The following is a 72,089-nucleotide window of genomic DNA, read 5'->3' as shown; positions in this document are numbered from 1 at the left end:
TTGTATTTTGATATAAATATATTAAAATATTTAAAAATAATGTTCTTAATTTTTTATGCATATAAATATATTTTAAAGTAAAATAATCTTTTGTACATCTAAAAGTATCGATTTTAAAATATATATTTTTTAAAAATTCATACGTGTATACTTTTTATGTATTTTTATCAAAATATAAAAAAAATTGTTTTCTCAAAGAGAAATACTATAAAAAATAAAAAAAATTTATAAAAAACAATAATATTTTTTAAAAGAAAAAATAAAAAAAATAATGCATGCACTAAAACTTCAAGATAACAATATGAAAACAAAAATTACCAAGAAGCTCCACTAACCTCATTTTTCAATATTTTCTCCCCAATTAAATTACAATGTTAATTTTACAAAAAATCTCATTCAAATAATTTTTTATTTTAAAATATATAAACATAAATGCACTAAAAAAAAAATACATATTATTAATTTACATCATATCAAATTTTAATTGATTCAAGCTAAAAAGTTAGATCATTGTTATCTATTTTTTTATATTAAAGATAGTATAACAAAGGAGGATTACAAAATACTTGAAACTTTGTAACTGTGGGACTCAAAAGACCACACAGGGTCACTGTATAATGAACATTATTGTTGTTTATATAGGAATTTTTAACATAAGTAAAAAATAAATTCAAAATGTATTGATAGTTGTTTCTAATACTATACCAGTTATTACGTCTATATACATATTATAAACTTGCGGAGGGACATTGTCAATAGTTCTTATTGTCACTATATTCATCAAGTTCCTTCCAGTCGATAGGTGGATTGATATCTAAAATATTGCAATTGGTCCTCACAACCTCCATAGTGAAGTCATCATTGAAATGAAGCTAAGGTGTGGAAAACACTTCCTAACACTAATCTAGTGGGGAAGATGGTGCAAATTTTCTTAAAAATCTTAACTATTACAGAAATAGAAACACATTCAAACGGAGATAATGAACATGCATAAAGATATACAACAATGAACACAAGATATACCATGGGGAAAACTCTTTTGGGAGAAAAAAACCACACTTCAAAGGTAGATTATTTTGTATTTTAGTAAATTGTTGATTACAATATAATATCAACACTTAGCTTCTACAATATGAGTAGTACAACTAACAATCCACAATTTGGATTAATTCTAGTAGCATCACACTTCGTCTACAAAATACAACATGCATAATTCTCTCCAATATCACCTTATATAGAGAAGTACAACAAAGGAAGAAGCTTCTAAATGAAGACAAAAGATGGGGTCAAGCAAAACACTTGGCACACTTTTTCAACCACTTATAAGCATGCAAATTAAACATCTACATCTCCAAATGACTCCCCGAGCAAACTATCTAAGTTGGGCACCCAAAATTTACTATCCTTAAGTATGACAGATACTCTTACACCTCTTACAACTATCATAAAAATAGTCATTCCTAACAACACTTATAGTTGTAAGAGAATTAATCATAACTATCTAACAATAACAAATTGTCTTATAGCTTTTCATTATACCCAATTTCAACATCCACCTTCTCCATGCAAAGGTGCCGCTAACACTTGTCCATTATGTCATAGAATCTTCCATAAACTATCATAGGTTGGTGTGTCACAAATCTTTAATAAGTTGTCATAGGTACGTGTGTCATAAATTTTTCATTACATGACACTTGTCACCCACCACCAATTTTTTTTTAAGTCCTCTCAGTGGGACACCAACCTCCATGTGAAGACAAGATAAGCCATGTTACCTTCCCAGTAGGATGACAAGTCAACATGCCAACTCCCACTAGATGACAACATAGCATGTACAAGAAAAATTGTCCTTGTAGGATCATAAATTAACTAAATATTATATAAACAAAACCAAATACCAATGTTAGGACTTGCAAAGGTTGAGACACCTTAATCCCAACAATCACCTTCATCAATGTTAAAACTTGGACCTTTCCAAACTCCAAGATCCTTCTCCAACACGTCAGTTGAATATTTTTTACTGTACCTCTTCTGGACATCCAAGTAACCCTGCGAGAAGGGGATATTATCTAATATAAACTCCAAGTAATGTATGTTTCCTTGTGCCTTGTTTCAGCAACTTGATGAACTTACTTTTGAATATATACATTGTTAAGTTTACCAACAAGGAAAGATTATGAAACATGAGCCTTTCAATAGACTTGGTAAGTGTCCTCCTTGTACCTTGGAACTTTTCTTCATTTCAAGATTTCTAAATAATCCATAAGATCTCAATGAATAAAAACAACCAAAATAAATTAAAAATTTTATCCAATGCATTTACATGACCCATAAGAATTTATTTCCAATGAACCTCACCATAATCACCCGAGCCCTTCAAGTTAGCACAAAACATATACCATATTTAAACCATATTTAAAGAAACAATAAAAAAAAAATATGTCTAATAGTTTCAGGCTTTCTGCATATATTACAAACATCCAAACTAAAGGAATACAATTTGCAAGGTATTTTTTGAAGATTGAGGAGCCATTTAAAACAAGCCTTTTTTTTGGCTTAAGAACAAATTTGACTATATGTAGTTAAACAAATCCATATTGTTCTCTTGAAGCTCAACAAACAAATCCATATCATCTATAAATTGGATGTTTAAAATCTCTTCATTATTAGGGAGGGATAAGCCCCTTACCATAGGGTTCAAAGATGAATCTCTTAATAGATAGAATAAAGTATCAGATGTAATATCAACATGAGTAGGATCAATAGGAAAACCCTACTGAATAGATATTTCTAATGAGAATTTGTCCAAAATGTATCCATTAGCCTCCACTTGCATGACAACATCCTTCAACATTGAGTTGACCATTTAAAAAAACTTGTTAGGGAATCTAAAAGCCTCAAGGGTCATCCTAAGAAAGGACCATTCCACCCTATCATAAGATTTTTCAAAATCTAGAAGCAGCATGGAAAACTTTTACTTGGAAAATCTAGCCTATTCCATAGCTTCCCAAATGGATAGGAGGTTTTCTAAGATATATCTACCTTTTATAAAACTTGTTAGAGTTCCACTAATAAAGGAAGGGCGAATATTGACTATTCTTAAGATTAAAATTTTCGAAGGATCTTGTGTAAAACATTAAGCAAGGTAATGGGTCTCCAGTTCTTGATTAGATCTTATCACTTTCTTTACGTAACAATTTGATAATACCCTTATTAATGCAGTTGCATAGTGAACCTATATCAATTGCTTCCTAATATACTTGAAGAAAATCCTCACTCACCCAATCTGTGTTTTCCTTATAAAATTTCATAGGTATGTCATCAACCCTTGGATTTTTATCATTTTTTATAACCTATAGATTTAATAACTTCTTATTTTGATATTTGTCTATCCAAGTTGAGTGCATTTTAATGGGATATTCTCTTGGGAATAAGCTTCTTGCAATAGTTCTTAGCATTTTTGTCTTGCTTGTTATCCCCCTCAGAGGTAAACAAATGCTTGCTAAAGTAAAAGAATTAAACTTTTACCTTTTCTAAGTCAATTATGAGATTGTTTTATAACTAGATATCACCAACTTTTTCTTTAACCCCTTTCTCCTTGATATATCTTAAGAAAAACTTAGGTCCCTTATCTTCATTGTTTAACTAGTTCAACTTCGCCCTAACTTTGAGGCCCTATTTCTTTTTATCTTGAAAGTTTCTTAAATAGTTTTTAACAAGGATTAATTTCACTTTCATATCAATGTTATTTGGATCACTCTGGAGATTAGTTTCTGATTGGAGAAGTTGATCTTGAAGGTTTTTTTTAGTCCTCTTATTCATGGCTCTTTTCTTGCCAATGGTCTGGAATATAGTTGCCCAAAGTTAACATTTATTTTTATTTGAGGATCATAGCTCTCTAGAACTTTGTAGAAAATTTGTGATTGAGTTGTATCTAAAAATATTTAATGTGGTTTAGTATTTTGAAAATTAATTCTTCTTGCAACATTTATTTAATTAGATGAAGCTCTTATGTTTTTTCCTTTAATTATTAAATTTTGATTATTTTAAGGTGTCAACTATGCATTTATCTTTCCATGGGATTCTATCTGATAATTCTCATTATTTATTGTTTTTTATTAAAAAGCAGTGAAAACCAAGGCACTGACCCTTTACATAGCAAAACTATCAACGGAACCACAGTGCAACAACATCACTATAACAACATTAACAACAAACTAAAACCAGTCATTTGAAATAAAATAAAAATAAAAAATAGAGAAAACACAACATCTACAAGGTCACCTTGCGCATCCCAATGCGGTCTATGACACTGTTCCAATCAGTGAACAAGAACTTATACAGTTCCCTAGCCTCATGTTTCTCTTCCTTCAAATCCGTAGTTCGTTCCCTCAGTAGAGAGAGGGTGAGCGTCAAGCTATGTAAAACCTGCAGGTAAAACTTATTAAGGCCAACAATTTGGGCATCTCTGGCTTCAACCATGCTATGGAGCCTCTTGACCTCATCCATGATGGCCTTCAGTTCCAACACAAGACCCAGATTCTCAATCTTCTGCATGATGTCCATCACATTGGTGCACGACTTTTCCATTTGCTCCGAGTTAGGGGCCCCCTGGGGGGTCTCCATTGCCTTCTCATCCATAGTCACATCCATCGCCTTGGCCACATCCTCAGTAGGGGTACAATCAGTTCCAGTGTCAAGGCCCATCAGAGGAATATAGTCCATCACGTCTTCTGCCATCTTCAAATTGTCATCCAGGTCCAAGTCGACAAAATCTGGGGCTTTAGTATCAGTATTATCCTCATCGGTGGCTCCCGTAGTGCCCATATCCATAGGGACCCTATCCTTATCGCCAACAAAATCTAGGGTTTGAGTATCAGTATTAACCTCGTCGGTGGCTCCTACAGAGCCCATATCCATAGGATCCCTTCACTTGTCAACTTTGGCAGCATCCTTATCAGGGGCCCCCATAATGTTTTTAGGGTCCCCCCCATCCTTGTCCTCCATGGGGTCCTCCTCAGAGTCAGTCATCTCAATCACAGGGGTCTTCTTTTTAATCGAGCTTTTGGAGGCCAATCTACTAGACCTCCTTCTTCCCTCAGAGTCAGGGGAGGGATTATCATTCTCAACATCCTCAGAAGACAAAATGTTCTCAAAGACATTTCGTTTACGTTTGACAGGGGTTTTACCTTTACCCTTGGAAAGGGAGCAGGACATGATGGGAGAGGCAGACGACATCAAGCTAGGGGAGACCTCAGAGATTGAAACCGTGGAGGCAAAAGCAGGTAGAGACATGGGGAAATTAGCCGTAGCAAAGGCCTCATGCAAAAGTTGGAAAAACCTAGGAAAAGCCATAGAAAGGCATAGGGGGTTGAGTGAGGTGATATTTATAAAGCCTGTAAATGAGACCCTCAACTCTTAGATTATTCTATCAAATTCAATTAGTATTTTTTTAATTTTTTAATTAAGTGAGATTTTTAATTTTTTAATCTTGATCCTCAACTCTTAGATTATTCTATCAAATTCAATTAGTGTTTTTTTATTTTTTAGTGATTTACTTTATTTTTTAATTAAGTGAGATTTTTAATTTTTTTACTTTGTTGTTGTAAGAACATGTCTAGTAGCATTACCATCAATATTAGATATTCTTAGATCAAATATTATCATGGTGTCGTTAAAATTATGATGTTTCATCATTTTAACAATTAATTGACATATTTTAATTAGGAAGCTTAACGAGATATGAGAAGAACATGTCTCTAAGATTTCCATTGTTGGGACTAGGAAGGAGGATCGGGGCAACAAAGATAGGGTAAATAGGTGAAGCAAAATGATCAAAGGGGTCCAAGTTCATGGATCCATGGAAACGAAAAGAAAACATTTGAGGAAGAAAAAAAAGAGCTTCTTGGCCTCATGAAACCACATAATGACTTCTACAAGTAGGAGTTGGAAGCTATTTTGAAGAATTTGTAATAATGATGTGTTTTTTTTTTTTGCTTTAGGGTGTTTGGTCTCTTTTTGTTAGATATTGTTTGGATTTTGGTTGGCTATGTTTTTCCTTTTTTGCAATGTTTTGTAATAGGGTTTTGAGACCCCTTCAAAACTTATTTTACTCTTTAATAAAAAATAAATAATTGACATATTTTTATTTCATTTAATTTTTTTTAATTATTATTTAGTAGAAATTATTCTACAATTTCATTGGGTAATGGTTTTAAGATGTTTTCATTTATTTCAATTACACACTATCATTTTTTATGAATATTTTTTTGTGGTGTTTTAATTGGCATGCATTATTAGTTTGGCGTATTTGGTAAATTGTATTCATTCCGAATTTTTTCATTGGTGTATGTTATTGACTTTCATTTTAACGTATATTTTATTTATTTCTTAAAATTCATCATTTGTTAAGATTTCTAAATTTAGAAAAAAATATTACCAAGTGTTGTTTCATCATCAACCATAATTTCATTATTTCTTATTTCAACGAGTGATTTAAGATATATTTTTTCATTCAAATCAGTTGAAAATGATGGTGTACCTACACCTTGATATTTTTATTTGATGAAGTATTTTATGTGTTCCTTTTATTTACTTTTGTTTGCTCAGATTTGTTTAGGTGTTTTGCACTTGTTACTTCCCAAGGTGGTTGTCAATTCTATCTTAATACACAAAATTATCAAATTATATCTTAATTTAAATTGTCAATCACATAAAAGAATATAAGAAACACTTAAAAAGAACATAATGATCACAATTATACTCTTAAAATATAAGAATTAATTAGTAATCACTAAAAATAATGAAGTGACAATTCTATGTTAATAGTAAATAAAAAAGACAACAAGAATTCTTAATCAAGCAAAAAGAATCTAATAATTGAATAATTATATGTAGCAAGATCAAAATTCAAGACCTCCAAAAATGAATTTTGATTTTCATTGCTATTGCATTAATCCTTCAACTTTTTCAAATAAGAGGAATACTTTCAGGAAATGAAAAGAACCCACAAAGAAATCAATTTTACATCATCAAACGTCTACAATGTGCACAAAATCAACTTAGGATTATGCTATCCACAAATCAACAACACAAGAACCCACAAAGAAATCAATTTTACTTCATCAAACCTCTACAATGTGCACAAAATCAACTTAGGATTATGCTATCCACAAATCAACAACACATATTCATGAAGGAAATTCTCCATACATTCTCTAATACCACTTGATGAAAGTTACTCCCTTTACAAACCCAAACACATGACGAAAATAGAGAAATAGAGAGAAAATTGCTTAACAATGCATAGATTGATAATGTTTGAGGATGATTACAAATGTTCATATGCCTTGCTTATATAGGCAAGAAATGATGAGATAGGTACAATTACCTTTGATACAAAATTAAATGCCTAAAGCAATAATTAAATAATGAAACATGGGCTCATATCTTCTAGAATGCCACCTAAGATAACTAACATGATCCTATGTACTTTATTAAATGACAAGTTACAAATGTAACTTGATGATAAATAACTAAACATTTATTAAATGACAAGTTACAAAAGTAACTTAATGATAACTAACTTTTTTTTCTCCTTTTTTTAGTTTTTTATCCCTCCTTTTTTATTCTCTTTTTTTTTCCTCTTTTTTTCTTTTTTTTTCTCTTTTTTATCTCTCTTTTTTTTGTCTTTTTTTTTCTCTTTCTCTTTTATTTTTATAATTGTCTTAAGACATAGGCCACACATATTGACTAATTTTCACCCTCTATGTCCCCTTGGGCACATGAAGACCTATATATGCTTGCATTTATTTTTACCCACCTAACCATAATAGAAAATAAAAGTAACAATATTTTTGGGAGATGCAGGATTGCCCTACACCCATGGATGCTCCTACATCAGACACCCAATGTAGGAAAATTTTATGAGCTTGGTCTCACAAAATGGAGCTAGATGGTAGAACCATCCTTTGAGATTGCCAACAATCTTCAGAAAACTCCGTCACTGTAACAAGTACCCTCCAATTAATTCTTCTTTCTTCTCTTCCAACACCTAGACAAAACAAACAATATCTTCCTTTCAAAACTTTCCTCCACTCTTATTTTCCTCGATGTGGAATTAGCTTGTCCATAACCCATTTTCCTCTTCCATATCTGGTTTGCAACCCTCTTCCTCGGTGTGGAATTTTTTCCATCATAATCCTATCTCCAAATGTTGCTCCACTTAGTATCACTCCTCATCTCACCACTCAACATTCCTCTTCTCTTATTTGTGAGTTTTAATCCACCCAGGTCCAACCACCTCTAGCAAATGCATTCTGCAACCTCCTTTGTAGTCACCACATCAACATACACCACTCTAGCATCATCTTTCTTTACAACCATGATGTAGAGCATCCAACAAACATAAAAAACTAGGGAGATATTTCTCCCAACTCACCTATTCAAACAAAGTGACAACTCTTCACAAACTCCCAAGAACCCTCACAAGACTAATAAGTACTCATAAGACTCCCATACCCCAAAAGTCAACTCATGCTTCTCAACCCTCTCCCAACCATTGACACACATTATTCTAGGCTTATTTGACTTTCCCAAGGCCAACTTGAAACTCTTCAACCCCTAGATCACACCAAACCCTCAAAACCCCACTCACACAAGCCTATCTTCTATTAAGACTCCAAACTATCCATAAAAACAATCCCATTGATACATAAGTATTCACCAACCTAAAAGGCTTCATGACAACTCTGTGGAGACTCCCCCAACATGGATAAACCACTACTCTTCACCCTCCCATCCACCCTAAAGGCCAAAAAAGGAAACTACTGTAGCAACACTGTCTCACTGTGACAGTAAAAAACACTTAGGACAGTCATCCTTTCATGGACCACTCCTTCCTCATAGTACTCTCAAACATTAACAATAATGATGGAGGTCTCCTCTACTTCTCTCTCTGACACCAAACTCAATATCAAACTCATCCCCTAGTCTTGCAAAGTACAGGGATTTAATTTACTGTCAAATTGTGACAGACATAAGAGTTGTTGAGGACAGTCGTAACCATCTGTCTTTTGTCTTGTTCAAGTGGCTTCCAACCTTGGGAATAGGCATGTTATACCCTTACACCCCTCTAGTCGTTCAGCAACCTTCCAAGGCCTTAGCTTTGCATTCACAATTCAACTTACCATCAAACCACTGTTTTGTCATACTGAGACACCCAAAATCAGTCCTTCCAACTCATGTAGCTCGTGCAAAAGTTATCACAGAGCCATGCATTGAAAATGAAAACAAAGAAACATATGTACAAAGTTCATTCCATGCTTTGGTGTGAGATTTTAACGTGTAAATGACCCCAAGTCCATTTTTTCCTGTCTCAGGTTATCCCAGACTAGGGTATGGACAGTTTTACAAAAATTGATATAACTTTACCGAAACAAGATAGAATTAAATGAGACAAAGATAAATTTGCAGAGGACTCGCGCCTCTTCCATCAAATACGAGTTTTAAATGATAACAAGACAAATTTCACGAAGAAAAGTGAAAGTTATCAGACTGAGAAATTCAGAAATACAGTGACAGTTAAGAAATTTGTGATTTTTATTGATTTCCTTTCTCAATGCATACAGCCACATTCACACTCAACCCCCACATTGATCAAGGATAGTCTATTTAAATGTTTTTCAAGCCTCTTCCAATGGTTATAACTGTAATTTAAACTTGTATTAACAAATGGACACCTAATCACCCATGTGATACAAAAATTGCTTTTGTCAACTTTTGACAATATTAGCAATTTTGACAAAACTTGACTCTAAACCCAAGATAGGACCTAAATGACTCTAAATTATTGTGAATACATTCAAATAGGCCCAATACCCTTTTATACATAGTCGATCATCCCATTGGATGCTTTAAATGCACTTTCACCTAATAATGACAATTGTGACAACATTGAGACAATCAGGACCTCAACTTGAAATCAAACATTACAAATTGATCTCAAGGACCTTATTACATGAAGAATGGTCTTCCAAGACCTTATTTCATCTTGACATGACATTGAAATGTAAAATCTCATGATGGTCAAATAGGTGCATCTGACCACCTAGGTGCTCCTGCACCAAACCAACCTCTCTTTGCTCAGCTACTCCACGCTCTTCATCATCATAAAGCCTCCCAAAGGATGTTTCACAAATTTTTATACATCTTAGTCCAAATCTGCAATCCTTTCTTTTTTTCTTTCATTCCTTCCCAAAGATATGCTCCTTTATCTTTAATTGATGCAAGCCATTTTACCTTGACTAATACAGTATCCTCCATTGCTGCAACTTTTTCTTCACCTTCCTCTTTTGCTGTCAATTTTTTCAAGCCTTCACAAATATTTACCTCTATTGCAATCTCTTCCACATTATCAAGTTCAACTTCTAATAAGCTATTGATTCTTTGAATCTCCTCTAAGATGACATCCTCATCCTCATTGACCTACTCATCAAACAAAGGACCCTCAAAGTCCATCATCTCTGTCTTCGTTGCAATCTCCTCGATCTCATTCTCCATGCCTTTCAATAGGCATATCTTTGCTACAAATTATTCTTCATCTCCATTGAATATAAAACCTTCCAAGTTCTCTTCTACAAATTCCTTCATCACACTCCACCCTTTTGTTGTTGATGCAACCTCTATAATTTCATCCTCCATGTCTTCCAATAGACATCCCTTGGCTTTAGGTTCATCAGTTTATTCATATGCATCCTCTTCCTCTTCTTGAATGTCACATACATGACACTTTGTTGCATCTTTCCTCTTTCCTATGATCAGGACATCACTAGAAAAATAATCAAAATTAGCATCACCTCGTTTGTGATGAATGGCTCTTCTCCTTTTCAATTCTACTTCTATTTCTTTTACCTATTGCTGAAACTTTCTAAATTCATCATTTCTTTTATTTATTATTCTCTCTCTAATTTTCTCAAGTCTAAGATTGCCAAAATCCATCCAATTACAAATGTCATTTTCTTCTTCCTCTTTTCCATATTCAACTTCTAAAATCCTTAACGCAATTAGATCTTAATGCAAACTGCCCCCACATTCAGTGAACTATTTACGCACTTAGGAAAAATTTATCCACAACTTATCTATGAATCTCCTCTTGCAACTTGCTAATACAGCTATCATCTACCCAACAAATATTTTTGGAGGACACAACTCTCACTACCTCTACTCGCTCTATCTTAGTGGAGAAACTATGTGCACCTTCTACCTAGCCTCAACCTCTATTGGAGGATAGTAATGAACTCACACTCTCTCCACCCTCAAGTCCTGGTGCCAGATTGCCTCACGTTTGGCAATCTGTCAACACACATAGAAACTCTATCTCTGATTGTTTTGTTTCTCTATTTTCTTTCACCGCTCATACCAAACATTGTTCTTGAAGGCATCTTAACCATGAGTCACTATCACAAGTCCTGGTTCAAACTGTCTCACATTCAAAACTCCCATCAATAAGGGAAATCCCCATACACACTCAAATGCATTCTCTAATACCACATGATGAATGGTAATCCCCTTACAAACTCAAACACACAACAAAAATAGAGAAATAGAGAGAAAATTGCTTAACAATGCATAAATTGATAATGCTTGAGGATGATTACAAATGTTCATGTCTTTCTTATATAAGAAAGAGATGATGTTGTAGGTACAACTACCCTTGATACAAAATTAAATGCCCAATGATGCTCTGCAAAAAGGATTAGAAAATCTGTTTGATGGCAACACACACAAGAGCACAAGAAACAAACGTTAGTGTTAGCAACAAAAGATTATCTTAAACAGGCATATCAAGAGAGATATTAAGCATGAAATAGAAAGCATATAAACATAGAATGAAATAGCTAATCAAGATGCTCATAGTTGCTCCTCCCTTGTTCCTCTCCTCTCCAAGTCCCAAATGAGTGTAGCTCTCAGCTTTTAGCACTAGCCATGGATGCCATATGGAGATTCAAGATGGTTGAATATGATAAGCAAATACTATGCAAGAGTAGATAGTGATGCTATGAAAAAGCTCTATGCTAATGCCAGTATAATAACAATACTCTAAAATGCTTCCTTTTGCTTGAGGAGAAGGGTTCTATTTATAGAAGAAATGGGGAAATGAAGGGTTAAGATTGAATGGTTTAATCAAGGGCCAAGTTTGAAAGTTGGGGATCCATGTGCACAATTGGCACCAATAAAATGGTGACAAGTGTCAACATAGGATTGGGTTGAGAGAAGAGGTTGGAGGCATTAAAGGCCTGAGAAGACCTCATGGTTATCTAGAAGGTAAGGGTCAAGTCTAAATTAAGATTACCCATTGGATTAAGAGTTAATCCAAGGATAAACCTTTGTGCAAATGTTTAAGAGATAATCATGGTCAAAGCATTAATGGCCTGATGAGACCTTTGGGTTGGGTAGAGGTTGAGTCAAAACAAATGTTTTAACCATGTGGGAGGGTTGAATTAACCATTAATGGTTATTGGAGACTTTGGGGATTAAGTGGTTGAAGGTTGAAAGCTTTCAAAGGTTATCAAAGACTTTGAGGGTTAATTTGTTGAACACACAAAGCATTAATTGCTTTTCAAAGACTTTGGAGTCTTTGAGAAGTGACTCCAATTTGCTTAGGAATGTGACAATATTTAGGGGATGGATTAGGCTAATTAGGAAGGGTTTAGAAGAATCTAGAAGGGGTTTAGGCATACAAGTGGATTTTGTAGGAAAATGCAAGTGGGAGAAATTTTGGTATTTTCAATTAAAATAAAATCATTTATTTCAATTAAATGGTGTAAGTTGAATTTGGATAAATATTTAAATAAATATTAATTTATTTAAATGAGAAAAAGAAGATAAAGCATTTAAAATGCTTGAAGACTTTGAGGGAAACCATTAAAGGCTTGAAGACTTTAAGGAAAACCATTAAAGTCTTTAAGAAGACTATAGAAGGAAGCCATCAAGTTTGAAAACTTTAAAGCCATCAAGTTTGAATACTTTAAGGGAAACCATTAAAGGTTTCAAGTGGATGAGGATAAATAGGATTTTAAATAAATTATTTATTTAAAATAGTTGTGCAACTTGCTTTTGTAGGAAAATACAAGTGGGTGGAGGATAAAGGTGATTTAAATAAATTATTTATTTAAAATAATTGTGCAACTTGTATTTGTAGGAAAATGCAAGTGGGTGGAGGATAAAGGTGATTTTAAATAAATGATTTATTTATTTAAATGTGAGAGGTGGGATTTTGGGGGTTTTAAATAAATATTAATTTATTTAAATGTGAGAGAAGATTTAATTAAATAAATATGATTTATTTATTTAATTAATGGTCTGAATTTGGTTAAGTGAATTAAATCAAATAAATTGAATAATTTATTTAATTAATAGGAGAATAGGGTTAAGATGAATTAATTAAATATTAATTTAATTAATTATTAATTGATGGTTAAATAATCAAATAAATACTAAGTATTCATTTAATTAAGTGGACAGATTTATGTGACTACACCCAACATAATTATTAAATAATGAGACATGGGCTCATATCTTCTAGAATGCCACCTAGGATGACTAACATGATCCTATGTACTTTATTAAATGACAAGTTGCAAAAGTAACTTTATGATAACTTACTAAACATTTATTTAATGACAAGTTATAAAAGTAACTTTATTATAACTAACTTTTTTTTGCCTTTTTTTTTTTCTCCCTCGTTTTTTTTTCTCTTGTTTCCTCTCTTTCTTTTTTCTTTTATTTCTTTCTTATTTTTTCTTTACAATTGCCTTAAGACATAGGCCACACATATTGACTAATTTTCACCCCCTATGTCCCCTTGGACACATGAAGACCTGTATATGCTTGCATTCATTTTTAACCACCTAACCACAATAGAAAATAAAAGTAACAATATTTTGGGGAGATGCAACATTTCCATACACCCCTAGATACTCATGCATCACATATCCCAATAGAATCTATGGGTCGGTGACATAACATCTTCATTACTAATAAATGTTTATATAATAAGTGTATTAAAATAATGTGAATGTGTGTTATAAGGAAAATCATCATGAAATAAGGATTCATCAATCTCAACATAAGAAGATAAAGAAATATAACTATGTTTATGCCCAAAAATTGTTGGCAACAATGCAGCAAACTGAGAGGGGGATTCCCTCACAAACTTAACTTAAAAACAAATTCAGATTTGATAATTAACAATGAAAGCATAGATCAACACCACATCAATAACACATATAACACCAATATTTTTTATGTGGAAAACCCGGTTAAGGGAGAAACCACAGTGGGAACCTACCCACAATGAGATAATACCCTATAGGAGTAAATGAAATAGTACAAGGGGGAATGCACATGCATTTAAGCACACTTCCTAGATTTCATTGCTCAAAAACAACAAAGGGTTACAACCCTGGGAAGGCTCACTGCCTTACAGAAACATTCAGATTACATCTGGAGGATCATGAATTGATGAAATAGCATCTCCTCATGCCAAGTTACAGTTCCGATTAAGAAATAACACAAACTCTTCTCTTTCACACTTCTTCACACTTATTCGCACTTCTTCTTTGCTACTAAAATATCAAATCATTGTTCACACACGCAGATACCTCTCTCGTGACTATTACATTTATTTATACAAATTAAATCATCAACCCATATTTCAAGGTCGGCTCAACACTCATCACACATTACAAAGCATATAACCACACACGCTACAAAAATACATGTGGACCAAAACAATGTCGACTAAGACATAGTTTGGACCCAAATCAACAACTCGAACATGCAACACGTCCAAGAATTATGCCACGAACATCCGCTACACACTACAATCGTGAATGTCGCATAACACAAACATGAACAACACCAAATCAAGAAAATGATCAATAACGTGCACAACGGTCAATGCAGACCATCAACACGGATAAACCCCAATCTAGAAACATCCACAAGCATCATGAATTACCACAACATCACCACTTACTAGAATCTTCATTATCATTATACCAAACCTCAAGAACACCAACTAAACTAACTATCAAACCAAAAGATTCACTTGTGGACCTCCAAATCATGAACCATCTAAATTGAGGACACATATGAATGTCGCAAACACTCTACCAAATTCACAAACCAAGATATTGCAATTCTGGAGCAATGCGGAGCAAAATCCAGAACACTAGTCAACACAAACAACAGAGAACCAACCTCAATACCTGATCTCATAACTCGATCAAAACATCATGCAGACCACTGAAACCATAGCTAAATCAACTAGAGATACTTATCTCAAAATCCTTTAATCTACAACACACTGGCCAAACCAACTCATCTAATCTAACTGCAACACTAGAACACAGGAATATGTTGACATCAATGACAACACATCATCCCAGCAAACTTCTCAACAATATACAACAAATATATCATCAATACACCATGAACTACAAGATATGAAAGATAGATCAACATGACCTACATGAGGAACGATAACCTCATGTGAATGTGAATAAAGAATATCACTAATGATAGAAGAATTTTAATCATCATCATATGTAGACCTGAATTAAGATATGTGTACCATGCATATCCATAGTTACAACATGAAAGGTAGAAAAATGATTATCAATAGAATCATCATTATGTATATAAATAAGTTAATGCATCAAAACAAATAAATATATAGAGATGCAAAAAAAATCAAATGTATAAGATGTATCATCAAGAAGTGTAATAATTTCATGCATAGGTGGAGTAGGTGTGATATCATCAATAGGCATCTAACTAGGTGTATCACTTTAACACATGATAAATCCTTGCTACGTCGATGGTCATCAATATCACAAGCCATAGGACCATCATGAAGTTCATAAATAAATGAAATAATTGTACCTAGTGGGCATGCTTGAATATTAATCAACTCCATGGAGAGAGGAAAAGATGAGATATAATAGAACAAGCGCTCCATAGAAAACACATCCTTATCCTTATAGAAATGTGGTATAAGAATATCAAGAATAGAGGATAGAGGATTGCTATCCAATGTGAACCTGTCAAAATATAAAATGTATAAATAAATAACAACCACTAAATAAGAACTAAGAGAAGTCAAAAGGTTTAATATCCTACAATAGGAAGGTAGGAGAAGAGATATGTCATTATGTGTATATAAACCCTAATGAAAGTATAATAAGAATTAATAAATATAAAAATGAACTGATCAAATAAAATATTAAATCTAAAATACTTAAGAAAAATGAAGTTATAAACCTTAAATTAAAACCCTAGGGTAGTGTAAGAGCATATTGGCTCACCAAAATGTAAAGAAAAATAAACTTTATTTAAGTCTAGTATTTGATCATCCAATAGCATACATGCACATAAGCAAAACTAACCTAGACTAATTAATTTAACGATCAATATATATAGGTATATGTTTTCTAAAATGGTAAAGGTTAGAAAGTAAAGAAAGAGATGTAATAAATGACATTGGTACCAACGACAAAAATTGTGTAGAATATTGAGAAACTGAAGTTGAGGTCGAGTTCTTTCCCAATTTTCACTCAACCAAATTGTCCTGAATGGCCCGTTGGAAGAGAAGATATTCAGAGCCGAATGAGGATGGTTGGAGAACAATAAAAAGAAACCGAAGTTGAGGCCGAGTTCTTTCCCAATCTGCATTCAACCAAATTTCCCAGAAAAATAAACGTTATGATTCTCAGAGGGTTATTTTAGGTAATTGGCTAAGATGTAATTTTATGTCTTCTCCCCCTTTGTCTAGCCCAAGCTCATTTCCAAACAACATCCCTATTTTTCCATTGGGTTTTTTGGGGAATCCCATCAACCCGCCATTACCTAAGAAAGTGTGGTCTTAGAAGCATTGGCAAGTAGTGAGGGCCAGATAAAACATAGTTAAAGCTCAAAAGTTTTCTAGTAGGAGCTCTCCTTTTCATTATTTCAATCCCCAAAGTTTGTCTCCTCATCAGCTTCCGCATAGCTTTTTTCATCCCCCCAGCTCCTTTCCTTCTTACCCGAACAATATCCATGTCTCTTTAACGGGGAAGAAGGAGTTCTACTATTAAAGGAAATTAAAGACCTTTGAAATTCTCTCACACAAATAGGAGTTTCAAGGAAAGAAAGAACTCTTAGTCTTCTAGGAAGTCCTTTTATAACCCTCAATGGATTCCAAAAGTTCAGTATAACAAGGCTTCTAACTCTCTTTGTCCTTTGGACAAAGGAAAAGAGAAAGTCGATCAAATGGGACAAATTTTCTTAGCAGAGAAAAATAAGACAAAGAGATCGAAACCAAAGCCTCAAAATAAAGGAGGAATAAGTTCTGCAAAGAAAGCTAAAGAAACAGAAGAGCAAGGTCTTGTAGCCTCATCCTCACATTCATCTCTAGAAAGCTCTTTGAGGGAGTTGAACAAGGGCTTCAATCTGCAGACTCATGTGAAAGGAAATGAGGTAAATGTCTCCAGACTCGTGCGAAAAGAAATGAGGTAAATGTTACCTTTGTAGAGCATTCCCTTTCCCCATAGATTGTAGAACATAACCATAAAGCTATCATTTGTAAATTTTAGAATAGATCAATAGAAAAAAGAACATTATTTAAATGGGTTTCAAATAATTGGGTAGGGGTAAATGAAGTATTTATGGTTGATAATAGAAATGGCTTCGTTATCACTTTGTTTGATTCTAGAGAAGATAGGGATAGTGTTTCAAGATTGCATCATGGTCTCTTGAATCCTTAGGCTTGTATATGGAAAAATGGTATCCTAACTTATTTCCCTCTTCTGTCATCTTGAAATTTGTCCCCTTTTGGATTCAATTTCAACACCTACCTTTAGAATATAGGGAATTAGATATCTTAGAGATTTTGAGTAATTCTTTGGAGATTTTCCTCAAAGTGGATGTAAACTTTTTTGAAAATCCAAATTTTCCTATCAGACTTTGCCTTCTTATGGATACCTCTAAAAATCTTCCCTCCCTTCTTAATATCACTTCAAAAAATGGAAGTTGGTCACAAACGGTGTTTTATGAAGGGCCCGATCCTGTTTGCAAAACTTGTCACCTTTCAGGTCACAGAGATATAGATTGTCCAAATGCAATACATTCTTCAACTTTAGAGGTTTCTGAGTGTAGGGTTGAGGATTTTTGTCTGACTTAGAAATTAGGCCTCAAGCCTCAAACCTCTTTCCAAAGATCTCTCTTCTGGAACCTCAGTCCCCCTCCTTGGTTGTCCTGGATATAGGTGACCCTAATGGATGTGGTTCTCCTCCTACAGATCTCGAAGAAATCCTTCAAAAATGGATTGAAGAAACTCAAGTAGAGCTGATAACAGAAATAGAGGATCAAGTTTTAGGTAGAATTAATGTGGGATCACTCTCAGGGGACATAGTATCCCAAAGTTCTCCAAGGGTAGTATAGTTGAGCAACAATGCCCTCTATGTTTCTGACTCTCAACTTCAGAGACTAAGTTTAAGTATGAGTAGGGGATTGCAATATTATATCCCATTCAGTTGCCCTTTGCGAAGCTTCAGTTCCTTTTCTCCCCTTTTCTCTGAGTTTGGAAGTTCAGATTGGGACAAATCATTGTCATACATTCATAAGACACTAGGATATATGAATTTTGGAAGCTCATTTCCAAATACTTATCTCACAAGTTTAAAATCCATAATTCTCAAGATTCAAGAGTATAATTCAGAGGGGAAATATGCTCTATGGTAGACATAGAAGTCTTGTTAACATGGTTTTTCTTGAAATTCAATAAGCAAAGATAAAATCTTCCTACATATCATCAAAAGGTTCAATATGTTAGACAATTCATCCTCTGGATCTGGCACTTCATAGAGAGAAATAAGAGCAATCTTCCTTTGAGCATAGAAGCTACTTTGGGTTCTTCTTTGATCTTAATTTCTTCCTCTGCTATTTGTTTGGGCTCAGACTCCTTGCCATGTATAGAGGACATAGATTTATCCTCTCCTCCCATTCCCAAGAGAGGGAGACCTTCAGGCATTTCCAAGTCTCAAAAAGGGAAAAAATGTGAAGAAGTGTTTAATTAACAAATTGAGCCCTCAAGCCTTGAAATGGAAAAGAGAAGATCAAAGAGAATCTTAGGGAAAAAAAATTGAAAGGATCTCAATCTATGCCTCCTAAAAGATCCTCCTTTAAAAATTCTAGCACTTCAAAGGCTTTGGAAAGCCCTTCTAAAGACTTCTCAGATATCCTTGAGTCTCAAGAGGACCTTATTCCCCTTTTGAACCCCCCTTCAGGATTCGATTCAAATAAGGAAAACTATGCTTCCTCCTCTCCTTTGACTGGGTAATTGGTAGTAGTTTGTGATTTCTTAGGTATATCTTCTCCACCAAAGGGAGAGTTTGAGGAATCTTGACTTCAAAAACAATATCTCATTAAGACAATTTTGAATATGAATGAGACAGTTAAGAATGAGACAGATACTATCCCAACATGTTCAAAGGAAGGGATAATCCTCAATGGGCAAGAAGCCTTAGAATCTTTTGGCATCATGCAACAACATTCTTCTAAACTAAAACCCGAGTGTGGTCAGTCCCCAGAGAAGAGAAGGGGTAGAAAATATTTGGAAACACTCAGATATTTGGATGGGGAAGCTTGGAATCAATTAACAATTTCAGATCTTTTGAGCAAAGATAAAGGGTCTTCCCTTTTCCCCTAATAATGAAGATAATCTCTTGGAATGTTTGGGGACTTAATGCTTCCTCAAAAAAAAGATTAGTTAGAAGAAGTATAGAAAGGACCATTCCATAGGTGGTTTTATTGAAGGAGACCAAATTAGACAAAGATCGCATTTCCTCTTTCATTAAAAAGTTGGGTTATTTGGAGGAGGCTTGAGTGGAGGCCATAGGTGCAACAGGAGGGATGGCTCTTCTGTGGAATCCCAAGAAAATTTCTTTCCAACTTCTCTTCTCGGATAAAAATTGGATTCATGGAAACATTGTCAACTTTTAGGAGAACATTAGTATCAACATCATCAACATTTTTGGGCCCATCCAAAACAATTTGAAATTTGCCTTATGGGAGGAAATAGAAAGGATTATGAAAAATATCCCTCATCGGGATATGGTGATTGGAGGAGATTTTGTTGGGTGAATATTTTTTCACTGGCGTACCAATGACAAAATATGTGTTTCACACATAGCTATGATAAGACAAAGTCTTTCCTCTCATCAAGGGGAGGTTCCCTGGTAGAATATGGGTATTTCAACAACTTGAAAACAAATTTTGGGGTTAAGTTAAGGGCATGTAATTCTCTTTTTTCAGAATTAATGGGTATCCCTTCACTTGTTGAAATTCTTCTTACAAAATAACTGACTAAGGAAACTTACAAATATTTACTAAAAGTATTTCTAAATCACATAAGCACAAAGTCTTAAGTGAGTACAATCTAATTTCCAACTTAAAAGCAATTATATCTTTTAGCTCAAAGTCTCCAAGATATAACCACAATTATCTAAAACTAAGAGCAATTAGTAGTAATACAAATTTCACTACTCAATCACTTAAATATCAGAAGATTTCCCAAATATGCAAGCAGCACAAAGTCTACTTATCACAATTAGGAATTTATCTTATCAACACCAACAATTCTAACTAACAAGATTCAAGTACATAAAGAATAATTGTGAGAACTAGACATAGGAATAATTACAATCACAATCACAATCTTCGGCCCCAACACAAAGTTTGGAAACTAGCAGATTGCTTTCTTTATTTTCCTTGAATCAATTTTTACATCAAAAGCTCGAAGTCTTAGTTGAGGAAAAAATTCAGCAGAGTTTTGCTTAGCATAATAAAAGATCAATATTTACAAATAAGGTTCCTCCTTATATAGGAAAAGAGTGGAGAAAAATGTGGGCACAGATGACTAATTCAATTGCACAGTCCCACTTGAATACAACTTATGAATAAAGAAAATGTGCAGCTGCAAGAAAATTTGCAGCGCCTAAAGATGCAGCTACATGAAAAGATATTGTCAATGAGACACTTTATTCTACTTTCTCCTTCTCATTATATTTATGAAATTCTTCAAACCGAGCCAAAGCATCTTGCATCTTAGCTTTGTCTGACGCCATATCAACAATCTCATCAACGCATCTTCTTTTCTTTGTCGATTTTCTGGGAGAGAGCTCGGACATTTCAACACGGATTATTAGTGTTTTGAAAATGATCACCATCAGACGAGCAAATTTCCTCGATTGAAACAAAAAATTGGAGTCAAAAATGACTTAGGGAAAAACTAGGAAAAAACTTGCAGGTCGGACTTTAAAGTTCGATCTGCAAGTTCAAAAAAACATCAAAAGCATATCAGACTTTAAAGTCTGACTTGCAAGGGAAAAACTTGACAAGCAGTTGCATGTCAGACTTTAAAGTTCGATATGCAGCCTGGGAAGGAAACTCAATATTCACACATCGGACTTTAAAGTCTGATGTGCAACGAAAATCAATCATGGTTGCATATCATACTTTAAAGTCTGATATGTAAGAAGGGTATAACAACTTTGCAGGTTGGAGAAAAAACTCCGACCTACACTCTACATCAAACAAAATGCACGTCGGACTTTAAAGTCCAACTTGCATCAAACAAAAACTACAAGACTATGCACATCGGACTTTAAAGTTTGACGTGCAAAAACACAAACTAACTCCTTCCTGCAAGTTGAACTTTAAAGTCCATCTTGTAAGTTACAAAAGCAACCCGACTGCAGGTCCGACTTTAAAATTTGACCTATCAGTCACTTAACAAAAGGGAAACTAGCACATCAGACTTTAAAGTCCGATATGGTGACATGACTCACTGAAGGTCGGACTTTAAAGTCCGACCTGTCAGTCAAAACATAAAAACTTTCTAACTTCTAAACAACCAAACATAAAGACAAAAAATGAAAAGCGACTAATCGACGAGGTTGATTAATCTTTCCCAAAGGATGTGAGGTACGAAACGAACCAGTTTCGTAGGGCTACCTCACGATTTCGACCATGTTGAAATCGAAGACAACAGTTGGCTCTGACTGGGGAACAAGCTTCACCACTTGAAGATTGTAGAATCCAGAACTCCAAGTGCCTGTAACCATTGGGCTATTGAGTCAGGCGACAAAGACATAGATGACAAGAAGGATGATCTGATTGAAAACAAGACTCAAGCTTGTGCAACTACACTTATTGAAAAGAAAACTAACCTAACCTAAACTAACTGACAATTGAAACCTTCCTAAATGAAACTATTCACGAGCTTTCCAAAATAGCTACCTTTCTTTAGCAGCTTGCAATGCCTTGCATGATCATAAGCAACTTTGTATAGATGGAGCACGAACAAGGGTACTAGAACTTGATGCAACACTCCTTGGAAAAGATGAACAAATCCACCTTCCTCTTGGGATGAATCATATGTGTTGTTGCCCCAAAGTGGAGTTTTGAAACCAGACTGCTCTTGCTCAGTTGAATATACTTTTTTGGCTTCTTTCTCAAGTATATCCTCAAGCTCATGTACAAGTGGGACCTCTGGCTTTCCATTAGCCTCCAACCAAGCAAGATGTCTAATTGGACATCCTCTTGATCGTACAAAGACTGAATCCTTCTTACTAGCTGCAACTTGAACAATTGGTTTTTCAACCATAACAACCTCATGCTGAACGGAATGATCTTCTTCATGTGATTCACATGAAAACATGATTGCATTGTATTCCTTAGTAGGTTGTTCACGAACTTCTGATTGGAGAGAATTGTCAACAAGACTTGAACAAAACTCTTCTATAGTGCTCAAGAAAGGATCTTCATCAATTTCTGGGGTAGGTCTCTTATGCAAGATACGTCCAAGTTCATGACCTTGGAGCATGAAAGCATTTATTTCAACTCGAATGGGATCTTCATGCATGTTCACCTTTTCACATCTCATGATGTGATTGTCCTCTTCCATGGTACCTAGCATGGTCTTCTCTTTTTGTTCAATAGCTTTCAGGAACTGCATAAACCAGATTTGAGAGTTGCCAGCAATGTTTTCTTCCTCCTCTTGGAATAGACCAGTAAGACCACTTTGTTCAGATTCAGAGTCCTCCATTGTTGCATTTGTTGGTAGTGCCTCAAGTGCAAGCCCTTGTGGTGGCGAAGGAAGCTTGTCTTGATTTCTAGCTACATAACTAGTAGCGGTATTTGGATATGGCCTCCTAGGAATGTCTTCATAAGAGGAAGAAAATACACCTTGAGCTATTTGATTTTTGAGGGCAAGCAACTCATTAGCCAACCTTTGCACCATGGTATCTTCTCTCTTGGTAGACCATGGTCCCAAAGACGAGTTTTCTTTGGACCTATTTGGCTCTATCTGTATCTTACTTGCAAGGATAAGATCATCTTCAACCTCAAATGCTAAGGTTTGTGCAGTTGCAAGGTCTCTTGGAACTACTCTTCTCAACAATAAACTCACCTCAGGTGACTGAGCATTGATGAATAAGAACTTCAAATTTGTAGTGGTAGGCTGAGAAGCAATCGAGATGCGATTATGCAGCTTGTTGAATTTAGCAACGAATTCCTGCATGGGCTCTTGTGGTTCCTTCTTCATTTGAGTCAATTGCGCGAAGAGTGCATGCTCATCTTCTGCAAGTTTGAACCTTGCCTCAAACCTTGTTTTGAGGCTAGCCCAATCTGTGATAGAATTATTTGGTAAATGGTAAAACCAATCAGCAGCTACACCTTGTAAGGTTTCAATAAATAACCTTATAGATACATATTCATGGTCAACTCCTAAAACACCATATGCAATATAAAAAGAAACGATGTGCTCATCGGTATGTTGAGCACCATCTTCCAAAAACTTGGGAAATTTCTTTCACGAACCATCAAGAAGAACATGTAAGGGTAGAGTCAAGATCAACGAACCAAAAGAATTCCTCCAAGGACCTTGAGCAGCCATTTTACATATTCTTGGTGAAAGTTTGATAAATTATAAGGAAAGGAATTACAATGAATAGGATACTGGTATACTTCAACCAAAAGCATGAGGCTTTTGGATGCATATCGTATCCCCAGCAGAGTCGCCAAAAAAATTGTTGGGTGAATATTTTGTCACTAGCCTACCAATGACAAAATATGTGTTTCACACATAGCTATGATAAGACAAAGTCTTTCCTCTCATCAAGGGGAGGTTCCCTGGTAGAATATGGATATTTCAACAACTTGAAAACAAATTCTGGGGTTAAGTTAAGGGCGTGTAATTCTCTTTTTCAGAATTAACGGGTATCCCTTCACTTGTTGAAACTCTTCTTACAAAATAACTGACTAAGGAAACTTACAAATTTTTACTAAAAGTATTTCTAAATCACATAAGCAAAAAGTCTTAAGTGAGTACAATCTAATTTCCAACTTAAAAGCAATTATATCTTTTAGCTCAAAGTCTCCAAGATATAACCACAATTATCTAAAACTAAGAGCAATTAGCAATAATACAAAGCTCACTACTCAATCACTTAAATATCAGAAGATTTCCCAAATATGCAAGGAGCACAAAGTTTACTTATCACAATTAGGAATTTCTCTTATCAACACCGACAATTCTAACTAACAAGATTCAAGTACATAAGGAATAATTGTCAGGACTAGACATAGGAATAATTCCAATCACAATCACAATCTTCGGCCCAACACAAAGTTTGGAAACTAGAGGATTGCTTTCTTTATTTTCCTTGAATCAAGTTTTACATCAAAAGCTCAAAGTCTTAGTTGAGGCAAAAATTTAGCAAAGTTTTGCTTAGCATAATAAAAGATCAATATTTACAAATGAGGGTCCTCCTTATATAGGAAAAGAGTGGTGAAAAATGTGGGCACAGTTGACTAATTCAACTACACAATCCCACTTGACTACAACTTATGCATAAAGAAAATGTGCAGCTGCAAGAAAATTTGTAGCGCCTAAAGATGCAGTTACATGAAAAGATAGTGTCAATGGGACACTTTATTCTACTTTCTCCTCCTCATTGCATTTATGAAATTCTTCAAACCGAGCCAAAGCAGCTTGCATCTTAGCTTTGTCTAGCGCCATATCAACAATCTCATCAACGCATCTTCTTTTCTCTGTCGATTTGTTGGGAGAGGGCTCGGACATTTCAACATGGATCATTAGTGTTTTGAAAATGATCAACATTAGACAAGCAAATTTCATCGATCGGGACAAGAAACAAGAGTCAAAAATGACTTAGGGAAAAACTAGGAAAAAACTTGTCGATCGGACTTTAAAGTCCAATCTGCAAGTTCAAACAAATATCATACGCAGGTCAGACTTTAAAGTCTGACCTGCAAGGGAAAAACTTGACAAGCAACTGCATGTCGGACTTTAAAGTCTAATATGTAGCCTGGGAAGGAAACTCAATATCCACACATCAGACTTTAAAGTCTGATATGCAAGGAAAATCAATCATGACTGCATATAGAACTTTAAAGTTCGATATGCAAGAACGACATAACAACTTTGCAGGTCGGAGAAAAAACTTCAACCTGCACTCTGCATCAAACAAAATGCACGTCGGACTTTAAAGTCTAATTTGCATCAAACAAAAACTGCAAGATTATGCACATCAGACTTTAAAGTCTGATGTGCAAAAACACAAACTAACTCCTTCATGCAGGTCAAACTTTAAAGTCCAACCTGTAAGTTACAAAAGCAACCCGATTGTAGGTCGGACTTTAAAGTCCGACTTGTCAATCACTTAACACAAGGCAAACTAGCACATGGGAATTTAAAGTCCGATATGTTGACATGACTCACTGAAGGTCAGACTTTAAAGTCCGACATGTCAGTCAAAACATAAAGACAAAAAATGAAAAAGTGACTAATCGATGAGGTTGATTAATCTTTCCTGGAGGACGTGAGGTACGAAATGGACCAATTTTGTAGGGCTACCTCACGATTTTGACCATGGTAAAATCGAAGACAACAGATTTCAATTCAATTCTTCATCTTTCAGAAAAGTTTGGTGGTATTCAGAGGGAATCCCAATCTCAAAAAGACCTTAGAGATTGGGTTAGCAGAAATATGTTGGCATTTTTTATGTTTATGTTGTGATTGTCATTGATGGACACACACTTGTATTGAGATCCCCTTTATATGTATGAGCTCATGCTCAACCGGTATTTGTTCCAACCGGTATTTTGTACTCTAGTCTTTTGACTAGTGGTGATTTTGCAGAATGTGTTTCCTGGTCTGAAGCGGCATGTCGACCCCAAGCGGTTCGCAGATCACAAGCGGTACGAGGAAGCAAAGTGGCACAACACATTCTTACCAGTCTTCATTTTTGTCAAACTGGCAACCGGCATTTTTGTCAAACAGGCAACCGGCATTTTGTATGAACCGGTAACACTCTGTGATGAGTTACCAACTGGCATTTTGTGATGAGTTACCAATCCACTGATTGTTTGATGGTGATTCTTGTGTCATGTTACTGAGTATGTCTAGATTCACTGAACCTAGGAAATTGTAATGTAATCCTATTGGACCGACATGAAATCAGATTCCTTTAAAAGGACATCATGTCTAGGGTTTTCAAGTTGTTGAAAGAGCTGCGAATAGGGTTTATGTTGAGCTAGGGTTTAAGGTAGAAGTGAAGAGCGATCTTATCTGAGAAGATCGAGTTGTAACTAAGAGAGATAGAGAAGATTGAAGTAATGCTAGAATGCATTAGCTGTGAGTAATACTGGATCTAACCAAGCAGTTTGTGCTATTAGATAGATCAAACACTTGTTGATTACTCACATCTTTGACAAGTTTGTAGCCCTTAACCAGGTAGGCCTCAAAGTCTTTGTAAAATCCTCTAACAAGGTGGTTCACACATGTGAATCTAAAAACCTCTAACAAGGTAGTCTTTAATCGGACTTATCTCCTAACAGAGATTGAGATTCTTAACAGGATCTGTTCTGGTGAAGAACATTGTAAGACCTTAACCAGTCTGACCTTAACCGGTCTGGTTTCTATTCTGCAGATAGTGACTTGTGAGTTCCATCTCACCGTGGTTTTTCCCAGTTGGGTTTCCACGTAAAAATATCTCGTGTTATGGTTGCATTGCTTTTGTGGGTGAATGGTTTATTCGCATTTTGGTTTGTATTTGTGATAACCGGTTTGATTGTCAGACTGCTTTACTGGTTTATCTCTAGATTGTGTAAGTGTTTTAGTGCAAAGATTTTTGGCATACTAATTCACCCCCTCCTCTTAGTATTCATCAATTGGTATCAGAGCCAACCTTTCTATAAGTTTAACCACTTGGAAAGAGATATGGGAGAATACACATTGAGGGAACTTACTCAACGGCTCACTAAGTCTGAGAAAGCCTATGATGATCTTATGGTCAAATACAAGGCATCTCAAGCAAAAAGAAGAGAACATGTAGAGAGGCTGATGGAACTATTTGAAAGTAGTTCTGAAGATGAAGCTAACATGGAAGCTATGATTGCTGAAGTGAATAAGCTGAATGATTCAAATTCCAATCTGAGAAAGGAGTTGGAAGGACTGACTATTCGGTTTAGCCAAGAGCTTGAGAACCGAAGAAAGGCTGAAGATCTGGTAAAAGACAGAGATCATGAGATCTCCAAGTTGAAACAAGAGATTAGTGCAGTAACTGCTCGCCTTCATGAGAGCAGAATGGAGAAAGAAGACATGAAAGGAGAACTGAACATTGCCATCTCAGAAAATGCAAGTCTTATGGAGACAAACACTACTATTTCCAAAGAACTCTTTGAATCAAAGGAAATACTAGCTAAGTTTGGCAAAAGTACAGTCAGGCTAGAGCAAAAGCTTGAGTCATCTAGACCGGCAAAGAATACCAATGGTCTTGGTTTTTCTGGACATGAGGAAGGAGAATCCTCAAGGACAAATGCTGAAGCATCAAAGAAGCAACCGACACTCAAAGGAAAAGGTAAGCAAAAATTCAAACTTGTTTGCTTTAACTGTCTTAAAGAAGGACACACTGCCAATGTATGTAGGAGCAAAGCCTACAATAATTTTCCTTATTTTATCAACAATGTACCTAGATCCAATAAGTTCAATGGTCATTGTTATGCATGCAACAAGTTTGGGCATTGAGCATTTGAATGCAGGTCTGTAATGGATAACACCGGAAGATATCCTCAGAGGACCAAAGGAATTGGTCCTGAATCTTTTATGAATCGGAACCACAACCGGTTTAATATCTTCAATCATCAGTCAAGAAGCGGTGGTCATCAAGCGGCAACCGGATGGAGAGAAAGTTGTATGATCTGTCATGGTCATGGTCACACTGCTACAACATGCAGAAGGAAGAATGGAAACATGTACAATGGACCTTAGAGAGCACCTGGACTTGTTTGCTATCACTGCAACAAACCGGGTCACATTGCAAGATTCTGCAGAAGCAGAAAAAGTATATCTGATGATATACCGGTCACTCAGGAAGGAGAAATAGATGTTGAAAAAGTTCAAGACATGAAGAAAGTATGGAAGAAGAAACCAGTATTATTGGAGGAGGAACCGGTTTCTACACCCAGTGTGGAAATATCTGAACCGGCAAACTAAGCCTCAAAGGCTTAGGGGGAGCAAACGGCAAAATGCTTTCGAACCCCTGGTTAACACCGGTAAAAGACCTTAACCGGTATGCTACACCTGTCACTTGGCAGAAGACCAGAAACGGTAAAGAGGCAAATTAGGGTTTACGCCCGAATATAGGAGCATTAATGATGGTAGGTGGGAGATATGCATAAATGCAATTTTCAAATCATTTCTCACTATCTATTTTTCGAGCGAAGAAAAGTTTTCAAGTGTAGAGCGAAGAGAAGGCAACTTGAGCTTAGATTTCGAGGAATTGGAGAGATTTGAAAGAGATTCAAATACAGCTTGCAATCGGCAGTAGAGAACTCAAAGCGGTGATTTGGCATCCGACGGAGAGCGAAGCAAAGCAGAATCAGGAAGCCCTAAATTCGCGAGTGAAAGGTATTTTTCGTATTCTTGAAATACTCTTCAATGGCTTCCGCATCTCATACCAGTTCAAGCACATCCATTGAGTCAGAAAATTTCACTCAGAGGAAGTCCAAGTATAATGCTCTGTCACAAGTCCCAGCTGGAGTCATAGTCAAAGAAGGAATTTCAGAATATATTGATTGCAAGATAGAAGACCTAGGGTCCTTAGCCATTCATACTCAATTAGGTCTATTTTGCGATAAGGACAAAAGGATCAAACCAGAGTTCAGTATCTTAGAGAAGAAGAAACTCCATAATGCGGTGTATTTTCTGGAAGATTTCACAGAGGATCACATCAGAATCATCCTGAGCAGAGTCCATGGTGACAAGATGTACCTGGAGAGAACGCATGATATCACGCCTGAGGCAATTCATGCAGTCACCAATTTCTGCAACATAGGGGAAATACCAGCCCTGAGAATGGTAAGCAAAATGGAAATGACCAAGCTCACTGATTCGACAAGTGATTCACGAGGTATGATAGTTAATCCTATCAAGGATGAACTGGTAAAATACACTTGCATGGTGGTAGGCTACAGGACATTCTCAGCCAGCAGGATTAATTATGTATCTGCTGCAGCGGTAAATGCCGCTTACCAGATGATTATAGAGGATAAATCATTTGACTTATGCACCGGTATGCAAAGGAAACTCCTGTATCTCAAGGCAATCAAAAAGGAAAATTCACTGAGATTTAAATTTGGACAACTACTGGTAGGATTGTTTTTCTATTTCCAAGGCTACTTTTCAGGTGTAGGAAATGTCCAGTGGTCCCCTGACCAACCGGTAACCAAGCAGATAAAGAAAAGTGTGCAAGCCATTGGAACCGGCTACCCTGAGATCCTGAACAAATACTTTGATGAGTTCAGAAGAAAAATGAGTCAGAGGATGCGAATCTCAGGTGACATAGTGAAGAAGTATGAAGATGACATCTGTTTCACTATTCAGGTGGACAAATGTCTAATGGGGGTTGTTGAGCCTAGAATGGAGGAAGTGGAGCCTATGGGCTATGAAGTCATGTATGACATGCTGGAAGGGTATGCTTCAACCCTTATTGCCTCACCTCTTGATCCAAAGGCGAAGCGAACCGGAACCTACTTGGAGAGGATCGCACCGGTTGAAGAACCATCAATGAAGAAGGGAAAAGAACTGGTAGCCAAGAAAGCTAAGGCAGTGCCTGCGACATTAGCACCAGCTACCACTGAGACTCCAAGAGTGACCAAGTCGTCACTGGCAAAGAATAAACCGGAGGTAACATCGGCAAAAGTCTTCGAAAGAAAGAGGAAGACTAAGGCAAATGAACCGGACTCCGAAGAAACTGAGTCTGATGAACAGCCAAAGAAGGCTAGACAGACCAAGAAGGTGAAGAAGAATGAACCGGCAACATCCGCATCGGTAAATATAGATATCTCCTCTTACAAACCTTTGACACATTGTCAAAGAATAGTAAAGAATATTAGGAGAAAGTTACTTCATGATTTAATTGATTATTATGATGATTTCAATAGTGAGGAAAAAGATGAAGTACTACAGGAAATTATTCTTTATTTATGTAGAAATGACCGGTCACCATCAAAGATTAAATCTCAGACACTAGATTCATTGTATAAAGAATTGGATAACAAATGGCGCGTTGCCATTGAAAAGGAACAAGAGATTAGGGAGAAAGTTTTTGCACATTACTTCCCCGAACTCTCAAACTCAAAGTTATTTGATGTATTAGATCAAAATAAAGGTCTCTTCTTCACAAGGAGAAGAAGAATCTGGTTGTTGGAAGGGAGAGTTGATGATGTAAAAAAGGATACACATCAACACATGGCCCATGCTATCAGTTCACACAAAGCTCGAATGGCCAACCTCCAAGCGGAAAAGGAACTGGTTATTTCCAAACCAGATGAAGTTTTTGATGAGGAAGGAAACCTGGTAGAGGAATCAATCGACACCATAGATGTCGATGCCCTGGATACAGAAGATGTCACTCAGGATATACCATCTGAGGGAACTGAACAGGGGCAACAGGCCGATTAGGGTGGTGAACAAGCTGTGGACACACAGCAAGCGGCAAAAGACAAAGAAGAAGAGAAAAAGAAGAAGGATGAAGATGAGAATCAGAGAAAGGAGGAAGAGAAAAAAAAAGAGGAAGAGGAGAAAAGAAAAGATGAAGAGAAAAAGAAGCAAGAAGAAGAAAGGAAAAAGAAAGAAGGAGAGGACAAAGATGAAAAGAGGAAGAAGGAAGAAGAAGAAAAGAAGAAGAAAGAAGAGGAGAAGAGGAAGAAGGAAGAGGAAGAAAGGAAGAAGGAAGAGGAAGAAAAGAAAAAGGAAGAGGAAGAAAAGAAGAAAAAGGAAGAGGAAGAGAAGAAGAAGAGGGAAGAAGAATAAAAGGAAGAGCAGAAGAGGAGAGCAGAGGAGAAGAAAAAGGCAAAAGAAGACAAGGAAGAAGAGAAGAGAAGAGAAGCGGAAAAGAAGAAAGCTGAAGAAGCCAAGGAACGTGAAGCGGCAAAAAGCTCTCAGGTGGAGACTCTGAAGGCAACCGGAAGTCAACCCTCACCGGTTGATCTCTCTAGTCCTATCGATCTCCAATCTGCAAGCGAGTTAGAACTTATGTAGAGCATCAAGTTTGCTCAAGAGCGCCTTGAGATCATCCGCAGGAAAAAGGAACAAGACATCATTCAGGCAGCTGTAGACACGCTCACCGGTTTAATCCCCGGTACTAATCTTCCTGACACTGATTCATCACTAGCACAACTCAAACTTCTGTGTACTGTTGTGGATGATCAGGTGCAGAGCCTAGAAGAAGCAGTTGAGGCCAATGTAAAGAAAGAGCACCAAAAGGCTCTTAATGTTTCTCTGGTGAAGAAATTGAATGAGCTTAGGACTGAACTGTCAAAGGATCAAAAGGACATAAGGAGTGCTTTGGATGAGGGAAACTTGCTACTTAGCAAAATTTGTCAACCTCATTTGTTTTGTGATGATGTGCTAGGTAAGAAGCAACAGCTTCAAATGGACTTACAGTCCTACTTAAGCACATTCAAGACTCCTTACGACTCTTTTGCGGCATATGGGCAAACCGTTCATCGGTTCCAGATCCAGTTAGCCAAGATAGAGCAAGAGATCAGCACAAGATCTAGGGATTTGCAGGAACTTCAACTGGTATTACTTCCACGACTGCAAATTCTTCAAAAATGCTATCTGAACCTGGAAGCACTGACAGTTACCCAAGAACTGAGCACAATAGATGCCATGGAGGAACAGGTATCACAAATGCAGACAGAGAAGGAAGTGGCGACCTCCCTACTTGAGTCCTGGTCTCTCTCCATGAAACAATTTTTGCAGGACTACAAAGTGGTTTTTGACAAGTATTATTCATTATTGTCATAAACTTATATATATATATATATGGAAACAGGTTTTTGCAACGGTACTTTGTCATTGTTGGCAAAGGGGGAGAAGTACATGGTTTTAAAATTTTGATGGTCTTAAATTTTGAAATTTTGATATATCAGGGGGAGAAGTATATCAGAGGGAGAAGTATTTGTTTTTGAAATTTTGATATATGTTGTGATATATGCTATATGCTCTGATGATTATACTCTGAATGCAAAATTGCTATACACTCTGTTGATTAAGGGATAGTGTATATGCTTAGGGGGAGCAATTTTGTTAATGGCAAGTTTTTGTTGTAAAACACTTAGATGTCAAAATTTTATTTTCTTAAGTGTTGCCATCAATGCCAAAGGGGGAGATTGTTGGCATTTTTTATGTTTATGTTGTGATTGTCATTGATGGACACACACTTGTATTGAGATCCCCTTTATATGTATGAGCTCATGCTCAATCGGTATTTGTTCCAACCGGTATGTTGTACTCTAGTCTTTTGACTAGTGGTGATTTTGCAGAATGTGTTTCCTGGTCTGAAGCAGCATGTCGACCCCAAGCGGTTCGCAGATCACAAGCGGTACGAGGAAGAAAAACAGCACAACACATTCTTACCAGTCTTTATTTTTGTCAAACCAACAACCGGCATTTTTGTCAAACCAGCAACTGGCATTTTGTATGAATCGGTAACACTCTGTGATGAGTTACCAACCGGCATTTTGTGATGAGTTACCAATCCACCGATTGTTTGACGGTGATTCTTGTGTCGTGTTACTGGGTATGTCTAGATTCACTGAACCTAGGAAATTGTAATGTAATCCTATTGGACCGACATGAAATCAGATTCCTTTAAAAGGACATCATGTCTAGGGTTTTCAAGTTGTTGAAAGAGCTGCGAATAGGGTTTATGTTGAGCTAGGGTTTAAGGTAGAAGTGAAGAGCGATCTTATCTGAGAAGATCGAGTTGTAATTGAGAGAGATAGAGAAGATTGAAGTAATGTTGGAATGCATTAGCTGTGAGCAATATTGGATCTAACCAAGCAATTTGTGCTATTAGATAGATAAAACACTTGTTGATTACTCACATCTTTGACAAGTTTGTAGCCCTTAACCGGGTAGGCCTCAAAGTCTTTGTAAAATCCTCTAACAAGGTGGTTCACACATGTGAATCTAAAATCCTCTAACAAGGTAGTCTTTAATCGGACTTATCTCCTAACAGAGATTGAGATTCTTAACAGGATCTGTTATGGTGAAGAACATTGTAAGACCTTAACCAGTTTGACCTTAACCGGTCTGGTTTCTATTCTGCAGATAGTGACTTGTGAGTTCCATCTCACCGTGGTTTTTCCCAGTTGGGTTTCTACGTCAAAATATCTTGTGTTATGGTTCCATTGCTTTTGTGGGTGAATGGTTTATTCGCATTTTGGTTTGTATGTGTGATAACCGGTTTGATTGTCAGACTGCTTTACCGGTTTATCTCTAGATTGTGTAAGTGTTTTAGTGCAAAGATTTTTGGCATACTAATTCACCCCCCCCCCCCTCTTAGTATTCATCAAAATAATCCTCTAGACATTCAATTGCCAAACGAAGTTTTCATGTGGAATAATAGGAGACAGGATTTAAGTTACATGACAAGAAATTGGGCAGATTCTTCTTTAAAGGAGGCCTCTCTAAAGTTTCTTTCACAATGAAATTAGAAATATTACCTCTCTTAGGCTCATATCATTACCTAATTCAGCTCTTGATTGTAGGAAATAGGAAACCAATTGATTGCCCTTTCAAATTTGAAAAATTGTGGATGAGAGACCAGGCTTTTGATTCACTAATCAAGAAATGGTGGAATGAAGAAAGTTTTGATGGTTCAAAACTGTTCTATTTTAACTCAAAATTGAAAAGGATTAAGCAAAAACTTCTCCTTTGGAATAAAGAAAACTTCTTAAATATTTTTCAAGAAAAACTTAGAGTAGAAAAAGAAATGGAGCTCCTCAATTCAAAATTTTTAGATTTAGGGATGGATCAAACTAGATTTCACAAGGAGAAAGAGTTATTACAGGAATCTGAAGAAATATTACCAAAAGAAGAGATTTCTTGTAGGCAAAAATCAAGAGATGTCTGGCTTAAAGAAGGGGATAGATATTCAAATTCTTTCATAACAACACCAAATAGAGAAGGGCAATTAACAAAATAGTGAGTATTGAGGATGATCAAGGTGTTAGTACTGAAGACCCGATAGAAATTTCAAACAAATCAATAGCTTACTTTGTAGACACATTAAATAATTGGGAGGTTTCAAATTTAGGCCCTCAACAAGAGTTTCTGAGAAACATTCCAAAGATTTTATCAGATGAAGAAAACTCTAAGTTCAACAAAAGGACATCTTTTCAGGAAGTAGAGAAAGATCTTAATTAAAAGCACCTAGACAAATCTCTAGGGCTAGATGGTTTCCCTACATGTTTTTTTCAAAGATGTTGGCCGATTATTGGTCAAGAGCTTACAGATGCTTTAGAAGCAGCGAGAAACTAGGGTAGATTTTGGAAGGAAATCAATAACACTTTTATAGCTTCAATTCCAAAAAAAATAGAAGGCTTCTAAATTTGGATATTTCCGACCTATTTCCTTGTGTAACACCCTTTATAAGATCTTTTCAAGAAAATTAGCAAGATTAAAGGAGGTTCTTCCTAAACTCATTTCAGAAGAACAAATTGGGTTTGTCCCAGGTAGATCTATTTTGGATGGAGTGATTATAGCCCAAGAAGCCATTCACTCCCTGCAAGTGAATAAGCATCCTAGTATGTTGATAAAATTGGACATCAGAAAAGCTTACAACAAAGCGGATTGGAGATTCTTATGCAAGTGTTTGGAAGCCTTTGGCTTCTCAAAAAGCTATATAAACCTAATCTTCTATTGTATTTCAACACCTAGATTTTCAATCCTAGTTAATGGATCTCCATATGGTTTCTTTGAGTCTTCGAGAGGGCTATGACAGGGAGACCCAATATCCCCCTTCCTTTTCATCATCTTGGTTGAATTGTTGGGAAGGGTTTTTCAAAAAGCTCAACTAGCAGGAAGTATTTCAGGGATTAGGATTACAAATGCAGTGGAGGCAGTCACACATCGACAGTTTTTCAGATGATACTATGGTGTTTGGTAAAGCAACGAAGAGAGAAGAAATCAAATTTAAGATCATTTTGAGGGCCTATGCTTTTGCATCAGGTCAGGTGATCAATTAAGAGAAATCAAAAATATTTTTCTTCAATGTAAAAAATGAAATGGAACTTTAGATTCTTGCCCATCTCAATTTCAAAAAAGGGAAATTGTCATGCATTTATCTTGGTTTACCTATAGATAAAGGTATAAGATCCACAAAAGTCTAGGATCCGCTGGGTCAAAAGATGGATAAGAAAATGGACTCATGAAAATCCAAATGGCTCTCTTGGGCAGGTAGAATCATTATGTTGAAAATAGTTCTTTCAGCCATTCCAATATATCTAATGTCATGCTTATCATTGTCAATTGGTGCTAACAATAACCTTGTCAAGAAAATGAGATCTTTCTTTTGGCAAGGGGCGGTTGAAAAAAAGAAAATGGTTATATGATAGCTTGGGATAAAATTTGAAGACCCAAAAATCATGGTGGAGTAGGTCTGAGGAATCAACTCTGGCAGAATAAAGCCCTCAGAGCTAAACTATCTTGGAAGATATCTAGTGATCCCAGTAGGAAATGGGTGGGGATCATGAAAGGTAAATGCTTGAAAGATATGCGCCCAAAAGGAATCTTTCAAACTATCAACCATCCTAAAGGATCTAGAGTGTGGAACTTCATACTAAGTTGTAGAGACCCGATCTCAGAAAATCTCTCTTGGAATGTTAGAGAAAGAAGTAAAGTGAAATTTTGGACAGACTCTTGGGGTGGATACCCTGCCCTTATTTTAATATTGGGCCCCTCTCTCCTTAAAGGTATTTCAGAAAAAAGTTGGAGATGTCATCTTAAAGACTACATTATTAAGGATGAGAAGAATTCAGCTCTAGAATGGAAGTCGAAAGATTTTGATGAATTGCAAGTTAATAAGGAGGAAACCTCTGTTCTTAAGGATATCCTCAAACATACATCTTTAACCTTTAAAGAAGGCTTGGATTCCTTTATTTGGCTTGGGGCAAATTCAGGAATATATAATTCAAAGGATGGGTATAAAACAATTGTCCTAAATCAGAAGTTTCAGAAAACCAAGATCCCTGTTTCTCTTTGTTGGGATAAAAGTTGCCTCCTAAAAACAGGTTTTTTTACTTGGGCAGCTCTTCAAGGCAGAATTTTAACAGCATAATGGTTCAAAAAAATGGGTTGTGCAGGGCCCTCAAAATGTGTTCTTTGTGAGAAAGAGGAAGAATCCATCACTCATATCCTCCTCTCATGTCCCTTTGCAACTAAATGTTGACAATGGCTATGTGCTAAATTAGATTGGTTGACTGCTCTCCCAAATGACATATTGAGTATTTTTAATAGCAGGGGAAATCTACATTCTTCGAGTCTCTTACACTCCTTATGGACTTCTTCACCCTCAATCACTATCTGGGAAATTTGGAAGGAGAGGAATAGAAGAGTATTCAAAGGGGGAAAAATTCCATGGGAAAGGTTGATAAATAGATTGGAAGTAGCTATAGTGGAAGTAATTAATAGTGGACTCCTCAAACTCCAAAGGAAAAACTCTCACTTTTGTTGGTGGGATAGTAACATGATTTTAAACTGGTATGGGTTAAAGATCCCCTCCTTTGTAGGGTCGAGGGGGAAGAGTCTTCCAAACAAAGAAGAATATCAGTTTGGATTCCTCTGATAGCAGGTTGGATTAAACTTAATTTTGATGGTGCTTCTAGAGTCAATCCAGGTGTTTCTGGGGTTGGTTGCATTGTTCATTCCACATATAGAATTACCTTAGCTAAATTATCCAAACCATTACCAATTGACATTAATAATGTGGCAGAGATCTAGGTAGTTCTAGAGGGTATTTCTTTATGCAGAGAACTGGACTTTAAAAAGATTCAGATAGAAGGAGATTAAACAATTATAATTAATGCTTTAAGATCATGTTCGACTCCAAATTGGAAACTTAATGAATTACTAAGCAAAGCTATTGAGCTTCTTAAGGCCTTTGAAGCATTCACCATTAATCATGTCTACAGAGAAGCCAATACTTTGGCGGATGCTTTGGCAAATAGAGGAGCAAATGGACATTTTGAAAAGTTTATAAATCACACTGAAGGAAATAGTCATTGAGGATGGCAAGGAGAAGAATTTTGAAGAAACTCACTTGGTTTGATTTAAAGCTAACAGCCTTTTTGTCTTCTCCCCATTGGCTTTAAGTCTGGTTAGTTTCAAACTTTGCTTGGATTTAGGTTTCTTCCCGTTAAAGTCTTTTGAAATGACTTAGGCTTATTTGCCTTCATTGAGAATTTAATGGCATATGTGGGTTAGAAACTTATATTGTATTATTTGAAAGGAAAGTGCATTAATTTTGTGGTGGGTAGATCTCTCCTTTTTTGCCGGTCTTTTCTTAGCTTACGGCCCTATCCATCATCCCTCTTATCTGTCTCATCATGGGGCGCCCTTTTGCTAACTATTCTATCTGTTAGAATAGTCTACTTTGTTTAGAGAAGCTCTTCATCGCTTTAGCCAAGGATTTTGGAGAATGATGACATTTGCGAGTAAAATAGATAAGTTTTTTTCTAACTGACAAAGCTGGCAGGGTTCTCTATACAAGATTTAGCAATTATGAGATTTGATGGATGAAATAAAGGGAGTCCTTTCTCTCGGTATTTTGTATCTAACGTCCTCCGCAAGCTTCACTTCATTCCTTGTATTGTTATTATTTCCTCTTTCAATTCCTTTTTGTGGCCAGTTCTCTCCTCTGTTTTTTATTTGTTTGCAGGTTTGGTTCGAGCGCTTACCAATGAAAAACTCCCATTTGTCTGATATCATCTAAAAGGCAAATGGATTTTATTGGGCAAATCAGTGAGAAAAGAATGCAAGAGGTCCTGAAGAATTATCATTTTGTCATCTCCAGGGCAGTTAAACTCATTTTGGGCGATCTCTTCTTGTGAATTAACCATAAATACAGAGTGAATACTGAAATTCCAGCAGATTTTCTTACAACCCTGCTTCACTTCAACCTTCCAAAGAGCAAAGTTGAGATCTTTTGTAGGAGTGTCTTCAAACCCAACCTTTTGGGGGGTCTAGACCAAGTCCTTCGGAATATAGATGATGATTTAACAATCCCTCTGTCAATAGATTTCGGAGTTACTTTCAGGAATGGGAAGAAACCGCCTAGATTCCCAATTTTATGCATAGAGAACATGAGGGCCTTCAAATACAACCAATTTATCATGGAGAAGAACGCTAATTTCCTTATTTTCTTGGGCTAGAAACGAAATGTCGTTGGTTTTCATTCCCCTTGAGATTAGAATTATGTGTTTCCTGTATAAGGTTTGAAGTTTCCAATCTACCTACATACTTGATCTACTAATTTATAATGTTGTTATTCACTTCACACGGTTGACCTTTGTTCCTTCTACTTTTTTTTGGTATTTGAAGACTAGCCATTAACACCTTGATAGGATTATCGTTGTGTTGCTAGGGGACATGTTCTCCTAGGTCAACCCATAGAAATATTTCTATGATTTTGAAAAAATGAAATGCTCTCTAAACATGCATATGCACAGAATTCTCATGTAGATCTAGATTCGTTTTAGTGTGTCATTTGAATTATTATAATTCTTTACGATGAGAAAGAACTTGCAAATTCTAGATTTGTAAAAGAAGTATAGAATGTCTATAAATACAAAGGTATAGCAACACATCACATAAATTTATGTTTAGTCGACCCTTGGCAAAAGAAGTAGAGACTAAGGAATGTGGGGTATCAATTCCGCCAAATCTATTTGTGGCACAACCCCAGTCTCATCCCTTATAATATCAGAACCTTACACTCTTGATCTCTAGTGAGTTCATTAAGAACCATTCAACTTCATGAGCAAACCAAAGACCCATTAACTGAACCACATATATTTAATAATTGAATCCCAACTACATTTACTTTAATGTCCTCTAATTAAATAATCAAGCGCTCAACAATTACTCATTAAAAAAAACAGCCCATTGTTGATTTAAATTTGAATAAAACAACACATTAAAATTTTGGAGCTTCTCAGAGTTCCAAGAAAATCGTATTGGATTGTATCTTTGGTCAGATACAAACTAGCAACATTAGATATTGCTATAAGAATATGGTATCCAGGCACAAGGAAAAGCAATAGTCTATGTATCGTTCAATGAATAAGTCATATACATATACAAATCAGAATCATAAGAATACAGTCCTTGAGCATAAATTTTGATAATTCAAATCAGTATGGTATGAATAAATTCTCTCCAAACCACTCTAAGAAAGAATGTAAGCATATTCCCCATCTTTGATTACAACCCAACTAAAAAAAAAGTTATATTAACAGATGTTGGATATCATCATTCCATTGTAACAGATTTTCTCTCAAGAATTTTTTCCTTTTCTTCAAAATCTTCAAGACTCAAATTTATATATGCTCAGCCTACTACAAGTCTTAAAATTGGGGATAAGACAACTTAATTACAAAGTGTATTGTATTATTATATGAAGTGAAATTTAAACATTCCCTCAATTCATATGATTAGTTTTATTCTAAATTTTTTATCATTTTTTTTTAGTTTTATAGTTTACTTTTTAATATTGTATGTACAGTAATGATGTATTAATTTTTATTTATGTTATAATTGTAATCTATTTAGATGTTTATAATCTACTTTTTAAATATAATATTTCAATAATTCATTTTTTTTGCAATGTTTAGTATCTATAAATATATATTTTATTGTACATACACAAGTTTATAATCAATATTTCTATGTGTTTTTAAATTAACTATTTGAAATAAAAAAGAATCAAATAATGTTATATTGTAAACAAGAAATTAAAGATGAAATACATTGTACCTATGTAAATGGAGTTTGTCTACTAGCTTTATAGACATCAACTGAACCACTATTAAGAACCATATAAAACTAGAATATATATAGGCTATGGTAGATGATATAGTGTCAAGATATTCAAAAAGATACTTGTTAGCTCATTCTTTGAGTATCATTGTCAAACATGTGGAGAAATTTAGAGTCTATTAGACTAAGAAGGAAGTTTCTTAATCAAAATATAAGTTCAATCCAAATGATTATGTTCATGGCTCCATATATTACAATTTGTAACATAATCCATGATCACTTATCATGTATGATATGAGTTTCATCTATCTTGAACTTTCAACAAAACCACATACACTAAGAACAATAACTACTAATCAAAACATTTCAATGAATTAACCATGACTCGCATTAATACTATATGACATAAAGAGAACAATATTATCAACAAACCAGAGAAAAGAGGGAAAAAGAAGAATAGTTTTAAAAGGATCAAAAGGTATAATAGTTATTAATTATTTTTATATTAAAATTACTATGATATGAAGTCTATTATACCTTTTGATCATCTATTAATTATTTTTAAATAGATGAATAGAAGGCAAATTGCTCTCATTGTAAGGGTTCTTCCCCTCATTCTTTATAGAGACTTGTGTAATTTTTGTATCTTTTCTAATCTAATGCACTTCAAGTCTATGATTTAATAAAAAAGATGGTTAGTTTTCAACTCTTTTCACGTCATGTGTTTTAGTATTGTTTACAATTTCTTAAGTCTCTAAGTTGTGTTAAAATTCAATTTCCAAGATCTAACTATGGATTTCTTTATTCTCTCTTAGTCCCTTTCCAAATCTTAACTTGCATGTATATCTCTAGGAATCAATATAACTAGAAAACTATGTGAGCCTTTGGGCATTTTCATTGTTTCTTGCTATGTAAGCAATGAAGAAACATACTTCAATCTTGATGCATCACCTACCTTAATTATATTTATGGCATATTGATATAATAATTTGTTGAATATGAAATATACAATGAGATGTCTTGATTATAAAGGCAATATGTGATGTAGTATGAACAACTAACATGGCACTAGCATTAAACATATAATGCAAATATTAAATGTCTAGGTAACTAAAAGTAAATGAGGTAAACATGGTCCCATTATAACTAACTTCAAGAATATCACCTAGGAACTAAGTAAACTTAAATAATGTGAATAGGTCCCCACTAAGAACTAGCTAAGAACAAGACATTCACTAGGTACAAAACCTTATTCACACCGACGTGAAATGCTAACAAGAATAGATACAAAGATCAAAATAAGAGTTACAAATTTTCCTTAATAAATTGGACCCTTTGTATGGGTCAATTGCAATCTATTCATTCCATATATTCACAACATATATTTTCCTTGAAAATAGTAAGGGTGCAAAAGACAACTCTAGTGTGTTCAACCACATGGTAAATTGTCACTAACAACAAATTTAGCAAGATGAGAATTTAATTAGAAGGTATCATATATCTAAAAATAGACTACAAACTTACCTAATATATATCTAAAAATAGACTACAAACTTACCTAATATATATCTAAAAATAGACTACAAACTTACCTAATACAATTGAACCCTTTATACAAATCAATTGAAATGAATTTGTAGCTTAACTACAACATAACTCCTCCTTGAGATAGAACTCTATACAAATCTGCTATACCTTTGCCCCTAATTAAAGCTACCACAATGTCACACCATAAAACAAGACTCTTTCATTATGCATTCCATTTTAAAACATTGCATTCCCCTACTATAAGCCATCTGTAAACCTATATACAGACCATCCGAAGTTGTGAACCATAAAAATCAATCTTTCTTTCTTTCTAATTTTCTGCAAAGGGCAGTATTATTTTTGGTAGCGTCACTTAATACCTATTTGAATCTATCTAAATTCAATATTTTCCATTTTTTATTTTTTATTTTTTATTTGTTTTTTCACTGACCCTAAATGATTTCACATCTCATTGAAATTAGTAGCATGTGATCGAAAACAGATGGTATCGCTGCTACAGAATTAATTTCTGGAATGCTCTTTACTTCCACTAGCAGTAGGTTTATTGCAGTCACGAACATCTACATTTGTTCTATTACTACTGATGAATTATGAAACCCAACAGGGAACGTGTCAGAATAGAAACCAAAATTGAACTGCTGATTTTTTTGGTTTTAGGGTTCACATTTCTCTAGAAAATGAAAACCGTACCCACCCCTCCAAAATGTAACAAATATGCGAATCACCGGCATTCATCATTTATCCGTTTTAGTTTTGCAGCAGGTCAGCCTAACACCATTACTTAGTGGACACAGCTGAAATCAAATAGCACTTGGCAACAGTTCAAACTTTTTCAGCAGCCTGGCAATCAAACCATGTTTCGGGCAGTCCGACAAAATCTTGGAGCAACTTAGTGAATTTCAGCTTCAGCTGATGTTGAAGCGGTTTGGAAAAGCATGGGTTTCAAGTTTTTGGCTTGGGGAATGTAGTTTTTTAATCTGAGTTTATTTATTATTTTGGAAAAATAGATTTTTTAAGGCAATTTATTTTTAAATTATATCTACGGGTGATACAATCTAGTAGTTGAGCACCTTAAATTTGTCCTCCACAAAATTCTAGGTGGAAATTTCAAATCATTCTCAATTTTTTACAGCAACTTACTTGCCAAATTCGTTGCTTGTAACTAATGTTTTTCCGAAAAAAGTACATACTTTCCATTGAGGTGTCAGAAAAAAGCCCAAAAAAAAGTTAGACAGATAATTGTATAGAGAATTATGTTTTATTGGTGCACCGATGTGTCAGCACATTAGTTGTTGTTTCCTAGAAATAAAGAATACATTTCATTAAATTATGGGTATTCATCATCAAGACCTACAACTTTAAAGTCGCAACTATTGATGCAATATTATTAAAAATATTGAGAATTAAATCAACAAATGCTATAACAAGTATTGAAAACATGCTCAACTCTGGATCATTTTCCCTAGACATAAAGCACAATACAATCTTATATAATTTACATCAATTTAGTGTTCTACTTGACAATTAATTTGATATTATTTTAATTATTAAAAAATTATTTTATTTTACATAAGAACTATTTTCTTTATATTTAGTAAGAGTTATTTTATTTTATTTAGTTAAAAGAGTTATTTTATAGTTTTAATTTTTAAATATATGTAAGACCTTTAACATTTTTTTAACACATTCCACCCTTTACTGTCATCGTAGTAGTTAAAGACGTAATTATATAATTATAATGTACAATTATATATTTAAAAAATTAATGTCAGCCCTTAATAATTTTGCTTTCAGGGTCAGAAGCTGCCACTGTAAGTTATGCCTCTGAATATATTTATGACGGTTTGAAGAGAATTAAGATCATAAAACATACATCAGCACGTTATAAAATTAATTACAATTATCTATATTTCTGAAACTATGCTGCTAATTTTTTTATACAGAATCCCTTCCCAGACTCCTGCATTCGAACAGCATTAATCATACATCACTACATTATATCAATAATTATAATTATCTATATTCTGAGATTATCCTACTTATTTTTAAATACAGGAATCCATCCGTGCTTGTCCTAATTGTCATTTTATAATATCACAGACCTTGTAAAATTGCACATTGCACTGACAATGTCCAGTGGCACAAATTGTGCATTAAAAATATAAAATTGTGTTGTGACGTGACACTGACAATGTCTAGTGGAAGGAAAACCTTTAACATCCATGGATGAAGCAAGTTTTAATACAGAATCCTGTCCTAGAGTCGTACGTTCCATCTTTGCAAGGTCTAAATTGCCATTTTATTATATCTAGAATTGTCAGTTTGCACATTGAAAACATGGAGCAAATGGGGAGTGGCACAGCATTGATGACTTTCTAGAGGGAAGACAACTTTTAAAATTCCTCAGTATACATGCTTTTTGACCAATAAATAAGATTCCACTCGTAAGTGGTACAGAATGTCATTTAAATTAACTCACCCTTCTCAATGCAAAAGTTTGGTAAAATCAGCAATAATGTAGCACCATCAATGCTCTAGATGGAACACAAAAACTAGATTTTTTTTGTTTTCTCACTTGAAAATGCCCGAGTTATTTTTTTCCAGCATGATACTGCAATAAACATGGGTATTACCACCCAAAAGCTGTTTGCCAGAACATAATAAGTCCAATAATAATGTCCGCTGGCAGAGAAATTGTCCCCTTCCAGATATGCTGTGACAAAATACACTACATCACCATAAAGTTGGCTCAAAGAAGCCGCAAACTGAATTAGGTGACTGTATGGCTTCCTTGCTCCTATGGCATACCTGTGGCCAAAATGTCATTAGCAAAATTCTATACTTGCCATAATTCTTATTTTGCTAAAAGGTTTCAACCACTGGCTGTTGATTTCTCTTATTCATACATTAAAATTTAAAATATCTGATCGATCGTAAATTCAATGCCAAAGGAAATGCCCTACTCTTGAATTGCAGAAAAGCATGCAAAAGGTTTTGGATTAGCAACAAAGGCACTCAAATAAGGTAAAATTATTTTTTTCAAATCACAAAAAGGGATGTGAACCGTATGCCACATTACATAGTTGACCATGTGAACTTTACAGTGAATCCCAAATGCCATTTTACAAATCATTCACATTAGAGCGCCACAAAAATGTCCCAAGTTTTTTTATTGTACTTACACAGCGAGAAGGCTTGCAGGACCAACTAACACAGCAGTAATTCCTTCTACTGTAACTACAGCAGAATCCCTTGCTACATATCTTGAATCACCCTTGCTATACTCTTTCCCTATTAATTTTATCAGAGGCAGACAACTAGATCAGAAAATAAAATCTCAAAAATAGCTCAACTTAAAGACAGCGCAATGCATTTTTTTAGCAAACAAATAAAAAATATATACACCAAATAGGTGAGAACTTACAAACTTCAGCCAAGTAAACAGGAGACTTGAGCTTGTAAAAATCTGGAGAAAAAACAAAATACCCTTCCAGAATAATATGTGTTAAGCCAGTAAATGCCCACCAGCACATCAGAACTCTGTTAATTGTAGTGATCTTCGAGCATCTTCCTGGAGGGTAAAGCCCAAATTTTAAGCATTTCTTGATATTAAGTCACACAAACACCCATATTCACACATTTAAATTCCTCACAGTCAAATATTTAAGAAAGATTAAAACTGTAACATTTCAGTATATGCATTTTTTACCCATAATAAAATACCTTTCAGAGCCAAAATGTCTAAGGAGATTACTAAACACAACATTCAAACAAAAGAATCTTATTGGAAACAGAGTTGTTTAAACTTTAAAGAAGTACCAACAAATAAGGGCTTTCTTGAAATCAGTGTTCCCAGGGGATGCATCTCCGCGATAAAACCTACATACTGGGGAATGGAGACATCCTAGGAGTAGACCTGCAATCCCTGCAAACCAGGAAACGTCTCTATGGGCATTCCACTCTGCAGGGTGTGACTGAGATGCACTGCCATTCCTAGGATGGTCAGTGGAAGTGTAAAAATCCCTCAAACATCCCAACACCATGCCATTTTTTTAAATTAAAATTGCAGTTAAGCTCTGTAAATTTTCTTTTCACAAATGTTGGCAAGTTTCTGATTCCTCATTTGTATCTGTGTCTAACTTGTTAGCTTTATTCATCTCACTTTAGATGTCTTTCTCATTTTTCTTTCTTTTTTCCTCTATCTTTGGGTTTCTTTCTCCTTTCTATTTTAAGTCAACTGATTTATTGTCGTCTTCATAGCAATGTTTAAATGTGAGACCTGAACTTCAAAGCTCAACTTCACCCTCTTTTAAAGAAGCTCTCTATATGCCAACTTGAAGTGCTACCTTTAATCATAGTTTCTAATCATGGTCTCAATGGCTAATAGCAAACTTCTCCAATTTCAATGCATTGACATTCCAGAAGTTGAATCAGCTTCATTGTTTAAACCTAAGGGAATGAAACTTGCCAAAACAGATGCAAATGCCCCTTTCGACTTTCTCATGAAGCATTCTGCACCTAAAATACCATACATTCCTTGAAGAGGGGATTTTTTTGACCAAACAGTTTAAACTTCACAGGGCATCTTGACTTGTTAACAGGTGCCAGGGAGGAAGTGGCCAGTTCTATTGAAGATACTTAGTCTCTTGTTCCTTAGTTTGGTAGCCTTCTTTTAGCCTGCATTGAGACCTCATCTGGTGCCACTGTTTCAATCCTCTTGACACTTTTCATTATGAAAGGCTACTGTTTTAAAAAAAATTGCTATTAAGCTCTAGCAAGATGCTCCACAAGATGATGGTTGCCAGACCATGGCATAAGGCTTCCACTTGGCTATTCCTGCCGTGGAATGACAAGGATTGTAAGAAAAGCCACAAGAAGTGAGGAATAATTCAACAAAGGTTAAGTCTCTTCATCACCCAACACCATATTTTCTAGGCAAACTCACAAAAAAGAAGATGACAGGCACTTTCCACTTCATTTTTATGTAGCAAAACAGTTGAGCCCATTAAAGGCTCATTTCATACTTTATATATTTGTCATGGCAGCCACCCAAAAAATGCTGTTTTGGAATGCACAAATTGGACCAGAATCTTCTCCCTGAACCTTCAGGTGGTCAAAACACCTAATGACAGCAACCATCTGTGTTTTACGGTGTACTTCCCAAAACCATCAATTTAAGAATATCTAAATTGTGGGTTAATGTGAGGAGTGTTTGCTTCAGGATATCAATTAGTTGAAGTTCCTGAGGCATGCTGAACTTGAATACCTTCCGAAGCTTTCCAACATGGACCAGATACATTGTCAATAGGAATCCAGCAGTCACATAGAGAATAACCTCAACAGGGTCAGGCAACTTCTTTCAGTTTCCAGAGGCTCTCTAAAAGGATAAGGAGGTGGAAAATGGAAAACAAATCCAGGAATTTTCCCATAAATGGGCTCACATTCGATCACCCACCTCCTAGTTTAGATTTTGTGAGACCAGCTTTGTGTTGATGTTGATAAAGTTCCTCAAACTTGAACCAAGAGATAAATATCCAGCAAAATACAGCTGTTCAATAGATAAACTTCCCAAATACTTTATTTTTATTTGTTAGCTGAATAAGCAAGAGGTTACTGATAATAATCTCTAGATCAGTTTAGCTCCTAGAGCTGGATTTTGAGCAACAAGGTCCTTGCAGCCAGCCCCAGCAAAACAATAGCTTGGAAAACTTTAGACAATTTCATAAAGGGTAATATGTAATTATCCAGGCTCCTTGCTAAAGAACTTTTTTGAAGGTTTGGTTGGGAGATTTTAAGAAGGCCATCAGGGCATCCATGACTAAAGGCATATAAGTAGGGATCACTTGCAAAGCTAATTGGATCATAATCAATCTTCCAGCCAAAATTAACCACTAACCTCACCAGAATGTAATTCTCTTTCTAACTTTAGCAAGCACCTCCATTCGTAGTTTGTTCCTACAAGATTCTGTGAATACACATATACCAAAGCATTTGCTTGGAAGGTTACTGTTGATGTGTGTTTTTTATGCACATGCAAACACATAATAAAATACCCAAAAGTATCTTATCCTCTCTTGATCAAAGTCTATCAAATGCTGAAGATTCGCATAAGGATCACTTGAGATAACTCCAAGGTTCTTCAATGTCGGGCCATGACATGTGGATAAGCTCAATGGTCGATGTAATTATGATAGAATCACAAGGGGACTTACATTGAATTGTTGAATGCTTGAATCGTTGGAACTTAGATTCTAAAGATGTAGGGTTTAGGAAGACTATGCTACTCCTAAGAATGCAAGAGACAATGAACGATTGAATGAAATTCAACTAAGCTTTGCTTCGCCATCAACGAACAACTTTACAAAGCTTAGTGCGATCTCCTAAGGTAGGTACATGATGTTCAAATCACTATTAACAACAAAGACACCATCAAGGCAATGCATATCAAAGTGTGAATAGCAATTGAAGTTAAGCTCATTAAGAATTCCAATTGACCATGCAAGGCACCCTTACAATCATCAAGAAGCTAGTGGTGTGGACAAACGAATTTCATCATTAATCATTCACAACTTCTTTCATCCATCTAATTATCATTATCTAACATGAAGATCCAACAAGAAACCATGCACTTTGTAAACAAACAACACATTCCACCATATCTTCAATGAAAAGGAAGTTTATTTACAACTTTGGCAACAATTTTTGCCTTCTCCTCCTACTCTACTCTAGCTACTATCTGCTATTGAACTACTAACTATTTTCTATTGACTCTTTAACTATTCTCCTATTAACCTTTACAAATGGAGAGCTTGAGCTTTATATAGAGAGCTCATTTTACAATGAAACCCTAATTAGGGTTTGTTACAACAAACTTTATTTTTGCCAATGAAATAATTACAATGATTTGACACATGTCATCTTTAGAATATTCAACCAATTGACAATGGGGGTAGGTACATTAAAGTTTGTGCTCCCACGAGTGAGCTTGGTTCAGTGAATCGAGACATGCTGAGGTGGAACTTCTCTGATTAGTGAAGTGGTGACTAGGACGCCACCTCAACTTGCACTTGTAGACTTGGTAGATCATCATGAATGAATATCGAGCAATATCTCTTGATACTCAACATTATTCAGTTTGCTCAATGTGGTGATGATGATAATCTTCTAAATTTGATTAACTCTTCTGAAACTATCCTCTTGAATGTCTCAATCACAGAGGTGCAAGGTGTAGATGTTGACTTCCTCTTAGTTTTGGATCATGAGACTGCCTTGGAATGAACCCTTGATGTCATAGCTGCTTTGAGGTGATTGTATGACTTCTCCTTTTTATGAAATCTTTTGAATATCTTGATTCTCTTGTGTTTGCTGATGAAGCTTTCCCTTTGCATGGTGATGTAGATCTTGCTCTCTTTCTTCTTTTGCTTTACAATCTATATCGCCATCCTATCATATCTGCAAAACAAAAACAAATATGATATCAACTCACATGACATCTAACCTTTATACACCCTCGTAATTTGACATAGTCTCTGATTTTCTGTGTTGCAGGTTTGATGAGTGCATTTAGAGAGGATGTTGCTCCTAAGGATAGGCAATGGAAGTCGGAGCAATTGCTCCTAATGAGGAGCAAAATACAATTTGCTCCAATCAGGGAGCAATGGAAGTTTTTCAACACTTAGCAAAATCTGGCCTATGCATCTCTTTCAATGAGCCAAAGGGAAATTCGCTCCTCCAAAGTGGCGAAGGAAGTGATTTTCGCTTCACTTAGGACAGATTCACTGTTATACTGCTGATGATTATCCTCCTCACTGAGTGGATTCGCTGCTCTCTTTGATGAATTTTGCTTTAGAATGATAAAGTTTGCCCTCCTTGATCATTGACTCTGCATTCTTAATGATTAAATTCACCTCTGGTGCTGATTAAAGTCACCAATCTTGCTGATGAAATTTGCTATCTGCTTCTGAAATTCGCTTATTAGAGAGGAAGTCACTTTGAATTAGTGACTAAATGATGATTTTAAGTCCCCTTATATAGGAGCTCTAGGGCAAAAGACATGTTTCTTAAGATGAAGGCCGACCTAGTTTAGAAAATTAAAAATAATATTTATTGCTTATAGGGCCGACTCACCAATTAAAAAGATTTTCCCTTTTGAATTCAAATTATGGTTTTGGCGCCAAAAATGTGTTTGAATTGCTAGTCGTGGTGCCTTGGGCAAATTCGCTCTCAAACACAAGCAATGGAAGTAGAATTCGCTCCCAATGAGGAGCAATGGAAGTAAAAATCGCTCCAAAGGAGGAGCAATGGAAATTTTTTGACACAGCCAAATTTTTGCTCTCCATTCATCAATTCGTCTCTTGAATTTAAGTCTTCATACGCAAGAGTTGTCAAATTCTCTTCACCAAATGTCTTGTAGATGATTTCGCTCCAAGATAGAGGCAATAGAAATAAAATTCGCTCCTAATGAGGAGCAATGGAAATTCTCTCACTTGATCAAATTTTGCCCTTCATCGACTCAAGCTTAGGTATCTATGCAAGAGAAGGAGGCATCAATCCAACCTTAAGTTAGGCTCAAGATCAACTTCACTCTCAAATTCAGGCAAAGGAAGACATTTTCGCTCCCAATGAGGAGCAATGGAAGTAAAAATCGCTCCAAAGGAGGAGCAATGGAAATGACTCCAAGTTGAAACTTAATTCAATCTCATCCACTTACCTTTATTTCATTGACTCAAACCTCAAGTCTTTTAGCCACCTATACATGAAAACATGTCAAATTGACCCCAAAGAAGGCTCTAGAATCAATTTCGCTCCCAAAGGGGAGCAATGGAAGTGAAAATCCCTCTGAAGGAGGAGCAATGGAAATGACTCCAAGTTGAAGTTTATCTCCTTTTTACTCATCAACCTTCATTCTACCAACTCAAATGCATTGCATTATGCTCATGTAGGGCTCTAGAAGCAAATTCGCTCTCAACCAAGGGCAAAGGAAGTGGATTTCGCTCCAACTAGGGAGCAATGGAAATAATTTTCACCCTCAATCTTGAGCAATGGAAGTGACTTTAAACTTACCTTCTAGCTCGGTCTTACTAACTTGCACCCTAGGGTTTAGCTTTCATACATCAAGAGACCTCAATACCTACCTTGAATGTGATTTCGCTCTCAACCTAAGGCAATGGAAGGGAAATTCACTCTGAAAGGAGGGCAATGGAAGTGTTTTTCACTCCAACTACGGAGCAATGGAAGTGACCCTAAGTAACAATCTCCCTTCATTCCTTGGTTTAAAATCGTGATAAACTTCACTTTTTCCGTAATCAAAATGATGCTAGAGGCTTCAAAACTCACTTATCTCCATCAAATATGCTCAAGAAATGCACATCGCTCTCAAGTAAGGGCAACGGAAGAGGATTTCGCTCCAACCAGGGAGCAAAGGAAGTTGCATCCTCAGCCATCTCAATTCAAGATCATTGATCATTCATTGCATTTCTTGCCCAAATTGAGACATCTTATGATGATTAGAGGTGATTCTAGTGACTTGAAAGGCCTAGAGAAGGGTTTCGCTCCTGAAAGAGGGCAATGGAAGCAAAATTCGCTCCAACTAGGGAGCAATGGAAATTTTAGCATACTTAGTCAAATTTTGCTCTTGGATCTCACCTCTTACTGAAATATATTTAAGTCACCCAGATGATGAGGAAAACACCCGCATTGTTGATTATGCTTGATCTTAAGGGTTCCTCCATCAAACCTCTTTCTCTCTATGCTCAATTTGACCTCTCCTCTTCACCATTTTGCCATTGTAGGCCTTGACCAATCGAGTTCACGACCATTCTTACCACCCCTCACTCATCTCGCATCACTTCATTCTACCCCTCACAGGAAGGGCTATCCTCCTAATTCCCAGCCTCTTGACCAACTATACCTCTCCAATGCAAAGGTTAATAGCCAAGACTCTAACTACTATCCTAGAAAGCAGAAAAAAGTGGGGGTCCCCATTTGCAATGGGGCGATGTGTGAAGACATCACAACAGTTACCAATTTCAAAACCTAGACTTTTTTCCAACATCTGTTTGGTCTTGGGCTACAATCGAATTTACTTATTAGCACTTAAGAATTAGCTCAATGCTAGCGAATAGGAAGTGAGAATTTGCTTAATTTCTCGTCACCTCCTTAGCCAACACCAAGAAAAATGGGTCATCTAAAAAAAGATATTGAGAACACAGCTTTAAATCTCAAATCTGTCAACAAAAGAAGACCTTTCCATATCTCTCTCTAATGCCACTAAGATGCTTGGGTTGAGGGCTTCCACCATCGAGATGAAAAGATTCATGGAAATTGGGTAACCTTGACTAACACCAGGGGAACTTTGGAATTAACCTGCAGGACTACCATTAACTTAGGATTGAGGAGCAGATGCAACATAGTTTATAATCTGATCAAAAGCTGAATTTCAAAAAGACATTGAAAAGAAAACTCCAATCAACTCCATCATAAATTTTACAAGTGCCATTACAACTCAGGGTGGGTACCCAGAAACTTGACTCCACTTCAGATCTAAGGTGAAACAACTTACAGGGGTGCTTGGAGATTGCATCCGGCTGGTCCTCCACTAGGGATAGTTCTATTCTGGCGGAGGGAGTTGGGATGTGAAACCCTCAACTTTGACTGCCTATAGGTGTAGATCGCTCAAAGTTAGTTACAGGTCTGCTAAACGTATTCCGTCCCAGAACTCACCTGATGCTGCTAGGTTTGCACTGTATGTTTGCAGCCTATTGAACCTTGCCCTAGGGCTGTTGCTGTGGATTGAAATTATGCCACCACCTTGAAAGGTTAACTCACTTGTCCCTGGTAATTTTTCTGTAGCTGATTTGCTAGGTCTGGTGACTTCTGCTGTAGATTAAAGTACTGTAGCTGATTTCTGGATCTTGATTGTTCTGTCAAACTCTAGATGTACTTGCCAATGAAGGTCAGTAGAGGCATTGCCTTGATAAGACCCAAAACTCCTTTCAAGACCACTGCACCACCTGTAAAATGGATAAATATTGAGTGTAAATCCAATTGCAAACCCTGATTTGGATTTTCTCAGAAAAAAGAGGCAGGGGTTTCTTCCTGACTCAATTGTGCGATCAGGGTTTTGGTACTTTGTGCACTGGTAACTAAATTTGCAAGGTCTTGCTCCAAAAATTCCAAAATCAGATGCTCCAAATAGCATCTCCCTATATATATGTTTGGGGATAGGTCATAAGGGCCAAAATATTAGCACCCAAATTAAAAATTATGCCTTATTTGCTTTGTTTTGTTATTTTATTATTTAATATTTAATATTATTATTGTAGTGTTTAAAATCACATTTATTATATTATTAATAAGAATATTATTCCCCTTGAGCAGAGGGGACATGACAGCCACGTACAAGTGACTCAAACACAGTAGCCGCCTTTTTAGTGAAGATCACAAAACATCATTATTAGCTTGCAGCAAATGGGTTTAAGGTGGAGGAAGATGAGTTGGTACCCACAGCTTTAGATGGGTTTTCTCTATGTTGGGACTATTTGTTTGGGGTGTTTGTGCTTATGAGAAGGTTCCCAAAATGATTTTATCCAAGAAGAGACCAAAATGGAGAATATTTCAGCTAGAACAAAAAGAGTTAGTAACTTAGCCCTCATCAAGAAGATGAGGAAAAGTGGTAAGCCAAAGGGTTCAAAAGGGCAAGGAGGAAGAATCAATTTATTTAGATTAGGTGGAAAAAGACTTAAGAGTCACATAAAGTGTTTCAAGTGCGACAATATGGGCCAGTATGCATCTTAGTGTCTTGACAAGATAAATTTCAAACAGCAATGATAGGAGTTTGCAAGAAGTGCAGAAACTTTATTTGAAGCAGATGAGTTAGCATCCAAACTTAAGACAACTTTCTCCATGGTGTCATGCTTACCCATTAACTCTAATTTTGATGTAGGGTGGTATGTAGACAACTAAGCATCATGACCTTCAATAAGAAGGCTTTCAGAAGACTTCAAGAGCAAAAAGGTTGGCATACAAGTAGAACTTGATGATGCCACATATCCTATAACTGGGACAAGGAGTGTCTTCTTCCACATGCCTTCAGGTGATATTATTCAGCTAGAGCTCTATTGTATTTTCCAAGTTTGAGAAAGAGTCTTTTTTCAGTTTCTTGCATGACAGATCTGCAGTGTATCACTCAGTTTGGTGGCTAGCAAGTGATTTATTAGAAAACGCAGCCTTGAACCTGGTTAAGTTTTGGCTAAAGGAGAACAAGATGGTGACCTTCATAAGCTACTTGTTGATCTAGTCAAATAGGTCCAGCAAGATACTAAGCTGGAGTAGTGTACTATCTTTATGAAGACACTTTCTAAACCTATTATGGAATCATTGATTGATTCCATGCATACAACTAAAAAAAGTATTGAGGGGAACCAAGACAAATGTATTGCCAAAAGATTCTCTCAAAAAGAGACAGTTGAACTTGATGAGACTCTTATTCTAAGCCAAAGGATTCTCTAATAAAGTAGGAGTTAATTTGTTGAGGTTTTCACTACAAGTGAACAAGTCGCTGACGCTCTGACAAAGCCCTCGTCAAAAGGTAAGTATGAAACACTAAAAGATGTTGGGGTTGATAAAGAACACCTTCTTCACAAAGAGGGGGTGTTAATTTTTTGTTGCTCAGATGATGTTGCTGGGAACAGCAAAGAACACAGAAAAACCAGGTGCAGTAGCAGAATGCAACAAAAAAAATGCACAGCAGTGGAAGTGAATGTGCAGAGTAGATATTTTTTCTCCTATACTGGGTGCTAGAAATTTCGGCTATTAGAAATCTTTTTGTCATATTTTTAGGGGCTAGTTTAGGATGTTCCTAGGTGCAAAGTTTGTCATTATTTTAGGTGCTTTTATAAGGTTATTTAGACATAATTTTTTTGTACATTTTTTTTTTTTTTAAGACAGTTGCTTTGTGATGAAGGCAACCAGAAATATTCAGTTGTGTTTTTTTGGTAGGTTGCCTTAAATTGAAAGTCTATTTAATACCCTAGAAAAAAAATCTGTAATGGCTACCGAAAGTGGAAGAAAAAGTAATTTCACAGGAAGATAATTTTGGGTATCCAAGCATGTTAGAAGTAAGCACTTGATCACTTGATTGGAAAAGTAAAAAAGAATCCTTCCATGTTGTATGCTTTATTGAAAGATCTGTATGTGCAACTAGTGGCATCCTAGTGAATAAAGTATTATGGACGAATCGTGCTTCCTCTAATTTTCATATCATTACACTGCAATGCTGTTTTGGCTAGTGCATCTTTCTTATTAGTTTGTTCACGAATCCATCATTGGTATGATTTTTTTAATTCAAATGCAACCTATAGGAATTTCCCTTGATAGAAGCTATGAAATGTATGGGAGGCCACATGTTGGGTAAATGGTAGAATTCTGGCAGTATGACATTTTTTTAATTGAGTCATGTTTGCTATGTTTGGGGTCAAATCATGTTCCCTCTAATTCTCTTATCTTTGCACTGCAGGGCTGAATTGGTTGGTGCATCTTTCTTATTAGTTTGTTCACAAATCCAACATCACCATGCTCCTTATCTTTGCAAAAGCAACATCACTAGCAATTTTTTCTCATTATGAGCTATAATGTAATGTTACTCTTTCTCCTAGAGTTAACTAATATTTGCAGCGGAATAAATATAATGGTTAATTCTAGAGTTAACATAATATTAACCAAAATAGATATAGGCAACATTGCATACTATACATGTGATAATTTATAAGAACTCTAAAGAATATATCTAACATGGTAAATTGAATACCACAACCACATAAATCAATCATATTATCACCAAATTCGTATATTATATTCTCAATATCTTCTATCATCAAGGGTTCCCAATACTAGTTTGAATCTTGAACTTGGAACGGTCATTCTCAATCTAAGAAGATTTCAATGGCCATGGCCCTCATAGCTACGGCACATCTAGGAGGAACCAATTCTTATTCAGAGCCAACATAGATGCTTCCCAAGCATCAACGCAGCATGCTCCAGAGTAATTACTTGACATGCATACAAAATGCTCCAGACTCCAAAGTAATTACTCAACATGCACAACCACCCTAACCAAGACAATCTCAAGTGTTTGTTGTACCTCGAGTTGGGCACACATTGCGTGCCCCCTTCTCCAAGCCCATAGTCCACCAAGCCACCTTCTTCTTCCTTGAGTAATCTCCATGCCCCCTTGGTTTCCAAACCATCACACCCTTTCAAATAGGTTTCCTTTTAATTATTATTTAAATAAATAATTATTCTTTCAATTTTATAACAGTTATTATAGATATTCATTATTAATCTCTCTTTTAACCAAAGGATCATAATATCCCTTTTTTATCTCCCTTTTAATTATAAAGGATTATTTAATTACTTTATCTTCTCTTGGGGAAAAAGTCACAATCTACATGGTGGGTAAAAGGTGAAATCTTGGCAAGATGACATTTTAAATTGAGTCATGTTTGCTATTTTAAAATTATTATATTTCATAGTTTGGACCAATATTGCAGCATCTCAAGCATTTAAATGTGTGTTTGTTATCATCTTCCTTTGCTTACATCCACTAGTGAGCCACTCCAGCTTTGATGAAAGTTTATCAATGAGGATAACACGTTTATAGAAATACCATAGCTCTTAATGTAATGTAATGAGTTGTCTGCTTTAAAGCTTATGGTTTGTAATGTCAAGTTGTACTAGGTCTTTCAATTCCTTCTGTGACATGTGGCCAACTTAATAGTTGATAAACGATTTGGGTTTCATTCATGTTGTTGGACATGCACCTTCGTCTCTCAAATAAAAAAATTCTATATTTATGCCAATAGGCATTCCCTTAATGCACTTAGAGAAGTACATCTATAAATGTGTTTGAATGGACACCATTAAAAGATCTACCATTGGGTTGGGGGCCTAGCTCAATTGGACACAGCTTCCTGTGGTAGGCACGAAAGGTCTAGTCTCCCCTAGCCCACGTGGTACCAGAGGGCATGTCGCACCAGCACCACCAGTCACGTTAAAAATTTTACCCAGCACACTGCAATTTATAGAGGGGCTACCCAGTTCTTGCGAAATTAAAAGGTCTACCTGTAATGTCCCTTGTCAGGCAGTAAAGGGGGTATGGGTCAATTACCGACCAGTTCTCACAATAAGCTTAGATATTTGGAAATAAGAATGCAAATATATATATATATATATATATATAATAGTTGGTAATGGTTAAACCACCAGCCGTTTATGATTTGTACAATTAAGTTTATACTGTAGGGTATCGTTGTCAATCCGTATTAGACGCAGAATGGCTCATTGATCAGATAAACTACATATATTTGTAATGAATCAAATCGATGTTGTCAATTACAATATGGATGGCTATCATCCGTTCTGGTATATATAACAAGTACAACAATTACTGTCGTTGGGATCTGGGCATAATATTATTCTGAGTTTATAATGCTGGACCGATACGAATAGCCTTGAATCTCACTGTGCACGTTACTAGGCCTTCCCATCTAGTTTCCTTTGGCTTCTTCTAAACTGGAATCTGGAATAGCATTTCCCACGAATTCCCTTCCACCCCCTCTAAAATGATTTTGATTGTCTTTATATATAATGTGATGAGGTGGCTCTAAGGGACATGTCCGCTATTTCTTCCAAACCGTTGCTTCTTGTTGTCATTAATGGTACCCTTTCATATCGTAAGCATAATGATTATTTTCAATTAAGACAGATAATGCCCATTGTCAATATAACTAATCCCTCTTTGTATACGCAGATTATCCTCAACTGTTTATTAGGATACTATATGTGATATAATCAAATGCCTTTAGCAAGACATCGATATGGGAAATTCTTCATTCAATAGGCTACTTGACAATAACTCCAGTGTCGGCATAGAAGCTGTCTTGTATGTTATTCTTACCGGCCATGACGCTCGATCAGTGCTCCCGATTCGACATCAATATCTTAAATGTTATTCCGACGCAAGATATGATATTTGTTTGAACCTCGCCTTGAATACAAACACTATTTTCAATTTCCTCGTTATCTTATGAATGGAGAATCTGAATACTTATTTACTCATCTTTCTCATCCATGGTGAACGGCTCCCATGGCTAATCAAGTGTGGCATAGTTGCTGATGTCTCATGTTGTATTGGCTATTAATATTCTATAAAGATAATACAAGGAGCTTTCTCTTATTTGTTTGGTTCTAGAAATTTAGCATTCGAATGGGGTCATGACACTACCATTGAATAAACATTGTCTGTAGATTTTACAAAGCAATCTTGGCCATGGGATGCCGCTTTTAACATATGTCATTAAACTCATTATTAAGTGTAGGTGTGTTTTCTCCTTCAATTTGGGTAACTAAATCTCTTTAACTATTTAGCATTTACCATTGATACCAAATTTTGATAAGTTGGTGAGATCAAAACACAAACTTTACTTTTCCATTTACTTAGATAAATTCTTTTATATGTATCGAGTAAGTTGTTTCTTTTTGAAATTCCATTTATTTTGATTAATCAAAATCTACAACCTCCTTTCAATTATAAGGAATGTTGAGGCAAAACTAATTGGCAATTCCTCATGCTATGCACCAATATTTGCCTTTTTGCTATTGAACAAGATACATTTTGTTCATAAATACATTTGCTTGCAACAAATGACTTGGTTGCAATATATAGTAAATGCTTGTTGAAACCAATGGCCACACCTATTACATATAGATTGGCAAGCAAACAAATGGTAGGGTAAATTCCAGTTTGAATGATGGACAACTAGAGGCGAACGTGTTGGTGAGCACTAGCCAGCAAGTTATACTAAATTCGAATTTGTGGGTTGAAACTAAACTAGTCAATGGTGCACTTCACAAAGTCATTGTTGCCATCTACAAAAATGAGATCAAGCCCCCCGATCCACCACCCTTTGTTGTCATTGAATTCCAGAACTACTTGGGACACACATGACCCACAACATGCTCCAATTGCTCCAATCTTTTGTGGTGCCTAATGATAAATCTCCCTAAAAATGGATTGGGCACAAACAATCCATAAAGCACAAGATCTCACTATCAATAGAACAAAAATTCCATCAAAATCATAAATCTTCAAGGTCTTGCATTCACAGTGGTGTCACAAATTCAAAGATTGTCAAATCTACACCTCCCCTGCATTCTCGTTCCAACAACATACATTTATGTAAGACAATATGTATGTAATCCTATGGAAATAAGAGTAGCCTCTTCAAACAATGTCAACACAAAATTCCTAGAAATCCAATCGCTTCCCCTCATTATGTATTGTACAAAGATAATTTTTTATTTATAGGGAAATCTTATTTCAGTTGTCGTTTTTCTCCAACATTGATGATATCATTATTTCATGGATCTTGCATGTCTCTCTTCACATGCACAACTCTCATGGTACAATTACAAACAAAACATCCTTCTTTCAATTTCTGCAATTTCTTCTCAAACCTATCAGCATGTCCATTGAACCTTTGAGTACAATTGTTGGTTTAATATGCCTCAAATACAAACAAGGTGTGGGGCCACACATCACTAACAATAGAATCTAGACCCAGCCAAACATCATAAACTGTGCAGTAAATAGTTTTGTCTCCAACTTCCATCTCATGACAATTACTTATCAGTTATCACCTCAAGTAAGACAATTGTTTAAAGGCTCTTTGATATGTTGAGACAAACCAGCTCCCCCTCCATCCTGACTATTTGAACTCTAGATATGAATCAATCTGTCTACTTTTCTCCATGCTGCTAAAAATAAAGTTTTGCATAGCATGGGAGAATGGAGGAGGTCCATCATTATTTCCTCGAGTATAGGTATTATGATAAGGATTTTCATCATAATGGTCACATAGGAAACTCTCACAAGCATTAAACGAATCCACTCATCTTACATGAGGCAAGACCCAATGGTAATGCATGCTACATACTAATTCAATGTTCCTCTGGGGCAACCCAATATGGATACAGCTGGATGCAACATTCATAAAAAATACATACACATAGTTAGCACAATTTTCTAAATTATTAGAGGAGATTTTCATTACTTCAAAAGCAATATAGACACATAATTGCTACATAAATAATTATAAGTTAATTTGAAAATTTACAATATGCAAAAATAGCAGAGTTGCATTGGAAGATAACCCAAAAAATGGGTTGCTGAAATAGGAAAACAGTTCATTTGGCTCTTTCATTTGGTGTAGTTTTGTTTATATTTTGGAAGATTTACGTCAAATTTTAAAAAAATCAAATCACATAGTATTCGGCACAATTGGAAAATAAAGGTTTTTGGGCACACATGGGTACGGTTTCCGACATGTATCCAAACCGTTTCGGATACGGGGATACGTGTGCCCAAGGAGGGATATAGGAGTATCCGACTACTCTAAATAAAGTTATGCAATTATCTTTGTTCTCCATTTTTGGTAATCAATTGTTGTCACTTATGACACAACTAATTTCCAGCAATTTAGAGCCTAGCACCCTAGGCCCTAGATCTAGGTTGGTTAAAAATTATGACATATGTTGTATTAAAAGCAAATAGAACTTTCATTCCTAGGCGTATGAATAAAGCAAATCCAAAAGGCCAAAAAACCTACTCCCCAAGAAGTGACATCCTCCACTAAGACAACTCTTAGCCATGACCACACCAATTTGGTTTCCCGACGATGCCTAAAAAGGTACTTGACAATCTCTCTTTGTGAACAAGCTATGCACCAAAGCATAGGCACATGTAAATACTCTAATTTGAAACTAGGAAAAATCCTTGAAAGAGCACGAAGACTGCTCTATTGGGTTTTGTTAGAGTTTTCCAGATCACCTAAGCCATTTTGGGACAAGTATAGAGTTTACAATGCACTTTCCACAAGTAATATTGGTAACAAGAGTGGTGACATGGGTAATGCACTATGATTGCATGTGCAAGCTTCCATTGGAGGAAGTGCATATTGATTTTCCATGAAAGGCATCACCACTATGGGCAAGAGGATCCAATACCAAGCTTGTTAACGAAGCCATTGGGAACCAAATCTTGGGCTTTAGAGAGACATGTTTACACTCTTTATCAACAAGGCTACATATGATCTTCAACAGCACTGCTCTATCCTATCACTTTGTTAATAAGTGTAATGTCTAAATGTTTTAAAAGTATAGTGACTCTTCCAATAAGTACACAGGGCAGAAAACCATTTGTCTTTCAGCTAAGGCTTTCCATTTTTTTAATAATATATTAATATTGAATACCCCTAGAAAGTTTGGTTGTTAAAACACAAATGTAATGGCCCCTTCAAAATTTGCCCTAGAATCACATTTGCAACAAGTTAGGGTTAGGCTTACATCTTTACTAAGGAAGTGATCCAATTATTAGGGCTAGGCAATAACACATAATATTCATATAATATCCATAATATTTTTCAAGCACATTAGGGTTTTGGAGGAAGAGACATGATAGGTCTGCCCGATGCAATCTCCACACTAAGCCCAAGAGTGGACACTCACCATCTTGGCCTTGGTGGGCAGGCAACATGGACATCCACCGGGGTGGCCTACTTAGTAGGGTGCTTGTACCTGCTTTCCCCATCTATGTCTCATCCCCCTAATGACAATAGTCATCGTTTTAGAGTCAGAGAGAGGATCGTAGTGGGGATTTCTTGATTGTCCAATCTAAGCCCAAGAGTGGATCTTTGCCCTCTTGGCCCTAGGGGCAGGCAACACAGACATCCCTAGGGTGGCCTACTTAGATGGCAACCTTCTAATTCCCCTCTTTTCTACACGTCCTTCCTTCCATACATGATGGAGGTTTCACACAGAATTATTGCAGACACATACATTTAATAGCCAGTCATAAAATATGTATATATAGATTGAGATAAACATTAACAATAACGCATAGGCAGATTTATACCACAAGATGCAAGTATTAGTAGACATAGTTATATAGGTCTGAAATAGTTATAAGTCTGCTGCTTCCACATCTGGACTGCAAACTATCTGTCTTGTTCCACGGAGATAATTGATTCTATCTGCTGATGTTCAATGCTGCTTTTGGAGGCCAATCATTTTTATTTATACCTTCTTCTGTCTTGAAGAGGCACGTCTCTTCCAAAGGGACAAGTGCTTGTAATACTTATTATTTGTCTTCACACCTTTTGGCTCTCAACCAATCCCACCTTCTCAATTTGATCTTTCCTTAACTAGTCTCTTATCGATTTTGTTATTACTTCATTCCTTTGTTCATGGTAGACAGTGGCTGATCGCTGGTCTGGACTTCTGGTTGGAAAATCGCGTAGTCTTGCATCAAGACAATTTTCCCTTCATGTTGCATCTGCTTCTCACGTTAGGGTCATGACAACAAACCAATGCAAAACTAGTGCCCCTTCCACCAAAGATGTAGCTTGAAAGTTTCCCAAGCTCTCCATATACTTCTAATGAGGATGGTTACCTCTCATTTTACATGTATTGGGGTGTATATTAGGGTTACATAAACCTGGCTCATGCCATTCATTCTTACTATCCTGACCAAAAACCTCTAAGTAGCATAAATCCATTTTCTTTCATGTTTCTTTTTGGCCTCATAGTTAAGAGGAATGGCTTAAGAATAGTTACAGGTTGAATTGGTCTTTCTTAAATCTTAGTCAACTTCAACTTTTAGCTTCTATTACCATAAATGCAAAACTCTACATGAAGTTAATTATATGTGCACTGCTTAGAAGATGTTTGCTTTTTCTTTCTTAAATCTTAATCAACGTCGTATTTTAGCTTCTATTACCCTAAATTGAAAACTCTATATGAAGATAATTAGTTGTACACTGCTTTTGGATGTCTGCTTTTAAAACAATTCAATGTTTTGTTTTTTCTTGTTTTTCCTATTTTATTCCTCAACTGTATTTCAGATATTTTTGAAGCTCTAATATTTCACTTTTTATAAATTGGCTACCACGATTCTTGCCATATGGGTTCCAGCAGAAATACAATGATACAAGATGATATACTAGGCAAACACATGAAAGGGATTGCCAAATTGTACATCCTGTATACTCTTATTAGCATCTACGAAGACAAATATGCAAAATGAAAAATAGTACATGCAATGCAAGCTTGCAATACAGGAGTATGGCATACAATGACAATGTTACAAAGGTAGTTGTGTGATTGGTAAACTAACTCTAGCTTAGTGACTCAGAAACACAATTACAAGATAATTACACTCTTGACTATGACTTCTCATTATTTCCTTCCCAAAGAGATGAAATTGTTACAAGTTTCTGCTTGAGATAGGTAAACTTCTGCTGAAAAGTGGATTGAATATCCTCGTTGCCTTTAGTGTAAGTGTGCCGTTTTCCCAACCAAATAGGTGGTGCGTCCACTCTCATTTATTAAGCAACTTTATAAGTTGTTTGCAAGTTTTAACAAATAAAGCCCACCATCACATGTTTACACTTCCAGAAACCCACTATGGATAATTCTTTATATACCCCTATAATTTCGCATCTTGTCAATGTAAACAATTTCACAAATGAATATTTTGACTTTTGTATGAATGGCAGAAAAGATTCAATGAATGTAATGGACAGAAATGAGGTTGGTTGATGCATTGAAAAATGAATGAGAGTATTGGCCTTCTTTAAATTTTTGTTTCCTTCCCTGAAACAACCTACCATTAGATATCCCTACTTCCAAAACACTTTACCAGAATCCAAAGCATACCACATATCATGTTAGTGCCATGTCACATTTTGGAAGGGTAACAAACTACATACTTGGAATCTACTTGATCTGGCTGAGTCTTCCTGATCAAGTCAAGAAACTGCTATTATCGACTCGATGCTTGACCTTACAAAAGTTCAAGATTCAGAAAAAAGCTGCTTAAGAGTTGTTATCTCAGTGGTCAATAATCTAAGGTGCAGAGGTTGCACAATAATAAAATCACCTTCCATAACATTTGACTCCCAATATAGGTATTAATGCAACCCAGAGTTAACTCAGCATGCCAAAAATACCTTCACTTCAGCATTTATCATGCTTCTAGCTATACATGTCAAATATACCTTTTCTTTAGCATTTCTAATACTTCCCCCTCTCCCTTCTGACACCTCAATTTTCAAGAAATGCTCCACCAGAATTCAGCTTGACAAAAGATGTAATCAATGGCAATGACTATGCATCACAAACCATCCAACTGAGAAACTGACCATGGCAAATCATGCAAAGTCCTTGAGACAATTTCCACAAGTACAGAATTTGTTGCTCCAAATGTGGAAGAGGTCAATTTTTTTTTTTGATATCATGAGATAACCCAGCGACCCAACCACACCTTGTCTCAGTCTTACTTTTTGTCAAGTTTTGGGGTATAGAGAGGGCCAGCTAAGGCGAGAGTACCTCAATGGACAACTGAGCGGACTCAAACAACCCAGCCGCCGGTTAAACCCAGCCCGATGAGAGTTCAACCTTGGACCTACATGAGAAGAACCCAAAGCCTCTTCTATTATGTGGCAGAGGCCAATTTTGCAAGCGTGATATTGCATATTAATAGATTTTGAAAAAAAATTCCATATTCTATCAATAACAAAGTAAAACTGAGGATGAAACTTTCCCAGAACAAAATTCCTGATTTTTTGCCAACAGATAAAGGTTGAGCTACTGCCCACAAAATGTTACTGCATATCAGACTAAACTGGATTCATGATTTGATTAGTAACCAACTCAAGCAGTGTCTAAGGTTGACATATTAACACCCATCCATTCATTAAGCTTCAACTACATTAGAGGATAGGCACATGATAGAAGAATATGATAGAAATCCTCTGTGAATGCAGCAACATAAAATTCATATCAACTTCTCATTGGATCATATCTGATGTGAAAATTGTCCCAGAGACAGCTGACATAGAAGCCTTTGACAAAAGGCTAAACATATTTGATTGCAAAATCTATTACAAAATAAAAAATTCAGTTAATCAGTAAGGGAATTGGAACTTTCCTGATCCTCATTACTTTCCTAAAGTAGATTCTCCCCATCTAAAAGTGTCTATATATGAATACAAAGTAACTCTGAGAATCTTTAGTTCTACTTTAAAAAGATTACGATTCGTGCCACTTCAAATGGCATAGGCAAAGACTGAATTCATCTCCATTCCTCCTTCATATAAGTGCCAAGGCATTAGCAAATTTGCTAGAATCTAAATAATGACAGGCATTAATGCTACCTCTAGCCTCAAGGACGGCCTTGATAGGATGTCATAATATCTGAGAATCAAACTGCTCTTTATGATACCATCTATCATCTGAAACTAATGAACTTTCAAGACAAGATGTTAAGAGGGGCAAATATTGACAATTCCAAATAGCTGTGCCATTTGTTACATTACTATAATGTAAAAATGTTCCATAAGAATGTGAGGTGAGTATTTTGCCTCTAGTTGGCTCCAAGCAAGTACAAGCTGTGTAAAAAAATTCATGTTAATTTAGTCACGAAGTGAGATGCTAAACTTCCAATGGTAAAACCGGTTGAGCAAATAGCTTCAAAAAAGGTTTAACCACAAAAACTTCAGGTGGAGAGGTTGGGGAGCGAGGAGCAATCTTATTTGTACAGCTATCAGTATCTTGAATATTGAGGAAGCTCACCCTGAAAACTGAAAAGGAGCTAATTTATTGTATGAGTAGAGAAATTTGAAGATTCTTGGTCACTACTCAGAAGTCAGAGTCAGACAATATGGGCCAAATTGGTTTGACTTGCTAATATAAGCAAATCTCTGCCAAGTCTGTGTGAATCTGGACAAGACTGTAGGAGCCAGAGCAGGATTGACTAAATTTGTCGTATATGATGTTTTCTTTTCCCACGTTTTTACAAAGACTTTTACCAAATCTAAATCAAAGTCTAAAATAGGCCACCCCATTGTTGATTTTGTAACTAGGTTAGGAAAACAAATGGATTCGGATTGCCTTAAGGCAACATCCAAATCCTTATAGGGCTGGGCCCAAATGCATTAAGCTCACCAAACGTAGGGACACACCCCTTCATGTAACGTGTGGCCCTAAATAGGTGCGCTCCCCTTGCAATATAACTTAATCATTATTAGGACGCCAAAATAGGGCAAGACATAAGGTAACGTGTAAGCCCTATAATTGTAATTAAGTCTTGGCACAAAACTTAAGGTGAAGCCGACTTGAATTGGTCTCCACGCCACATATAAATAGAGATTCATTTGTATGCATTCATCACTCAGTTTTTCATCATCAATGTGAAGTTAGCTCTGCAAGATCTGCCCACTCATTCTGGAGGTTAGCAAATCCTCATTGAAGGCAAGCGAACCACTTCTGAAGGTCAGCGAACCACCTTGGAAGGTCAATGCATCACCATTAAAGGTCAGCGAATATCTTAGAAGGTCTGCAACTATTGGTGAAGGGATTACAAATCTGGTTCAGACTGGAGCATCATCATATACCTGCCGAGTTCTGATTCAGACAACAAGTTCACCATTCCTTATCAGCTAAGTCTTTATATTTATGCCCTAAGGCAGGATAATGCTGTAATTGTTACTGGATTTACATCAATCAAATCAGGGACACTTAATGCTGGGTTTTTCCTCCAAGAGGGAGGTTTTCCCAGGGTAGACTTGTGTTGTGTACACTTCTAGTTGTGTGTGTTGTTTCCTGTTACTGTGCATTATCATTTTTCTGTTCATTCTTGTAAATCTGATCACTAAATTAACACCCATTCCAAGTCTGCCTACTATAATGTTCAGTATGCCAAAAAAAAAAAAAAAAAACTAGATGCCTTGGGCATTGCCCAGCATAAAAACTTTACAGAATTGCAAAAATGTGAATAAAGTACAAATCATGTCCACAAAGAACTTCTCTGGTTTTCTTCAGTCAGCCTACTGTAGAATGATTTAACTTGACCTAATCACTGACAAGTATGAACTGGAGAACCATAAGGGTTTTTTTATTTTTAAGACAATGTCCAATCCGGTAGAGCAAACTCTCTTTCTGAGTAACCAAAGGTGAAACTATTGGATTCTTTCCAAATTAGGTAACTGAGATTGCCTGGCCTTTGCATACCCAACTGCTAGAGAGTTTCTGTGCAGCTGAGATTGCACAGAAACATTTCAATTCACATCACAATAATCCCGGTTTAGCATTTGGATTGTTAGCAAAACATTTCATTACACATTAGAAGCATACAGACTAAGCACAGAGTTCTTGGTGGTCCTGCAGGTTGAGAACAGGGCACACTGCAGTTTCCAAAAGGTTTTAGCACATGCCACGTGGTGGATTTATGTATTATACATGTCAAACTAAATTTGTAAGGATAGGCAATTGAAAATTGAAGATATATAAGGCATCAAAAAGAGTATGAGATGCATTTAACCACACGTAAAGACAGTTACATGTATAAATACAGATGGAAGTGTCAAACATGAATGCTTATGCCATGATGTGCCCTACGATATATCATATATGTGATGGTGTTTATTTTTTATGCGTAAATCTTAGAAGCAGACAGACTAAGCACAGAGTTCTTGGTGGTCCCGCAGGTTGAGAACAGGGCACACTGCAGTTTCTAAAAGGTTTTAGCACATGCCACGTGGTGGATTTATGTATTATATATGTCAAAATAAATTTGTGGGGATAGGCAATTGAAAATTGAAGATATATAAGGCATCAAAAAGAGTACGAGATAGAAAACTATGAGATTCATTTAACCACATGTAAAGACAGTTACATGTATAAATACAGATGGAAGTGTTAAACATGAATGCTTATGCCATGATGTGCCCTACGATATATGTGATGGTAGTTATTTTTTATGTGTAAATTTTTGTCCCACTTATAATTGTTAGAACTGACCCGTTTGAATATAACGGGCAATATGAACACCTTACCTATGCACATTGATGTATAGCTAGAGCTAAATCCCATAAGTTAGCACATATTCAGTTATTTCAGATTTATGTACACATGAACCCTTAGAGCTAAATCCCATAAGTTAGCATATATTCAGTTAATTCAGATTTATGTACACATGAACCCTTGAGCACCAAACCTCACCAGATCAAAGATACTTATCTGAATACATGTTTCATAAGGCCAAAGTCCCATAATGCCTACATTACGGCATACACTATTTTCAGAGATATCAAGAGGCACATGAAGATATGGGGGTCAAGACCTATACTAAGAAGCTAAGCCTCGGAGTACAACAGGATTGTGCATATCACATACTCCAATGACTACAAAACTTAAACTTCGAGGATCTCATGTTATCCGTAGATTGGCAAGAATCGGTTCACGAGATAGCAAAGAATTTGATCGATCTACAATAAAATAAAGTGAAGAAGTCTCATTTATCTCAGAAAAGAGTCCCACACACCCAGGATGCCTACTGGCTTTGCTGGTACATTACAAAATTATTAAAATTAAAATCAATAAAACCAAAACGGTTCCCAATAGAGATCAACATCAGAACTCGCTTGGGCACAAAAGTTAGTAGTAATCAAAATGTACAACATGCATACAGATCTCTACAGTTTGTATCGATTTCTGTGTGTGGAAAATTTCTGGGTAATCTTCAAACTGTTTAGAGCTATTTTGGGTTTTAAAAAGCGCATTGATTTTCCATGTTGTGGAAACAAATAAGTATTTTCATAATCGATATAGCTAATAAAACTTCTCAAGTTAAAGTTAAGGGAAGAAAAAATCATACCTGATAAAATCCAAGTGAATAAAACAAGCAAAGAAGAGGCAGCCGCATAGACACCCACAATGTAAGCTCGGGTGAAGAAAATGGGAACATAGCCAGGAAGCTGAAGCTCCTCTGGAATATATGGATGCTTCATCACATCACCCATTTCAATCCAAATTTTCAATTGAACTTGGCTAGTAAAGCAGATGAGCTGATCACATCATCTTACCGTAAACCCAGCCTAAACGTTGACAACAAGAACCTCGAATATTAAATTGAAACTACAGACATAATACGAAGGGTCCTTCTAATAGTAGCGCGGATCCAGTCTAGGTATGGATGTCTTTAAATGCTAAATCTTCGGTAGCAGCATCAGATGCAATGAATTTTTTCCGGATAAGTAAGTAAATACGCATGTTTGAAGTCGGGACCTAAAGTTTGAAAGCCCCATTGGGTAGGTTTTTTCCTTTTTCTTTTTTCATTTTGTTTCTTATTTCTAAATATAATTAAAGAAATTTTGATGGAGGATCTTTATCTACAAAATCATTTGTACTATGAGAGTAGAGCATTAAGCTGAAATCTTCTTAATTAAGAGTTTATTAAAGGAGGGATCTTCATCTATAAAGTCATTTTTAGTATGATAGTACGAGTTTTAGGTTGAAATCTTTTTCGCTGAGAGTTTATTTTAATGGAGAGATCTTCATCTACAAAGTCATTTTTAGTATGGGAATACAAGCTTTGGACTGAAATCGTTTTGACTAAGAGTTTGTTTTAATGGAGGGATCTTCATCTACAAAGTCATTTTTAGTATGGGAGTACGAGCTTTAGGCTAAAATATTTTTGGCTAAGAATCAAAGATTAAAGGGAGGTCCCCATGGGCCTGCTTAGCTTTTTTTGCTAGCAGTCACTCCTCAATAATTTTAGGAGCAATTTATGTAGCCAGTGGCCCCATGGATATTTAATTTTGCTACTTATCTTTAAAGAAATTATCTTAAAAAAAATTATGTAGCTGGTGGCCCATGGATATTTAATTTTGTTGCTTATCTTTAAAGAAATTGTCTTAATTTTTATATTTAGATGAAATCATTCATAATAATTTTTAGAGAAAATTTAGGATAAAATATTGGAGGCAAATAAAAAAGGAGGGAAAGAAATTTGTGGAGCCACATATCATTTTTTTCAATAAGTAGTTGCTGCTTATTTTGAGGCCCCCCTTTTTTTTCAAAGTTGCTCTGCTTATTTTGGCTAGCAGCAGCAGCTGCTTAGGAGCAATTTGTGAAACAGGTGGCCCAATGAAAAATAAAATGGTTGCTTACATTTATGCAATCCTCTTAAATCATTTTTGTAAATGAAATTATTGGTAATATTTTTGCAAATAAAAATTGTACGCAAATAAAAAGGAGAGGAAAAAAAAATGCCCCCCCTCCCCCCCACCTTTTTCAGAGCTTATTTTCAACTTTTAAACAGTTTTTGCTCCACTCCAATTTATCCTTTTTGCCTAATTAAATTTTACATGAGAAATTTAAACTAAAAATGTTTACAAGCAGCCGCATGGGGACATGAGGTTATTTTTAATTTCTAAGCACTAGCTGCTCCACTAAAATAGGGAGAGATTCCAATTTATCATTTTCCCTTAAATAAAAATTTGCATGGGGACACACGAGCTGCTTAAATTTAAGGAGATAATGAACTTAAGTAGTCGCATGGGGACATGGGGTAAGGGGTATCCATTCCACCAAATTTGTTGAAGACATGATCTCAGCCTGTGAACCTTATGATGTTGAAGCCTTGCACTCAGTTGCTCGTTAAGAACCTTTCAACTTCACCACCAAACCAAAGGTCCATTGGCTATATAATCAAAAAATTTAAAAGATTGTAAGGTAAAAATATTGCGATGGCGGAGCGGAGTGGGAGGTCCAGTTTCAGGAAACATGAGGGTTTCCTCTATAGAGGAGGAACTGGATATAGATGGTTGTTTGATAGGAGCGTTAACAATGGCTGGAATAACAACTATCAGAAGCAAAATAATCAAAAAAGATGGACATAGAAGGCTCTGAGGATTTCGAAAGGATGGAATAGATCTGGGGATCATTGGGTCAGCCCTTCAAGGGCGCAAAAAGTTGGTGGTTTCGGGGGTTTTAGGGATCTCTACTCCAGCTCGAAAGTGGATTTCAGAACGGTCCAGGAGAAATTTTGGCAGCCAAAACTTTCCTTCGAGGCAGCAAAGGTTTTAGAGATAAACTCTAATGCAGAATTTAGTAGAGTCATGTTTGTAGAGTTAGCAAATGAAGCATGGAAGGAGTCGCTTCGTTTTCTGACTGACAAAGCCCTTTTTGTAAAATGAGAAGTTTGGTTGGCCTTTTCCAAATTTAGGGATGGGTGTAACAAAAACTAGGGAGAAGGAATGGATCTCAAAACACTTGGTAATGGTTACTACCAAGTTGTTTGTCCAACAGCTCAAGATAGAGACTGGATAATAGAGAATGGGCCGTTTTTTTTCTAGAAGGGAAAAGACTAAAACATCTCAGCCTGGAAACCTAACTTCAACCCCTATGAGGCTCTGGTAGAAATTGTCTCCATTTGGATAAAAATGCTTGGTCTCCCTCAAGAATACAAGGATCTGGAAACATTGAAGCAAATAGGAGGCAAACTGGGTGAGTTTGTGATGGCAGAGGAATATGTTGACTCCTCTGATTTTAGTTTGGTCTCTAGGTTGTGTATTAACTGGCAGTCGATCCATAATTTGTTGGCATTACAATAGAAAGGAGATTGTTGGCATTTCAATAAGGATATTGAGAAGGTTGTTGGAGATTATTGATATCAGTGAAGAAGGATGATTACTGTCTTAATAATATTGTTTTGTCATTGATGTCAAGAGATTGATTTACTGATTCAGTACGATGTTGCCATATCTTGAGAAGTATATGTTGATGAGTATTAGGAGGTCAGTAAGTGACACAGAAAGAATGTGATAATAAAGGGGAGAAATAAGTTATTCAATGGGCAACTATTACCGAGTTAGACAATGATGAGATCATGTTGTTTTGATTGTTTTGATATCCTACACATGTTGTTGATTATAAGTTTAATATTGTATTATGTCACCGAGCAAGGAACCTAGTCGGTAAACCCTAAGGTTATCGATATCAGTTAAAGAAGGCAGAATGTCTGTCGAGCGAAGTTCAGTATTAACCGAGTAACAACCGAGTTATAATAGATCACATTGGATGGATAAAAGCATTATTTAATGAAGGATGCTGATGAGCTGGAGATGAATAAATGATTGGTATGTCATGCAAGAAGTTTTTGTTAAGGATCTATGGCAATGAAAATCAA

The 72,089-nt window shown here is 35.9% G+C and overlaps 1 protein-coding gene across 1 annotated transcript; it reads right to left on the bottom strand.

The window, feature by feature from the left end:
* Positions 1–44,280: 44,280 nt before the first annotated feature.
* On the bottom strand, positions 44,281–69,218 carry LOC131029441 (probable 3-beta-hydroxysteroid-Delta(8),Delta(7)-isomerase). Its single transcript, XM_057959930.2, has 4 exons — positions 68,775–69,218; positions 45,429–45,575; positions 45,187–45,295; positions 44,281–44,812 (listed from the first exon to the last, which is right to left on the bottom strand). The coding sequence occupies exons 1-4, from the start codon at positions 68,917–68,919 to the stop codon at positions 44,557–44,559; spliced, it is 657 nt and encodes a 218-aa protein (XP_057815913.1). The 5' UTR covers positions 68,920–69,218; the 3' UTR covers positions 44,281–44,556.
* Positions 69,219–72,089: the final 2,871 nt, after the last annotated feature.

The sequence above is a fragment of the Cryptomeria japonica genome, chromosome 4 (assembly GCF_030272615.1).
Source record: "Cryptomeria japonica chromosome 4, Sugi_1.0, whole genome shotgun sequence".
In the NCBI taxonomy this organism is placed as follows: domain Eukaryota; kingdom Viridiplantae; phylum Streptophyta; class Pinopsida; order Cupressales; family Cupressaceae; genus Cryptomeria; species Cryptomeria japonica.
The sequence above is the reverse complement of the archived record's forward strand: the minus strand, read 5'-3'. Positions and strand labels throughout refer to the sequence as shown.

What these genes read in the sequence shown, in the direction of transcription:
- LOC131029441 (XM_057959930.2), bottom strand. Translation starts at nt 68,919, where the DNA reads ATGGGTGATGTGATGAAGCATCCATATATTCCAGAGGAGCTTCAGCTT. An exon ending in TGTTTACTTGGCTGAAGTTT is followed by an intron (nt 45,296 to 45,428) that starts GTAAGTTCTCAC and finishes TAAAATTAATAG; the next exon opens with GGAAAGAGTATAGCAAGGGT. An exon ending in CCTGCAAGCCTTCTCGCTGT is followed by an intron (nt 44,813 to 45,186) that starts GTAAGTACAATA and finishes TTTTGGCCACAG; the next exon opens with GTATGCCATAGGAGCAAGGA.